The 72,089-nt window shown below is 38.8% G+C and overlaps 1 protein-coding gene across 1 annotated transcript; it reads right to left on the reverse strand.

Annotated features, from left to right (window-relative positions):
* Positions 1-3,806: 3,806 nt before the first annotated feature.
* Positions 3,807-25,928, reverse strand: LOC103697758 (calcium/calmodulin-dependent serine/threonine-protein kinase 1-like). Its single transcript, XM_008779680.6, has 11 exons — positions 24,387-25,928; positions 22,221-22,351; positions 14,243-14,284; positions 14,012-14,120; positions 13,769-13,847; positions 13,365-13,661; positions 13,172-13,284; positions 4,877-4,984; positions 4,747-4,809; positions 4,498-4,665; positions 3,807-4,289 (listed from the first exon to the last, which is right to left on the reverse strand). Exons 1-11 carry the CDS (start codon positions 24,870-24,872, stop codon positions 4,152-4,154), a joined length of 1,734 nt encoding a protein of 577 aa, XP_008777902.1. The 5' UTR covers positions 24,873-25,928; the 3' UTR covers positions 3,807-4,151.
* Between the last annotated feature and the right edge of the window lie 46,161 nt (positions 25,929-72,089).

Below are 72,089 nucleotides of genomic sequence, written 5' to 3' on the forward strand. Positions count from 1 at the left end.
ACAGTTGAAGTGCTTGACTTCAGGTGAAATTCTTTGAAGCTCAGCTGAGCTGAGAGATGAACTTTGGTTCACAACATTTAGTGATTGCCATGTTGTTGCCCACCGAAAAAGTTTTATTACAATTTCCCCCCCATAATCCACTGATATATATATATATATATCATGGTAGATGTGGTTTAGGTTGTTGGTTTATTAATAAAATATTTAATTCAAAATTTTTAGATTTTTAATTCCATATTGTATATTTATCAAAACATGAACCTAGTTAAATATAAAAACTTATCTTAGTCTTCCAAATAACTTAGTTGTCTAAATAGATAAGATTTAAGTTTCCATCTTTATCTCTCTCCTCTCTTAAAATTCTACAAAAATTTTACGGACATATCTCTAATTGTTTCTCATGCAGTGTCTTAAAAAAAAGCGTAAAGACACTTTCTCTTCTCACTAGACATTCCGAAGGAATGCTTCGTAAGCAGACTTTTCAGAAGACTTCCATGGATAAAAAGATGTATTCTCATAAAAAGATGCATCTGATCTGATGGTGATCCCAAAAGACACAATCCTTGATGGATGAATGGATTATATAAAGGGATGCATTCAACGAAAGGATACTTAAGCATCTAATCATACTCACCTTTTCACATCCATAAATAGGAAAGGGATCGTATTTCCCATTCATTAGAACATCCCCTTTCCATCTGAATAACTCCAAATTAGTGAAGAGAATTGAGAGCACTAAGTGAGTGAACTCAAGTACACTCAATAAGTGTTTGAGAAAAAAATTGTGTTTACAAATAAGGAGATTGAGAGAGAATGTTTCAATCAAATTTGCTGATTTTCAACGCATCTGGATTTGGCTAGTTCAGGTTCGACCATAATTCTCTTTTGTTAGAGTGCACTTCAAGGAGAACATGAAGCAGTTCGTTGTATCTTAGGAGTAGACCGCCATCAACTGTTTGTATCTGAACAGGGCGAATTCTACTCTAAAGAAAACGCCTTTTATAACGTGCCTCGAACCAAGTAACATTAAAACTTAATTTATTTATTTAATGTATACAGAAAGCCATTAATTAAATATTAAAAATAAAATAATAAAATAATATAAAAGAGATTTATAAGATTTTAGCGGATAGATTATTTTCTAACATAGGTATGTGAAGTGAAACCTAGTTTTAGTTTCCACTTGGGCCCTTGTTGCTGTACAGGCTATGATGGGTCCTCTGCGTCCTGTCTGGTGCACCAAAAGTTTGCAAGGGACCTGTTTCCAGAATTTAAAATAATATTCTGTGACAGGCGAGTTTGAAAAACTAGATTTTCACTTTGCTGTTGACATGAACTGATGAGAGCACAAAAGTGTGATCTAAGTACCAATTAACTTAGCCTAATGCTAGCAAAATAATGATAAATAATAGGTGTTAATATTTGCATGATTAATATTTTATCTTTAGCACTTATTATATTTTTTATCATTATTCTATATAAATTCATCTAAAAAGGACTCATCTTTCCAACTGCAGAACAGAATCCATGACTCTTCTTCTGCGCACCCAAGCAACTTCCCAAATTCCGCGATGCAACTCAAGCTTCCAGCCATCTGCAGTCAATTAACATTGTGATTCCAAATCAGCATCATCCCAAGCGCCAGCATCAGTTGCTTTTCCATCTGCACCGTCCACGTTCCAGCATATCAGAACTCCTCCCTCCCCATCTTGACCACTTCCTCATCCTTCCAGCATTTCGTGTCCAATTTGTCTCGTCCACGTCTGCCTCTTCCAAGCTTCAATCCCGCAGCCGTCCGCTCACCCTGCGCCTCACGCGCTCCAGCTCCAGCTCCCGCGATCGCGATCTGTCCCGGCTGCCCGTGAAGCGTCCCAAGCCGTCCGTGATCACCGCCCAGCCATCCGCCCACCTCCTCCGCCTGCGTCCGTCCGCCTCCCAGCAGCATCCGCGCATCGTCCTCAACCGCGATCGGCTCCCGTGCTTCCAGATCCACGTCTCAGCCATCCCAACCGTCCACGATGCTCCGGAGTTCACAATCAGCCTCCATCCAGTCATCCATGGTGATTCTCCCGCATCAAATTCCTTGCAAATCTTCCGTTTCCGCGTCTGCCTCTTCCCCGTTTCAGAGCTTCCGCAATCAACGTCCGCGAGCAATCTTTCGGAGTCCCAGCATCCCGTGAAGCAATCAACGTCCGCGAGCATCTTCTGCACCCATCTACGCGTTGTCCGCACCCGTGATCAGCCCAGCCATCCGCAAATCACCCCTCCGCGTCCTCAGCATACCACGCACGATCTTTGGCGTCTGTTAGCAGCTCCTCTCCATGCGCGATCAGGGGATCATCGCTGGTTTATGGGTTCTGGGGATCTATATGAAGAGGGTCTTCTCGGCTTGGGGGGGAGGATCGGGGGGGATTCAAAAAGAAAAGAAGAGAGAAAACAGAGAGGGGAAGAAGAAGAAGAAACAGGGCATCCCCTGTTTCTGAAAAGAAAAAAAGAAATAAAAAAAAGAGAGTGAAAAAGGGAGAGATGCTGATGTTTGTAATGGCTTGCTAATTCCTTTGGCAAAAGGTGATGGATGAACCCTTGTCATGTTGCTTTCATCAAGTACACTCTAAACTTTAATTCTAATTGTTTTATATCCATTGGTATGTTTTGGGTTCTTGCATATTTATTTATTAGATAGATCTTGCATGGTTTATATATATTGATGCATGGATTATTTCGATGCTTGATTTGTCGTAGACGTAACCGGTACGATAAATACTTGGATATTTAATTCATGTTTTCAGATTGTATACTCCATGATTAGAACTACCCTATCATATTAATCCTTAATCAAGAATTGCCGAGTTTATTTGTTGAAAGTAACATTGTCAAGGAGGATTCCGGATCCCTAGCCTTCTCTATATTCTTGAACGTTGTTTAATCACATATTATTCTCTGCTTTTAATTTCTGAAGATCAACTAAAAATTATATCTAAAAATTACGTTAATAATCCATAGATCGTTCCCTGAGGAATCGACCTCAGACTTCCGAGTTATACTACTTGTGCGATTCTCCTGCACTTGGGAGAACAGTTTTTCGAAAGCACCATGAACCTCACTCATATTCTACCTCCTTTACAAGAGCTTCTTTTCATCGGCTTGATTAATTCATTAGGAAGAACAAATTGTTCTGCTTCTAAATCTATTCGTTCTATAAAGATTGGTGCAACTCCCAGGATTTATCGCAAAACACAGGGTCGGTTAATTATATGTTACCAAATTAGCAGCTATGTGCCTGATGAAACTTTCGATATGCACATCGAGCACCACCCAAGCATTTCCCTTTTAATACTCCATGCTTATATAGTCGCTGATATGGGCAATTATTCGTTCAAACAATTCAAGCATTTTTAAGTACCTACGATCAATTAGAGTCCCACCCAACACTCATGTACTTTAATCTAAATGTTCAACAATTTCGTCAGAGAGGCCCTCTATTTAGGGACATCATCTCATTTATATCTGACAAACTCCCAGTAAGAAAACAAGTTTAGATCACAATATATTGCAATTGCGATTAACAAGAATGGTGGATAGACAGGTGCAGAATCTGAGCCAATGCTCTGCGGTATCGCACTTTTCTCAGGCACGACTAGCGCCGGTTTGATGGCTCTTATCCCACCTCCACATCCACCATCCCTGTTACACTGCAATTGCAATGTATTACAATCTAAATCGGTTTGCCAAGAGAAAGGATAAAGGGGGGCCTGTATGTTGCTTTATAGCCCTGCTGGAATAACTACAATTTCCTTCTGATCACATGTAAACAAGAGTAAAGATCTTATTGAGAGTAAAAGGGAGTATTACAGGGCAAAGAACCCGCAAACACAGGCATCAATTCCCTCTTCAACCTTCTACCCTTGCTATCCTCATCTATACATTTCTCTAAACAGCTACAGTACACTAATCATCAATATGGCAAACAAAAAAGAATTTCTAAGTAAGATAGAGCTTGAATGCGCATGTCACTGACTTGACTTTTTAGTTAGAACCACATCGATTGCCCTGATTCGGAGCATGCGTATAATGGCTTGGCTCCACTTTCCCTGCCTCGTAATTCAGAAGTTAAATGTTGCTCATAGACAATCTTGATGAGAGTCATGATGCTAGGCTTTTGGAATGGAACAAGAAGAAACCCCATGTAGAAGTTTAAGGAATCCTAAGAAACTTAGTTTTCCATCGGAATGTCTCACCCAGTCTTGCAGAACAACATGGACGGGGACTGAAGGACTAAGCCCGAGTTCCTGGTGCAACAAAAAATCATCAGGTTAACTTTCAAAAAATCAAAATGCAGCCTTGGAAGATGGTCTTATAGCATTGATGATCAATGAAAAGAGGTTATCATTGCCCCTTGAGAACTTTGATGTATTGCTAGGAGAATTTGAATATATATCATAAAATATAAAATCTGTGCACAGATAAAAATGTAAAATTCTTCCATTTGAATTGTACCGATGCAAGTTCCTCAATCATGATAGGCCTGTTCCCATCCTTTTCAAAGAGTTCATATGCACTACGGGCATGTTGCTCCCAACTATCAAGTCCTTCCATCTGATACACACTTATGGCTGCAGCAGCAAATTCCTCAAAATCTAACTTTCTGTACTGAAGAGAACTCACCTGTATTCAAAACAGAGCATATATATTTGTGTTCCAGGAAATGAATCTCAAAGTAAAGAAAAGTTTCATAATGAGGCATACCATGTTAACAAAATCAAGAACTCTTGAGTCCTTCATTGCATCAGTTGAGTTTTTCGACAATGACTGCATGCAAACGACATTAGAACTCCATGGAGGAAAGCAAAAAAATCATATGGAGGGAATAACTAACCATCTTTAAGTTTTGTAAGGATATATAGCCATTCTTGTTCGGTCCCAACAATGCAAATTGTTCTTGCAGATAAGCAAGCTGAGTTACTGTCAAAGTCTTTGCAAGGGCCTGCAATAAATATATCATCCAAGATATTAGTTGCTTTTACAAGTTTTTTCTACTTGTCCTGGCCATAATGGTAAGGTGTGAAACACAGCAGAAAAGGAAATAAATGGAAATATTAACCACCTTACTGACTTGTTATTCAATTTCAAATGGTTCATATTTCGATGGGCTTGACAAGGATCATAACCATAATCAGCAAGCCTGTTTGCTGCTAGCTTTATTATTCTTTATTAACCAATCACAAAATAGGATCCAAAATCATGATTTGCAATTCTTCTTGGAACTGAATATCAACCTACCACCATCATCTGGGTCTAGAAAGTTGATGATGTTGATGGTTTTCTGACAAACACATGCCAAAACTAAAAATTCTCTACCAACAGAAATACAAATATGCTATGGGCATTATTTTCTAAGATTTATGATAGAACTAAAATCAACAATCTTATTTTCTGGAAATGTTTTTGCAACAATTATTGAGTAGGTTACCTTCAAAACCAGTATTATCCTTTTGGGGATGTTCTATAATTCTTGTACATACATAGTATTATTTTGAGTATTAAATGCCACAAATGCCATGTCCTATTGATCTGTTGCAGCACATCTTCACACTAAAGATTCAATATAAGCCCGACTTTTTAATTCTTTAAGCAAATGACAGAAATCCATCAACATTTTGAAACATAAATTTGTTTGAAAGCTATAAAGTAACAAACCATATAAGTAATCATTCATATTATCGGAGAAGTGAAATGTCATTGTATTCAACAAAGTTCACCATACCAGTGCATACCACCCCATACTGGGTACCATACCGGTACCAAACTAAGACTCGGTATGGGGGTCGGATCGAGTTTCGGTATGCCAAACCGACCCGTACCGGGCCTACCGATACTGTACCAACATGATACGAGTACAGGGTTTGATATCAAGATTGCGAACCTATGGAAAGAATGTAAAATTATTTTCACACATTGCATCACTACTTTACTATATGTAACCTACATTTTGGTTTTGGGAAGTACTGGTACTTAAATAGGAATATGTATCTTTAATATCCAAAAGGATTTGAGGAGACAGGCTGGTCTCATGGTTAATAACCAAAATCATACAAGAAAACTAATTTTACCTTTTTTGGACTATTTGCTAGGTAGTAGAATATAATGTACAAATACATACATAAAAATTTTACAAGAACTTCTAACACTGAATGCATATAACATTAATTTGTGCTTAGATACATGTACATGAACTTATAACTGATCCACCTCGCTACTTAAAAATTACATAAATCTTAAAGAATAAAAGGGAATTCAAGTGTAATCTCTAGGTATTTCTCCCTCACCTTCATTCTCTTCTAAATTTCAATGAGTGATAGCGTTTCCTCTTCACCTGGGGCGTAATGGAATAGGGCAAGGCACAGCCAGGCATAACAGAAACTTAATCCATCTTGCTACCAGGTTTAGAATCTCAATCTGAAGCCAACCTATTCATCTATTGATTCGACTTTATCTGGAACTAATGCTTGCAGTTATTGGGGTACACACCACATGTTCCTGTTTATTAGTTAGTTCTGCCTCTTTCGATCCAAGCAGAGTTAAGACCTGATCTATACTTTTAGCTGGAACCCACATTTTAAACTGTTCTATTGTTGGTTTAATCAGATCAAACCAAAACATTTTAGGATCAGGTCCATCTTACAGGACTGATACCCAAGTAGGTCAGAGAATCAAAACTAGATGTGGTGTTTAAACCAAACCAACAAATTCAGGTTTTGGGTTGGCTTGGGTCAAAATCAGTGAAATCTAGGATGGGAACAGGGTTAGTTTAGCATCTCGTCATCCCAATTGCACCCATATCATTTGTCTTGTTCTTACTTTGCTAACAATTAAACAAGATGTAGCACCCATTGAGAATAGGACATGAAATATAGACAGATTTTACATTAAGGTTGAAGTCTCGAGGATGATATAAGAAAGTTGGTAGGAATCATAATATTGTGTATAACAGGAGTTGAAAACGAATGTAATATCAAAAAGGGATTCTTTTTCAAGACAAAAGAATATTGAAAAAGGGAAAGGAAAAATATATAATAACAAAGTTTTCTATGCATGGCAATAGGAAAAGCATGTACAAGACAACTAGCATTTGACAAATAATAACTACTTTTACTTTTTTGGTTTGGATCGAAAGTTCGCATTGGGATATTATAATGAATATAAACAAAAAAATGCTCACTCTTTGTCAAGGTTCGCCATCTTGATACTAGACCCCATACCAATACCATCCTATTACAATGTCAGTACACAATATGGTACGGCAAGATTCGGTGTACCGAATGTCGGGCAATATGGTACCATGTACCGGTTCAATACCGGTACGGTACACCTAGTACAGTACGATACCAATTGTTATGGCAAACCTTGCTCTTTGTTATATACTTTGAATTGATCATCAATCAAATTAGGTTCAAGATACCATAGCAATATTTCTTTGTTTTCCAAACAATAATATCACTCTAATACGCAATTCCTGTTTTCCTTTTTATTGAGGGCTAAGATGGAAAGAACCCAGCCAAAATCCACACGAGGGCGAAATTTGAACCAGGGTCATCGTTACCTAATCCCCAATAACTTTACCAACCGCACTAGTTGGGACTTCCACTCTAATATGTAATCCATAATAGATCAGATTTTCATTTCCACCATGATTTTTGATTATTTAAGAGTGAGCTTCCTGCCAAGCAGTATATGATAAAATCAAAGATTTAAAAACATCTCTTCATCTAATTATCCACATCAAGGGAATGGAATTACCTTGCCACGGTTGGTGAGTACAATCCAAAACAAAAAGGGATTGCAGAGCACATGCACATGATCCCCACCCCCATGTATAAATAGTGAACTTAAGTTTGCTTTCATTATGCAATTTCTTGATATGCATTAGTTTTAACATGATAATAATAGGGTAAAGGCCCTAGCAAGTAGTAGTAATATTTAATCATATGGTTTAGAGCAGAATCTTGCTACATGTTTGGCATCACAACCACAAACCAGGGGCAAAGGTAGGAGCATGAAGTTGCTTTATATGCATGCGCATAAACATGATGTTAGTAAGGCATAAGAGCTAGCAAACTGTGGCAGGAAATAAAAGGCTGGCAGAATGGATTCTTATGACTTGATAAATCTTTTTGACAGATTTGATAACAACAAATTAAAAACAAGGTCCCTAAGTGTCTTTTACATGCATGTCAAGCTCTTAAAAATTAAATCTCCAATCAGTATTCTCGGTTTCTGTTGTAAGTCAGTTTATTTGTTATTTTACCCATTTCAGCATAACCTTTAAAAATATTTCTCATCTTAAAGCCAACCTCATCTTCCAGATTAGTTAAATACATCTCTCCTATTCTTTCATTTATTCCATGTCCTGCCATTGCTCTTATATCCTAAAATAGTACTTTTATTTTCTAATCTCAAAATTATCTAAATTCAACAATTCTATCCTTCCTTCACAACTGTATTTCTCATTAATCCAGCTGATATTCCTAAGAACATAGACATCTCAATATATTTCTGTGTTTTCTCCTCATTATGTATTCGCTCCACCAAATAACCCTCCCAATCTTTAACTTTGCGCATACTACAAGGTTCTTAGTTTCTTGGTGCTTAAAAGTAGCAGCTTCCATTTAGGTAGTGCACCCACTTCCAACTCTCCTTGGAAACTCGTCCTGCACCCACTTCCTACATGTTTTCACACTAATTTTGACCTGCTTCTGCATACCCGCACCCAATATGCTTCAGTAACCATGTGTAGGTATTTTGCTGGCCTAGCACTAGCACAGTACATTCCATTCCATGCCATGCCATTCCATGTCAGTTCCTGGCATGCACTGGTATGCATGGGCATGGAGCCTAACCACGTGCCAGTACAGCGCTGGCATCATTATGCTAATCTATGCAAACTGACTTGGATAACACTTAATCCATGCAATTCACCACAAACCTATTTGCAGATCATTAAACAAACCTAAAAGGATGAAACATATTTCAATTCTCTAAGGCATCCTCTATGTTCCCTACTTGAAAGATACCCTACGCATTCAACATCAATTCTTTCAAAACTGTGGGCTTGCTGCAATAAGGAACTAGTATTGCCCTGGACCAAAGTAGCCTAAAATGTTCTTGTTTCTTCTCCCAATATGATGTGAATTTGTCAAGAAGTAAACCATCACCACTCGGTTCTCCTTTCTCACCCACACCCAATAAGAGGATTGTAGAATGAGAGAGAGAGAGAGAGAGAGAGAGAGAGAGAGAGAGAGAGAGACTTGTAACAAAACAACAGACTGTCTTCATATTATCACAATACCCTCTTTGAAAGGGTAGAAACAAAGTTTCCAAAGGGGAAAAAACTTTTATATCGATGATGATGGCTTAAACATGCAAGAATTAGTGGAAGTAACCAGCAAGTCCTTACTGGCTCGCCATGGACACGAAACAGAATTAATTTCCTTTCAACCACAGCACACAATCTTTGTCATTCCAAGATGGTAACAACTTATAATTTGTTTTGCAGTTAGACTTAGTTTAGGGCCCTATTCAACTTCAACCACCCAATCTACAGGGCAGAACAGACCTTTTAGCAGCAAGAAAAAACCTAGCCCTTTAGTAGGTGGATTAGCTTCAGCTTGCAAAATCTAAGCTCATTACCAATACAAATCTGGTCCACGCCAGATCTAGCCTGGCCTACCTACAATCTGTTTGCTTCACAAGTTCCACACTGAAGTGTTCATTAGCTGTATGCGAACCATAAAAAATGTTGATTTTCGATGCATGCAAAAAGGGAATTCCATAGGCAACTGTTAGGATGATATGAGAGTTGAATGGAATGGAATGGAAAGGTAAGTTTACGCCTGGATCTGGTTTGGACTGGCATTGATGACTTAGAGTCATAATTGTTGGTTAACATTTCCACAAAAACAAAATCCTTAAATGAAAATCCTCTCCCACAGTCAACAGGATAAAGTAAGCACTTTTCAGAATCTAGCATGTGTAGCGAGGATTTGATGGTAGAAGTTTACAATCTATCTTCTTAGATTCTCACTCTGTTAGCAACTCTTAGGTTTTCATTAGACATCTCATAAGTTATTTTTACTCCCTCAGCCATTTTTTTGACTTTCATCTGACCATCTTCATTAAAGTCCATACTGTGCGCCCCCATCTTCAGAAATTATGCTAAACTAGGCTCACTAGCAAATTCAGCGTTAATCTAGAACTTGTGTTTACCCATTAAACTGCATTTTGATTCCAACAAAAAATATTAATTGAACTCTAATTCCTGCCTTCTAAAACTACATTATTCATATGTAATTCGAAAGAGAAGCTAACATGTTTCCTTCTTATTCATACACAACCACCTAATATTCCCTTCCCTTAAATACCATGGTCTTCAGAAACTGCATCTCCAACAATTCTTATTACTTGTAAGGTCTTGTATCTCCTCCATATACTCATGACATATTCATCAATCACATCTTATATCACTTACAAGCACACAGCAAGAGTTAACATGTATAATCCGAGGAAATGGTAATCTTTAAAAAAATAAGGAAAAGGAATTCCTATGATGTACTGCTTAAAAAAATAACTTCAGTATGATCACCTAATCAGGCATCCTATTTTGTGATAGCACTATAAAAGATTAATTAGAATCTAACGCAAAAATTAAATTATATAATATGTAATTTCTTGCTAGAGTTTTGTCATCAATCATTAGTGACTGAAGATACAAAATAGATCCACTATGATGAGTAAAAGTGAGATGCCAAAGCAACGCCGACCACCTATATATGAGCTTCCTGCCACCAAGGGTTTCATTTTGGATGAGATCTCTGCTAATATTGCACCAGGTACCCCTCAATATGATACATAGAATTTCTTGGACTCTATTATCTCAGCCGATATAAACAAATAAATCTCAAGATATCTATGTGATATAAACATATCAGCCCACATTCTTCAATTAACTTTTTTACTTCCTTAATTGGATTTTCCATTAAATTTCAAAATCAATCCCTAAATATACTTGATAAGCTCAGATTTACCAATAAGCTAAGATTTCGATATCCCAATACTATATTATTGGCCGAGTTATTGAAAAATCTCGGTTTTTTTCCAAACTGTCCCGCCTTCCGTATCTGTCAAGATAACTGAGACCTCGTTTCAAATCTCCATCCTCATCACCCATCTAGATGACAGATATCTCAGGTTTTGAAGCCTTGCCTTCCATAAACATTCTCTATTCTTTCACCTTAAAATAAAATTTAGTTAATTCAATCTCCAGACAGACAATAAGATGACTTTGGGAGGGAAAATGCATAAACGTTCTGCAGAAAAAGGTACTCATACTCCTGAACCTCAGCTTGGTTTATTACCAAACTTATGTCTAAGAATCAGATAGCTTCATTCTTGAGTTACTTTCAATGCACTATACTGCTAAACTAATACGAAGGCTGAGACGTAAATAACCCTTGAAAAGAAGATGATGACGACAAAGGAATGCTTGTGACTTAGGATCTCTACGAATTTCCATTTTCATAGATCAAATTCTAGCTGCAAGTCATGTTTCATTTATGGCTTGACCATAGCATGCAGTGGCTTAATTCACAACAGTCTTCTAGATTACAAGTGACTAATTTCTTGGAGTTTAGTCTCTCCATCATAACTTTTTTAAGAGCATACTAAAAATTAATTTCTTTAGATGCTTATATACTTTATGACATGCACATATGCACATAAATACTTATCAACATAAGTACACACTTCCACAGGCTTTTGGCATGCAAGTTTTCTCTCTCTCTCTCTCTCTCTCTCTCTCTCTCTCTCTCTCTCTCCCTCCCTCTATATTCTAAGATGCAGACTTTGGATCTACATCATTGATTATTCTCTGCACATCCTAAAATTTATTTGAATTAAAATTCAGCAAGTTTGGTTGCTTCTAGGCCGTGAAAAATATCAAAATATTGTGCCACTCCATAAAAATTGTCTATTTTGGGGCATTTAATATGCAAGTAGGAAATCACCAAAACATTTCATCTTTAGCTTGCAAACATTTAAAATGTTGTAGATCATGATTAACTGGATTTTCATTATAGATTTTCCATCGTTTGTTTTACACCAGGAGGATTGAAGCCCTAATGGTGCTGAAAGGAATGTGGATTCTCTCTACCTCTGTATGTGGGTGTATGTGCAAACATTGGATCTGGCACATGAATTGCACATAGTCTATTCAATAAGAACAATCAGTTGACAACTGGCAGTGTTCCCAACAATGAAAATGCATTACAATAGTGTAGATAAATATGGTCCCTTTTAGTGCATATGCCCTTTGGTAGTCATTTCATTTGAGTGTATATGGAGGATACATTTACTAATAGAAGATTAAATTTATGATGAGATTTAGGGAATTCACAGCCCTTATGATGCTCCGACTTCAACAGAAGTCCGACTTACTCTTCACTTTCTTTCTTTAGACTTTTTCTAAAGAGTCCTGAGTACTTCTCTCACTGCTTCCTATCTCACATGTGACATCACATGAGGTACTGTTTAACATCCAGATTAGACAACAGTTAGCGAACGTCCCTGTAGTTTGTTTTATAGTGGGAGTGCCACCACTCGGCTTCCAGACCTCTCAACTGGGGAGAAAGGTATCAACCAGTGGACTGTAAGTCTCGTATATGTTTACGCAGTCATACCATAGTCTGGCACCAACCATTTAGGCTCACTGGTATGCAAATTCCTCATGGCTGAAGAACTTGATCAGGAGCTGTGCAAATTGGAGACCTCATACCAACATCTTGTCTTATAATCCTAGCAAGATAATATAACCATGAGCCTCATCTCAAAGGATAAATTCTTGGGATTCTTTTCCTGGATGAGTTTCATGATGTTTAAGAACATATAGAACATGAATGTTTAAATTGTACTGCAAAAGTTGTAGGATTTGCTTGTAGCTTATAAAAGTGTTGCAGCTAAAGGGAAAAAGAAGTCATATAGACAAGGTTATCAGATACATAAATTATCCATTTTGTTAAAAATTCAAGTTAATTCATAAAACAGGTTAAAGGATTTGATTTCACAGGAAATTAAATCTTAAAAAAAAAATATTGACTTGCATTAAAGAAGAATAACGTACCCTCAAAGATGATTTTCTTAAAGAAGAAGAACATATATAAGCTCTTACAAGCTTATAAATTATAATATCCAAAGAAATCTTAATCTCTTGAGAATCTCGGATCCAAGGATGACCTGTGTTAAAGTAATCAGGTTTCTGGTTATTGACAATTTATATAATGAATTTGATCATTCCAAGGTAAAAAGGAGCTTACTAAGAGCCTGCGAAGCAGTCATTCTCTTACGATAGTCCTTATTCAGCAACCTCTTCACGAAATCTTTAGCCTCAGCAGACAGAGAAGGCCATGGAGCTTCCTCAAAGCTTGGCTCTGCCTTCAAAACAGCACGAAATATACCTGACTCTGTCCTTGCCCAGAAAGGGCGGCTTCCACAGAGTAAAATATATGCAATGACACCAATACTCCACATGTCTGCCTCAGTTCCATAAGATCTGTGAAGAACTTCAGGAGCAACATAATACGCACTTCCTACGATATCGTTCAGCCTTTCATCTGCTCATTGCCAATGATTGAATCACATTATATTTCAAATCAAACTTGAAATAAGATAAGAATGAAAAGAAAAGAATCAGATTGCCAAGATATCTCATCAGACCAACCTGGCTTCACAAAATCTGACAAACCAAAATCTATGACCTTCAAGGTCGACTTCTCATCCTTTGAAGTAAAAAGAAAATTCTGAACCACAAAATAGGAACAAGGATTACAAAGACTTTTAAGAATGTGATTTAGAGAAAATGAAGGGGGACCAATCAGTGTAGGTGATTTGAAATTCTACATCAGAATTTCCTAAAGAACACTTTCTTTGAATCTTAATATTTTCAGTTTGATTAAGCAACTACCTCTGGCTTGAGATCTCGGTGAACAACACCTTGAAGATGACAAAATGACACAACATTCAATATCTGAACCATGACAACCTTGGCATCCTCTTCTGAATATTTCCCACCCCTACAAAATGAATAAAACAATGATTGTTCATTAGTGGCATGATTTAAGGCACCAAAAATAGGTAACATTGTTACCAGCTACATGATGATGTAAAATAAACGCAATTATGACTTTAATGATACCTCGAAAGTATCCTGTCTAACAATTCACCACCTTTGCATAACCTGAAATGAACAAAAACAATACTATAAGCTCCAATAGATCAATATGACCTGCTATTATGTAGATTTCTAGTTACATGTCTAAATAATATCTAATGAAGCCTTCCCTTTCTCAGAGCACTAAGCTAGCCTATGGAACAGTAATCTTCACCAAATTTGTCTAATCATATGCATGTGCTTATAACCAGGTAATAAACAAGAAACCTAGAGAACATTCCTGAAAGGCTATTGGCAACTTCATGTGAGAATCGGCCCAAAACGGGCCTGTCCCAGATTGAAGTAAGCAGGACCGACTGACTTCAGTGCAAATTCAGAAGAAAAAAAAGGGATCAGAACAGAGGAAAACACGTTGCTCTGCCCAAGCCCCTGCCATTGAGATAAGGCTGCAGAGCTGCGGTCGGTGAGGACTCCATGGGGCTGGTGCGAACGGCCGTCGGCTGTTGGGGCTGCTGCAACCGACGAATGGCCGGCCTTATCTCTTTGTTGAGTCGATCTTATCCCCTTCCAAAATCCTGTTCTTTAAATTCTCCATATTTCCTGCGATTGATCACCATCGAGTCTCCCACTTCCTTCTTCCTCGTCTCTGGTGGATGCCATGTAGCCACGACTGAGTGTCACCACGCAAGACCCTATCTTCCTCTCTCAAAACCTCCGCTTGCCTCTATTTCCCTGTTCTGAGATCCACCGCCACTCTTTCTATCAGAACCCGCCGCCGTCGGTCATGATTCGTCGGCCTCTGCCATTGTCTATGAACCTCCTCCCTTCACCCTTTTCCATTCTTCCTCAAGCTAAGCTTGATTCCTCCAATTTTCAGCCAAGCCTGATGCCTTGTTCTGCCTCTTTTTTCATGTTCGACCTATTCTTGCTAGCCGCTACTACTGCTGACTATCATTGACTGGCCGTTGACACCCTGCCGCCACGGCGTGGCCGCCATCAACCCTCCCCTATCTCTTCTTTTACCTCTCTTCCTCTTTCTTTCCATTTTCTTCTTCTCATTTTTTTCATTTTCTCCCCATTTTCTTCATTTATTATTTTCTATAAATTCTTTTCTTTTCGCTTCCTACTTGTTATTTTCTCTTCTCTGACTCATGGACTAGATATAGTGATTTTCAACGACGGATCAAACCCAAGACTTGTTTGAACCCAAACTGAGTCTGTCTCTCCTTTCTATCTCTACTAGTTGACTTAGACCAAACCTAGTTTCCTTTAAATAGTCTAATTTTCTCTTAATTGATAAATTACATCTAACCCGAAAGCTTTAATTTGATCTGGTGGAAATTCAGACCCGGATAGCGAGGAGGCGTGATCTAGAATGATTGCTTTGCGTTCAAGTAACCAAGAACTCCATCTCATTACATATGTTAGTGTTATGTTATAATTAATTGTTAGATCCAAATGGTGGTCGAGACCTCTAAATATTAGGCTAGATTTGGTGGTCTGAACATGGACTGAATCCTGCCATAAGACATTTCAAGTTATATGATATCTCATAGAAGTCTAATAAGACATTTAATTATTTTAGGTTTTTGGACAATTTTCCAAATTGGTGGATTTTGAGAGATTTTAGAGTGAAAATAGCAAGTTACCTCCACCCCTAGTGTTCTAGCATGCACATGATCTGATCTGCATTATTGGAAAATTAATCTATAGTTATCATGATATGTTTAAATTAAGTATCGTAGGCATGCCGTATTTAAATGATTTGTAAAATATTGGATCAAGTATGATACAATGTACTTGGGCATGATTTGTATTTTATTGCATCGATAAATGTGTTGATATCGTATATGTTATATGTTGATTTTGCCACTCTCTAGTCCGACTATGATCACACGAGCTTAGGATCTAGTCTCCTTCCGGACCTCCAATGGGGCAATCACTGGCACATGTTGGTTGACGCCATATTGTAGTCAGAAGCTAGTTTCCTTTCGAGCCTAGCCAGTCGAGGATGATCGCTGGCACATGCCGATGGAAGCATGTTTTTCCATATGATTTTAGAGCTAATTTTCTTCTGGACCTCCGGTGGTACAATCACTAGTGTATGACCAATGGATGGCATATTGTAGTCAGGATCTAATCTCTTTCAGAGCTTGTCACGGGCCGATCGTGGCCATAGTTGTGGAGACTAGGAGCGTGAGAGTGGATGATCTATCCATTGTTCATTTGAAAATTTATTTTGGCCAAATGCATTATATATCTTCAAATCTATGTTGATAGATTTGATATGTTCATTAGCATATTTTTATTTATGAAAAATCATGGAAACTGAAATTTATATTTCTCTAACAATATATTTGATCGAACTAGAGGTTTTGGTAACTTACTGAGCCTGTAAAGCTCATTCTCTCTCTCTTCCATTTCAGATGTTGAGGAATAGATGGGGCCTGGGATTGAGTAGTAAGGAGCTTAGGATTTAGAAGACATTTGATTAGTGTTTCTTTGAATAATTTGAATTCGACATATTCTTAGTGATTGTGGACTATTTCTTTTGAAAATGCATTAGATTATTTGTTCTACCTCTGCCTGAGTTTGGAATGACATGAGTTGTATGAATCATAAGGCAAGCCTTGCAGTCCTGTAGGGTTAAACCCTATGGATGTGCGAATATCTCTCCTGTGCTCAGCTCGGGCCATTGGATTGAGACGGGACAGATATAGTGGTACCAAAGCCAGGCTCAAGTCCCTATAGTTTAGGTTAGTGCGATAGGGTAGAATTTAGGTTATGATTGGATATTTTAATCACCAGTACTAAGAAAATTAATAACAATATTGGATATGATTCTTTCTCATGATATCAAAATGGCTTGAACACGATCCAGGAAGTTGTCCGACATTGCAGAGGATTCCCATATGGCAAATACGTATTGTATTCATCAAAATGATTATGCCTCTCAAACTCCTAGTGCCTCCCAAACTTGTAGTGCCTTTCGGACCGTTGGCACCTCCTGAACTACTGGCGCCTCTCAAGCTACCAGTTCCTCATGAACTACTGGAGCCTTTCGAGACCATCACCAAAGCAAGGTGCGGGCAACTAGCCCTTCTTGCCAGTAGGAGGATGTCCCTAATGCCTCAAGCAATAATCAAAAGGCTGCTAACCCTCTAGGGAATGAGGGTCAGATGGCAGACTTTGTACAAGGCCTAATCACACTCCTACAACAAGTACAACAAATAGGGCAATAGGAGAATAAAGATGGTCAATCTTCGAGGCCAGAGAGAGGAATAGTAGAATTTAAAAGATTGCCACCACCTGCTTATGAGGGCTCCACTAATCCCACCGAGTCTCTGAGTGGCCCAAGGAAATAGAGGAGACATTTGCCAATATGGAGTGCACGGATCAAGAAAAGGTCCGCATCGCTGCTTATCAGTTGCTGGGAGAAGCTTATGAATGGTGGGAAGCCGTCAACTGGTAGCGCTTATTAATTGGGATACCTTCCGTCAAAGTTCATAAACATGTATTTTTCTGAGAGTCTCGAGTACGAGGAGAGTAAATTCACCAGGTTGACTTAAAGGAACATGATGGTGGCCCAGTATGAGGCTAAGCTTACCGAGCTCTCCTATTTTGCTCCAGACTTGGTGGCTATTGATAGCATCAAAGCTAGAAGATTTGAAAAATGGTTGAAGCCCAGGATCTGCATTGGAGAGAGGCCCATATGGCTGGCCTCCTACCAGGAGGTAGTCAATATAGCCAAAATAGTGGAGCGGGAGGTTAACATGCAGCAGGAGAGGGACCGGCATTACAAAAAAGAGGCCCAGACCTAATGGGCCTCAGGGTGGCCAGTTCTCAGGCAATAAATCAAGGAGACAAGAAACTCATAAGAGGAATGAGGCCCAGCAGAAGAACGAACCTCAATGCAGTGGGTGCAGAGAACTCCACTCAGAGCAAGATTGCCACTGATTTTCCAGAGTTTGCTTTGATTGTGGTTAGCAGGGCCACAAGGTTGTGGATTGTCTATACCGCCAAAACTCCAAATATTGGCGGCCCTCCCAGAATGTGCCAAGACCACCACATGTTCAGGCTGCTCCAGATGCACCGACTTCTCATCAAGGCCAACCCTCAAGACAAGGGCAAGGTAGACGTTAAAAGCAGAAGACCCAGGCCCACGTTTATGCTATGACTCAGCAAGATGCGCAGGCATACAATGCTAAAAAGGCTACCCACTCTTTACATTGAAGTAGCATCTATATATCGAAGTAGCATCTATATATCCAATGCTCCAATGCTAATATCGAAGTAGCATCTATATATGCTTGCATTTTGTTTGATCCCAAGGCTACCCACTCTTTTGTCTCATCTAAGTTTGCTAAAAAGGCTGGCATTGTGCCTGTGCTCCTACATTATGAATTGTGTCTCTACCCTGAATGGGAGTGCCATCATGGTTGACACGGTTTGCCCATCTTGTATTGTGAGCATTGGGGATCGTGATCTTGTATTTGATCTGATGATCCTGGAGAGGACTTTGACATCATCCTAAGGATGGATTAGCTTGCTTCATACCATGCTACAGTGGACTACTTCAGGAAGAAAGTAACCTTTCAGATTCCAAGGCAGCTGCCATTCAGTTTCACTGGTAGTGGAATGAATATCAGAATAGTATCCTCTAGGCAAACTTGTTGAATGTTGAGGAAAGGCTGTACAAGGTATTTGGCCACTATCATAGACGCTCAGCAAGATGAGTCAATGCTGGAAAGTATTATGATAGTGAGGGTGTTTCCTAATGTATTTCCAGAGGATCTGCCATAACTACCTCCAAACACAAAGAGAGAGAGTTCTCTATTGATCTAGTACCTGGTGTCGGGCCTATCTCCAAAGCTTCCTATCAAATGGCTCCAGCTGAATTTAAGGAACTTAAAGAGCAACTCCAGGATTGCTAGATAAGGGTTTCATTAGGCCCAGTTTCTCTCCATGGGGTGCTCTAGTACTTTTTGTCAAGAAGAAGGATGGGAACACAGCTATGCATTGACTATAGGGAGTTGAATAAGCTGACAGTTCGGAATAAATATCCTCTATCAAAGATTGATGACCTCTTTCATCAGCTTCAAAATGCCCAAGTGTTCTCCAAAATTGATATACAGTCTAGGCACCACCAATTAAAAATTAAGGTTGATGGCATACCCAAAACAACCTTTCAGACCAAAAATGGGCAGAATGAATTTTCAGTTATGCCCTTTAATCAACAAATGCTCTAGCATCCTTTATAGACATGTTGAACAGGAAGACCACTGGCGCATAACCAATAGACGGCATGTTGTAGTCAGGATTTAGTCACTTTTTGGGCTTGCCATGGGCTTATCATGGCCAATGTCATGAAGAATAGGAGCATGCCGGTTGACAGCATGTTATAGTTGGAAACTAGTTTTCTTTCGAGCCTAGCCAATCGAGGCTGATTGTTGGCACATGCTGATGGAAGCATGTTTGTCCATGTAATTTCAGAGCTAGTTTCCTTCTAGGCCTTCAGTAGGAAGATCACTGGCGCATAACTGATAGACGACATGTTGTAATCAGGATCTAGTCACTTTTTGGGCTTGCCATGGGCTGATCATGGCCATTGTCGTGAAGAATAGGAGAGTGAGAATGGATAGTCCATCGATGGTTGGTTTAAAAATTTATTCTGGCCAAATGCATTACATATCTTCAAATCTATGTTGATAGACTTGATATGTTCATTGGCAAATTTTTATTTAAGAAAAATCATGCAAACTAAAATTTATAGTTCTCGTACAATATACTTGATCGAACTAGAGGTTTTGGTAACTAAGCCTGTAAAGCTCATTCTCAACCTTCCATTTTTTCAGAAGCCGAGGAATAGACAGGACCTGGGATCGAGCAATGAGGAGCTTAGAATTTAGAAGACATTTGATTAGTGTTTCTTCGAATAATTTGATTTCTATATGTTCTTAGTGATTGTGGACTATTTCCTTCGAATGAATGCATTAGATTATTTGTTCTACAACTGCCTGAGTTTGGAATGACATGAGTGTGTATGAATCATAAGGCATGCCTTGCATGTCCTATGGGGTTAAGCCCTATGGATGTGCGGCTGTCTATCTCGTGCTCAGCTCAGGCCATCGGGTCGAGACATGACATTTCATAGGCAGAGCCAACAATGAACACTTGGGGGAGGATGGATGCCAACAGGAAAATATTAGCAATTATGACCTTTTTTTGAAAAAAAATGAACACAATTCTCTAGGCTTTGTTTTCTTCAAGACTTCTAATTATATTATTAAATTTAGCTTATATGCATAAAAGATGTCATAGAACTTGTTATTTGTAATTGAAATACAAGCTACCCTGATCGTGCAATCATTAAAAAATAAGAGTACCTATCAGCAAATAAGCTTATTTAATTTTTAAAGGAAACAAACCAGCAATAGAAAAGACTAGACACACACACACAAAGAGAGAGAGAGATAGAGAGGGTAGGAACTATAAAGGCATAAAAGCTTAAAAAACTTTAAGGGTTCCTTCAAGGTTGATCCTTTTAACTTTCCCCACAAAAATAGGTAAATAGATGCTACCCAAACAAAAGTAACACCAATTTGCTATTGTGATTTGGGTTAGGGGTACAAGGGAGAAGGGTCACATGCATGTGATGGGGGAAGAAAGTTCCACTATTTTGTTTTCATCTAGTACCATCCAGTATACTCATCCACCATTCACTAAGATTGGTTTCACCAATCAGACACATCATTGATATATGTTTTATGACATTTAATCAACAATCATTAGATAAGTGGGATGATGGAGAGACTGCATGGACCAAATGGAATTTGGAGAGGATACACTAATCTTGAGGGAAGGGGGGCTAGAAAGGGTAGCTAATCATGAGCAACAACATTAAAAGCAAGAAAGAAAGTCAAAGAGGAGCTAAAAGAAAGCCCCAATATTGCAGAAATTTATGTGACACATTGAAAGTGAGCTTGTTTATGTTTAATTTGTTCTAAACACTAAACTTTTATACGTTTTCCATAATATCATTGCTCTTTGAGGAGCTATTAGCACTTTTTTAGCTTGCCAAATAAAAAAAATGCTTAATTAAGAAGGATACATTTCAAAACTTTTCCTGTTAAGGACAAAAACACAAGGTGGCAGGTGATTGAGAAAAGTTTCAAATAGCTGCATTATTTGGCCAAAAACTTGGTAAGAATCGAGGGATTGAAAAAGAGCCATGTCAAAATTTTAGGAGGTGGAAAGCTAGATTTTATATACCCCCTGGCTCTGCCACTGGCTTACTTCATCTGCATTAGGGGTTTAAACTATCTAAGACTTCAAACTACAAAAACTAAGACACATAAACTTGTTTCTGGTAGGACCAAAAGTGATAATTTAACTATATTAAGATATATACTTTTTTAAACCCACTTATATCCTCCACCGCATTATAATTTCTTTGACAATCTAGTATAAATTAAACACTGATAGTTATCCAACATGACAATATCTGGGATACACGACTTCGCAACTTTTGCCGTTAAACCAAGAATAATAAATAATAAATAGTTAACTAAGATAAACCACCAGTTCACAAGGTACATTGTTTGCTAGCAAACCTAAAATATTCTGTGATGAACAGATGGATCAAACTTTAAATGGACAGCGGAAAACAACATATAAAAGCACCACAAGAAATAATGAATGATAGACTATATTGACAACTGAATTCATCCATAAGAGAACTTCAGGAATTTGAGAAACTTCTAAATATGGACCAGCGAATGTTTTTCCACACCACTTAATAATGAATCAAAACACAGAAGAACAAATATGCCCATGGATTTATAAGGAAACATATGAATGCCATGTATGTATGTACCATATCTACATATGCTCTCTGCTTCCAAAACCAGATGGATAAAGTTGCAAACAAAGTTATAAGAAAAATATGATAATGCAATTAAAATTTGTTTAACCAAATTGCATTAATGCAATTAAAACTTACTCCATTACTATATACACATTGTCCTCATCCTCGTAAGCATCATAGAACTGCACCAGATTCTTGTGCCCTGTGAGAGAACTCAATATTCTCACTTCTCTTCTCACATCTTCAATAGCAATAGCTGTTGTCATCTGTCAATGCACTTCCCTGATGAGAAACATATTGAGGGATATTTCTATTTGTATGCCAATCTACATTACCATAATTCCAATTAAACAGGTAAGCAAAAGGCATCATTCATTAAAAAAATATGGATGTCTAGTAACAAAATATGATTGCTTGAAAGCAGATGGAGGGTACATGTATTTCGATGTCATTTTCTTTTCAAAGGCTTTTATTTCTATATTTGATAAACAACAGCTAGTACAGCACTTTCATGATCATTAGTAGAGGTAAGTATGCAATTCCTCGTACCAGTATCACAAAGATTGATGCCCGGGTTGGTTGGTATTAAATGCCATGTCACAATGATAGTTGGATTGTATAGAGTAACTTGTACATCGAATACCAAATCTTTCTCCATACCATTCTCAATATTTCTCCTCCTTTCTAATTTTTAAGCTTATTAGAATTCGTTCCCCACGTAGTTTCATAAAATGAACCTTTTTTACATGCCATCCAGAACCATTCAAGCAATAAAGCATCAATGCACCATAGTTGCATAAAATGGATTGTACCAGGCCATTATAAAAAATCTAGTCACAGATGAATGATCAATTTTCTGGTACAGACAAACGAATGACCATTACTGGGGAACAGTAATGTATTGTTAAAATGGTTACCAAACCATGACATTTTGGAACAGTAGATTTATATACGAGATAACCAATTCTATGATAATGGGTTTGGATTCATCTAATAATAGCAAGTTATAAACTACAAACTCAAAATACAATACCCAGAGACCAGGTATGTTCCAGACACTATTTATTATGACCCATCTTTCCTTCTACCACTCTTAACGGAAATATACAGCATGCACAAATATGATGAGTCCATTACTTCATTCATTGCATACAGGAAACTACTGAAAGAATAATATTTAGCATGATATTTTCAGCATTATACTTAAAAAGTCACTGTGAAAATTAAATTGAGCAAAATGCTCCAATCACTTATTAAGGGGGCTACCAGAGTAAGTAGTTTAAATATGCCATCCACAATACATACAATTTGAGCAGTAAATATAAATTTTTTAAAAAAAAAGTTCCCCTGGATATTTTTTTGTATTAGTTCATGCCTTTTTCCAATGAGTTATGATGCAGGAAAAAAAATGACGCATTTTAATTTTTTTTATGAAGTACCCATATATCTCATGAAATCTTCTGGAGCGCAATGGGATAGCTGACTTCCTAATAAATGATGAGGAAACAATATACAGAGTAGGTAGGTATATCTTGGGCATAATGTCATTGCTAAACAAAAACAGCATTGCTTCCAGCTTTTAATTATAACTCCTGGCTCATTATAAATTATTCCACCTATAAAAGAATTGTTAAACGAATCCTCAGAGAAACCACACATAGACATTATAGAAAGACAAAAATAAAATCCATATTGTCAAATTATATTGTTACTAAGTGCACTAATTATGTATAGCCAAACATCTCAATTGCATATAATTGTCAGTGAAACAGGTATTACTAAAAAATTACGAAAATTTCATTTAGAAGCACTAAAATCAAGCCCAGAAAACATCGTAATTCTACTTACAACAAAATATAAAGGGGAAAAAAGCAACAATAAGAAAAGAAAGAAGATAGCTTAGAAATGCATTTAAGAAGTCTACTGCAAAACATTAAAATAAATTAATCAGTTACCGATCTTACATTGAAATGAATCATAAACAAGAATGGACTATTTCTATTTGTAAACTATACAAACTGAAAACTGTCCGACAATCAATTCCTATTCAACAAACAAAAAAACAAAAAGGAAAAAGGTCAATTGGCACAGATCTACTTCTACATGATAACAGAAAACAAATCAACATTCCCAGAAGAAGTCATGCGGTCCGAAGGCATATATATTCAGCATGAAATATGAAGCTTTGCATGCAAAAATGACAAAAACGACTTCACGGATAGACACACCCAAAAGCAAAGGTTTCACCTTTACTGTTGTTATAAAAATATGATCATAGATCAAGCATCACAGAACACTGACCTTAGCTTTCGGAATAACCTTGACAGCCACCTCCTCACCCTTCAGTTCTCCCTTCTTCGCCTTGGCAGAGCAAGTATACCCAAAATGCCCGCGCCCAACCTCTTCTCCAAGCTCATACTTTGCGAAGAACTGCTTCGAGAAGCCGAAGCTCTTGTCCAGCCCCAGTTCAACCTCGCTGCCCTCCGGGATGGAGGCCTCGTTCGGCTTCACGGATCCATGCCGTCGGGCGAGCAAAGCCTTGATGTGCTTCGCCGGCGACGGAGGAGGGAACGGCCGCTTGAAGATCCGGAGAGGCGTCGAGTTGACGCTGGAATTGGCCGGGGAGCTCTTGTAAGAGCTCCGCAGAGGGCTCGGGACGTAGAAGGAGAACTTGGGCTGCTTCGGGGTCCCGGGATTCGGCGGCGGGGGCTCCTCAATTTTGGGTACTGCAGGGATTTCTTCTTGGTTGTCAGGGTTTTGGATCGGTTTTCCATGGCAGAGACCCATAGAAACCAAAACCCGGTCAGGGGACCCAAAAAAGTCCCAAACTTTGGAAAAAATGAAGAAAAAAACGCCTCAGAATTTAGAAATCCAGGAAAACAACCTCCATAATTAAGTAGACAAGATCAAGAAGCCTCAGGATTCAGCTCAAAGATGATCTTGAACAAGTCTAATCCTTCGCATTTCTAGTTGGGGAACATCCAGGAAAGGAAAAGACTCAGAGGAATAACACAAAGCAGCCTGAATCCAGAAGGAGGAATCAAAAAGAGAAAAAAAAAATCAAATTTTGAGGGAATTGGGGGTCAGGAAATGGATAAAAATTCCAACTTTAAGGGGATGAGAGGAGAAAGGAAGAAAATTTTCGAGGGAAAGGGTCGAATCTAATGGATTTGAGAAAGAGCCTAGGGATGCCTGGGATTGGCAAAGTGAACGGAGGTCTTCCCTGTCCCAAGGAGGAAAATGCCGAACAATGTGCGCAGGGAGGGGAAGGAATTTGATCGAAAGGAGAAAAAAAAAGAAAAGAGAGGAAAGAGAGAAAAGGAACCCTTTCTTTTGCTTTTCAGCTCCTCTTTGGGGGTGGCAGCTACTCCTTGTCATTAGAGACTGGAAAACCCATAACTAATGTTGGGAGTTGTGGGTCATGTCTCACTCACATCCTGAACTTGTCCTTTTAGCACACCCGCAAAATAAAAAGCATAAACTCCTGCACTTGCTTATTCCTTCCGCTGCTCATGCTTCAGCATACATGGAAGTTGACTTGCTTTTGGGAGGAGCTTTTAGTTTCAGGCCTTGCTCAAATCGGGCTTAGGCTTGCCATTTGTGCCATAGATTGAAAGGTAAATTGCCCTTCCATCCGAGCCACCTATGCCAACCGCAAGATGAATAGTGCGACCAATTGGATTACCTTCTATACAACACACCACTCAGAAAAATTTTGATGGGAGGGCACAGAGTCTGCTCCCCCACCCCTTCGTCGACTTTTGCTTTTTGATTTTTAGGGGTGCACTCATATATGTATAGTATGGTATAAGTTGCTGTTATATATATTAAAAAAAATAAATTAAATTAAAAACTGCCCTTCCAGCCAATATTTATAGGATTGAATGTTAAACTCTTGTTGCAATGTGTCTTCTTTCTCCTCACAAGATGTTTAGTCAGGGGGAATAATGTATCAATGTGCTGTACACCTTGAATCATATGGATGTGGTGTCTCCACTACTGCGGTCCTCCGACCGATGAAGTCCTTATCATGCGGTTGGGACTTGGGTGTGGGGACCTCCTAACAGCCTTTCAAAACCTTCTAGTTGGGAATCTATAAAAGAGGCCGTCATTCAACACCATATTAATGAGAGTGGTAGTCCTGGTGCCTTCCTCTTCGGTTCATTGGATTGTTAGTTAGTGCATGAAACCATGAAGCCTTTGAGCAAGATCAGTTTTTAAAGGTGTGCTCTGTCTCTTGCAGAATAGGTCACAGAACAAGAAGTTAGGCATCAAATTGATGGCCTCTGCAAAATGTTTTGAAACATTAACTCGATACTTATCACCAATATGCTATAGATCTTGTACAAAATTTGTGCTCGAGCTTTTTAAATCATGCGTATATCGCCATCTCATGAAACAAAAAATCCACATATTCTTCATTTCAGACCAGGAAGTTAAGCGATTTGGGATGGCTGAGCTACCAATGAGAAAAAAGAGCGAGGTAGCTCGGCAATATGTGTCCTAATGTGTCACATGTATTTGTTGGACCAATCAGATGCTATCACTGGAACCTCAAGAAGTAAGAGATGAGATTGGAGTTCAAACAAGCCCACCCCTCGCATGGGATGGACAATATTTTCATGGGTGGCTGAAGAAGTAAAAAGCTAAAGCTTGTTACTTGGCGGGCATTGGCATGGCCATTTTTACACAAATATGATCATTTACCCGAACATGAGAGGCTTTCCTTCAGTTCTAGGAATCTAATAAGAAATGAGAAATTATTAGTTGAATCAGGTCTATCAGCTTAGCGGTGGACTAGTCCTAACTAAAAAGCAGCAGGAAGCCAGGGAAGCATGTTTGTCTGGCTTGCTTTCTGATTGGACTAGTCCACCAGCTCAGTGATGGATCTGCCCCAGTTAAAAATTTCTCAGAAGAAACAGAATACGTAGGAGCCTTGTGCACCAAAACAAAAGCTTCAATTGGATCTCCAGAGGGGCCACTCAAAGATATAGTATCATAGAGAAAAGCAAAAACGAGAGGTCGGCGTAAGACAAGGCATTCTCCATGGAATAAAGCCAATAAAGTGAGGGGAATAGCCCAAAAGAAGCATACACTAGAAACTAAAGAAGGTGGGTTAAATATAAAAAGGCTGCCAGAACATGGAGTAACATGGAGTACAGGCACTTCCAAGCCACTGCTAGGTATTTCTTGAAATTTCTAAATGCCTCTCAGACTAAGTTCAATTAGCTTACCAATGAGAAGGGGGTCAGGAGACTCAGGGCTTTGGAGGTTGGCATTATGCTTCTTATCTCAAAATCATGTTTGCCATATGGAGACACTACATCATGCTTGAATTGAACATCATCTAACACCAATTAACTAGCATGGTCAGAACTAAATGTGGAGATATTAGAACACCTCGAAATTGTAAACCACCACATCCTGCAAGGCTAGCATGTAATTTCCAACAAACCATTTAGAATCTCTTGAGCTTTGTCCCCCTAGTGTTGGCATAAGAGTAGGACCACCTCTCATTTTCCTTGTGAAGCTTTCTTTATTGGGCTCTCCGCATTTGGATGCGTGCTTGTGTGAGGAAGGCTGCCATGTGTCAAAGATTCATTGGACGATTTTTCCTGGCTTCTCCTCCTTAGGTGGATTCATTGGGGACAATGTTTTTTGAACTTTGCTGCTTGGAATTCACTACAAGCCATGGCTAAGTTACCGCATCACTCAATATCACATTCAGATGGAGTGGTTGAATATGATGAATGTAGCCCACAAGGATTTATTAGCATGGATGGTGTGATGTTGGAGAATTCATTATCTTAATCTAAGTATCATCTAGTGATGGAAACCATAAACAAAGTTTTAAAATAAGATTCAATTAGATCATCTGACCAAGACTAGGGAGAGATTGAGATCTGATCTATGTGGCGTATTCCAAATTATATCCCAGGGCTGACATGAACCCGCACTTCTAATTAAGAAGTCAAATCTAATTCGTTCAACCAACTAATCCACCGGCCATGAACTTTTCACCTATTTTTCCTTCATTTTATCTTCTACCTTTACAACTGAAAAATTATTGCATCATTAAGTCTATCAAACCAGGCCAATTAACCATACCAAATTGTCGGCCTTATGAGTTCAGTGGGTGGTTCTGCTGTTACTATATCTCATTAAATAAATAGCATACTTCCATGCAGCCTAGCTTATTGTATTGTGACGTAACCTTATTCATCTAAAAAAAAGAATGGCCATCCAACTGGTTTAAAGAAGTCTACGAGGCATATGTAGAATTATAAATTGCAGGGGGCCTGCTTGGAGTTGGTCACTGTGGCCGAGAGTAAGCTATATATTATTGTCCTGCGGTTCCATGGAAGCTTGTTAATTTCCTGGAGAAAGAGATATGTTATTCTGTTCACTCGTTTATGGCTTCAAGAGTAGGTTACTACTTGTTTTCCTGTCAATCAATTTCTCTTAATAACTAAAGCTTACAAAGAATGGATAGAGGAAGGCTGCAGCACCTCATCAAATCAAGAGAGATGTCATAGGGCTCCTATACTTTTAACTTTTCTCCTCACTTTTGGGATTCATCCTTTAAGCTGCTCACTTTTGCTTTGCTTTTGACCCCAATCTTGTTATCTTATATAAACAACTTCAGCTATACTCATATGTTTAGGAATAACAAGATGTCAGCCACTCGCTATCCACCTTTGTATGCGCATTTGCTGATGTATAATGATGATGCTATCACTTTTATATTTAGATAATGTAATCGCATAATGTTAGGAGCAGGTTTAGGTCTGCAGCCAAGTGGAAACAAGAATATGGGATTTTCTTGTAGAAAACTTTAAAGATAGAGGTACATGATGCAAGCAAGAGTAATGCAGGCAGTGCCGGCTCGAGCCTTAGGCGACCGAGGCGGTCGCCTAAGGCCCCCGGCCCAGGGAAGGCCCCCACGGGCCACCACCCACTTATTTTTTTTTTTTTTATTCCAGCTCAGGGCTATCGCGGAGGGGACTGGCTATGCCTATGGCTATGGGCTATCAGCTATGGAGGGAGTGGCCGAGTGGCGGAGTGGGCAGCGGGTTTGGGCGGCGGCGACGCGACGTAAAACGGTGAAAGGCTGAGGCCGACTGCGGCGACTGGCGACGGGCGATGGCGTGGTCGGTGGTCGAGCGGTCGAGTCGTCGACACTCGACAAGCAACGGGCAAGTGGGCAACGGCTTTTTCCTCCCCGGCTCCCCCCTTCTCTCCGACCGTCCGACTCTCCCCTTCTCTGCCTTTTTAATGCCGGAACCTTCTCCGGTTCTCGGCACTCGGTCTCGGCACTCGGCAGGGCAGATCGGCTATTCGGCTTGCAAAACCCTCTCTAGCTCTCTGCTCTCCTCGCCGACGTCCAGTCCACTGTGCGTCCGTGCAGAGTCCCGTGACTTCCGTCCTCTCCTCGGCGTCCAGCGTCCTCGCCGACTCCGAGTCGCCGTCCTCGGCTCCTCCGACATCCGACTCCGCGGCGACCAAGGGCCGAGGCGGTGAGGCCTCAGTCCCATCCTCTTCTCGCCGACGTCGCCGACTCGCCGTCCTCGGCCTCCCGTGAGGCTGTGACCGGCGCCGGCGGTGGCCCCGTCCTCTCCTCAGACCTCAGCTCCTCCGCCACTCCGGCCGGCGGCCTCCTCGTCCTCGGGGTTCCCGGTTCCCAAATTCCAAGTCCCGACGGCCGACGGACCCGACACCCGACCTCCTCCCAGCTCCCACTCCCAGGCTCCCAGTCCCACGTTCCCACCGGGCCACCTCCCGAGATTCGGCTGTTCCCAAATCCTAAAATAAAGAGTGAAGCCACATGTTTAGCTACATATGAGATTGAAAATTTTGAATTTTTATTAGGCATGAATATTTGGTATGATATATTGTTTGCTGTTAACTCAGTTAGTAAGATTTTACAATCTGAAGACATGCATATTGATGTTGCTATAGATCAATTAAAAGATCTTCTTTCTTATTTGAAAAGTTATAGGGAAAATGGATTCATGAATGCTTTGAATTCATCTAAAGAAATTGCAAATGAAATGGAAATAGAACCTATATTTCGTGAAAAACGTGTGATCCGTAGAAAAAAATATTTTGATGAAAATAATGATGATGAGATAACAAGATCAGCTGAAGAATCTTTTAGAATTGATTACTTTTTATATATAGTAGATCAAGCTATTTTTTCAATTCAAAATAGGTTTGAACAATTTACCGTATATGAAAATATTTTTGGTTTTTTGTTTAATTTTAGAAAGTTAAAATCTTTGAATGAAGATGATTTGAAAAAGTGTTGTCTTAATCTTGAAAACTTTTTAAAGCATGGTGAATATTCTGATATTGATGGTATTGATCTGTTTTCAGAGTTAAAAATTTTAAAAGAATTTTTACAAACAGAAACTAGTACCCCTATTGATATTTTAAGTTTTATAAAAAAAATAGATTCTTTTCCAAATGCATGCATTGCATATAGGATATTATTAACAATACCTGTAACAGTTGCTTCTGCTGAAAGAAGTTTTTCAAAATTAAAGTTGATAAAATCTTATTTGCGATCAACTATGTCACAAGAAAGATTAAATGGATTAGCTATATTATCGATTGAAAATAGTATTTTAATGGATCTTGAGTATAAAAGTTTAATTAGTAATTTTGCTTCTCAAAAAGCTAGGCGAATTATTTTTAAATAAAAATTTTAAAATATTTTTATACTTATTAAAAAAATTATTATTTAAATAATAATAAAAAAGGCCCCTTCTAATGAGTTCGCCTAAGGCCCCCAAATGTATTGGGCCGCCCCTGAATGCAGGCTTAACTATAAATGATCGTCACCTTGCATGAATTTCTACATCAATGCGGACAACATCCTGCTCTCAGGAAAACTCTTTATTTCCAATATATAAGTATGGTGGACCGAAATTGCACTCCGTGACACCATATAAGCCTGAATGTAGGTTATGAAGGCCAAGGAAGTAATCTTCTTAACCGGCCCTTAACTAAATCAAATGGACTCGTGAAAACTAGTTAACGGTAGCTTATGATGACACTTGCTCAGAGTCTTGATGGATGTTGATTTATAGCTATAATGGTCATTGATCAATACAATGCATTTAAAATAATAGATTTTATTAACATTGAAAAAAATGGAACAGGAGGCAGCAAATAAGCGTGGGATTAGAACCTGATAACTGGTGTCGACATCCAATGGCTTTATCAAGTAAGCTAGTTAGTAGCCTCAAAAATCTTAGCTACATATAAACAAGATATTCTTAGATATCTCTCATATGTAGGGGTGCAAATAGATCGGATCAGACTGGATTATGAGTGACCCCGATCTAACCTGGATCTTTGTTCGGATCCTAATGTTGGAGCTAGACCTAACTAATAGAACATTGAGTTGGGTCCACGGTCAAAATTTTTGACTCAACTGGTCATTCAGGTCAGGTCTCGTTCATGTATAATTCGGTCCTAACTTGAAAAATTTGGGTCTGGATCGGGTTCAGATTGAGTCCATCAACTTTGCACCATGCATCTGGCAATGAGTTGCAAATTTTAATTCATACTTTTTATTTAATAATGAGTCCATGCATTAATAGGAAGATAGGTCAGAACCTTATCAAACATCATGTAGAATAGGTTCTGAAATGCCTTTTATTAAAATTAGTATACTTTCACATTAGGATTGTACAAAATTTATCTACACTTCCTATTCTAGCATGTTCAGCTAGAATGTTGTCTGAATTCTATAATTTGAGGAAATATTTTCTAAAAATGTTGAGGAGTCTGTGAAATGGGTTTCCAAAAACTATCTTAATACTGATTAAGTCCTCCAAACTCATAATTATATCAAAAACTACATGTATCATCTACATCTTCTATATTTCTGTAGTGAGGAGCTCGGAAAGTAAAGTAGTGGGATATCTTGAGAATCACTTAAAGATAAACCCTATACATAATCAACATGAATAAGTAAACAACATCTGTTCACATATTGTAAGGCTTAACCGAGAAACAAGTAACTAACGTACCTAAATCAACATCACTATCAGCCATGTGAACATCAACTTTACCGATAAAGCCTTTTAAATCATTATCGCATGAGTTTAACTTGAGTCTCCGGTGCCTCAATAACAATATCCATTAAATCAAATGCCTCTTCATCAAATAAAGTGGGAAGCCCAAATTGTTTTCTGTTCTCACCCTCTAAGTACCAATAGACTTCAGCGCTTAATGCTCACCCCCACCTCAGGTTGATAGGCATTCCAATTTCAGGCCGGGTCGGGTTGGGTCGGATAATAGGTCAGAAGACCCAAATTGAATTCAGATAACAATCGAATCAGGTCAAAACCCAGCAAACCTAAATCTGACCTTGAATATGGAACGGGTCTAAATTTGGAACCCAATCCAACACCATAGGTCCTTAAATTGGGTTCGGATCATATCTAAATGGGTTGGTTTGGGTTGGGTCACGGATCAACCCGACTCATTTGCATTCCTACTTATATGATATTTATGTTGAACAATATTTTCTTAATCTTTCCTCTACCATTATAAATAGATCTTTTTAACTATTATATATTAAAATTAATATCTAAAATAGTATTTTATATACTGTTTTGCGCCATTTATATCTAGAGGGCACTAAAGCATATGAGGAATTTTTTAAAAATCTAAGTTAGAATTTGTGATGCCCTTAACATCTGTTGAAATATCATATCAGTCCTTCCCTGGCACTTGCAACCTAAATGAAAGATATTACGTCAACAATGAAGGGGTACCGGACATTAGTTTCCCCAAAATTGTAAGGGCATAAATGCAAAAAGAAAGAAGCCCATCGAGCAATTAAAACGAAAATTACAGCTGCCCAGCACTTGCATAGGTTCAAGAAGCCCTTATATTTGTTGATCATGAGAAAAATTTTAAGGCTCTAGCTTTGTTACAATTGTTCCCTTTTACTTCCATCCAAAGGAATCGGCAAAGTGCTTTTACACATCTCTCTCTCTCTCTCTCTCTCTCTCTCTCGGAAAATGGTGGGTGTTGTCATTCCCCCGTGGAGGTTCTTTATTTGGATTGGTTTTGCAGCCATCACATGGCCACTCCTCTCTCCTGCTTAGCTTAATTTAGCATGATGGGTCGAATACATGCCTTTTTTTTGTTTTACTCTTGTTTCTTTTTCTTTAAAGAAGTGGATATACCCTACTTTGTATATTCATTTTTCCCTTCGTCATTCTCCTTAAATATTATAACATTATTATGGAGAGAAACAACACTTCATAACTGCATTTAGACTATTCATAGATATTTATTAATGTAACTATTTTTATAATCAAAGGATTGCACTTACTTTGATCACAAAATCCATAACTCAATCAGTTTTGTATCAACATAGCGTGTGATCAGTTTGCTTCTACTATTTTAGGCTTTTGTTTGATATATTTGTCTTCAGAAATCTATCTATATCTTAATTAGTGCTTTTTTTTTTTATGTTCATTAAATTTTATGCAATAAAATAATGTTTGCATTTCCAATTTTCTTGTTAGCATCATTCTTACATGTTTAATAAAACATAAAATCATGGTTCATATGAATATGATTAAACTATCTTTCACCAACTTTCTCTGACCCTTTCTGATAGCTAAATCAATATATGAGGTAATCTTCGTGATATCAAATTGGTTCCTCATAACTATTAGATAAACACAGATAAACTTGTTGCAACTTTAATTCTGATAAGAAAAGAAGATATCAATGGAACTTTACTTTTCCATTTTTCTAAAAACATATATCATAAATATCTCCATAAATTTACCATTCTAACAAAGAGATTTTGCCTAGTTAAGAAGATTATTTACGTGGTTATTAAATCTTAGCACGAAATTCAAGGACAGAATTTATCTAGCAAAGATAAACAGGATAGTTTAGCTAGTGTCTAACCTTATGTTAGTGTTGGACCTAAATTGGAACATGAAGGGCATCCAACATTCAAGTACTTCTCAATGTGGCTTGGAAAAGTAACCCTAAAATAATATGATAATGTTTGGAAAGCAGCAAAGCATATATTATAATGTAATAACATGATATATGGGTATATAGCATTGCATTACGATATATAATTCTTTTTCCTGATTTCTTTTATTAATTGTTTCCCCATGACCTTGTTCATAAAATGAGACAAATGGAGTAAGAAATTTTAGTATTTTGAAATGTAATTAAAGATATGGAGGGTCATATAAAACATAAGCACATATATAATATTTATTCATGTTAAATATTAATAACATATATTTGAAATGTTTAACATATTATTGTGATGAAAAACGATAATTGATAGGTTGCTTTAAAAGTTTCCTGGGCATAGCATAGGGTGGTTGCTAATACTATATTGTTTGTCATTTTTTAGTGACAATTTGCATAGTCTTCGTGCTCTTTCTATTCCGTCCAAATGTATTGTGGAGTGTACTGGTGGAGTCTCGTTCAAATGAAATAGAGAAGAGTGGTGACAAACCAAATAGCACGGGTTGGTGCGCACAAGCATAGCTCCATTTGACAAAGTTGTTGGCAGTAGAGTTTTTAGAGGTAAAGTTTTTTGGAGTAGAGCTTTTATAAAAAAGCTATTGGTTATTTAGTAACTACATTTCTAAAGTGTAGTAAAACTTTAATATGTGTTTGGTAAACAAACTGAAAAAGTATTTTTGGTATGACAGAATGACCATAAAGGATATTGTATAGTATTATACAACAGAGCATAATAAAATATAATATGTATTAATACATAAATATATGATATAGGATAATATTACTATAATGTAAGAAAGCTAGTACCAAGTTCGGAAAGAGATAGCATAATAGTATAACATAATTTGATATTATATAACATAACATATCAATGTATTATGATATAATGTAATATAATATTATATTTATAGTTTAATACATTTTTTTGATAATATAATACTATCAGACTCTTTGGGATAAAATGAAAAATGAAGCCAAAAAATTCTCCCCTCAAACAAAAATCAAAACGATGGATAAATAAATGGAGGAAAGAAATAATACTTTTGTCACATGGTAAGGAAGAAAGTCAAGGTCGATTAGGATTTCTTATTTGTTGGGGCTCCTGCAAATTTCTTTTTTCATGCATTATGATATAAAGGGACACTTTCTATAATTATATGATTTTGTCAGGGGCATTTTAGTCTATTTTTTTTAATGAATCTAGAACAACATTTCCATGCGCACTAAAAGTACTTTTCCGAAGAAGCTTCTTCCAAGTTGATGTTTTCAGCTTTTTGGCAAAAGCTAAAATAGTTTTTCGATTTTTTTACCAAACACTCCTATTCTATCTAAAAGTACTTTTGAAGAGTCAGAAAGTACTTTCTGGCACACCAAAAGCTCTAACAAATAGGGCCTAAGTCATCAGGGATCTCAACGCATTGGTCTAAAGATTGATAGGACGATTCATCTTTCTCAATTTCTTGATAGACCAAGTCAACCACAGTTTGCATTACAACATGTTGTGGATAGGGACTCTGATTCTCTATAGGTAGCTTTAATATGGCAGCTACTTGACATGAAAATATCTCTAACAGGTTATGCCTACTTACCTTCAGATAGATTTGATGTTGCATGGCCACTTTTTGGAGAAGATCTGCTAGTAGATAGATTGTCATCATCCAGCAAGCATCCATCATCCCCTTAGCGATATTGCTACAGCTATGTAGTTGTTTCATCGAACCAGTGTGATGATGACTATGCAAGGTTTCATTGGACATGCCAAAAGTTTGTTGGTGCTCTTTTTATCTTGTTCGGACATGTTGCAGGCCTACCAGCAAAGTTCCATCTAGGTGCAATAAGGTAGTGGTGATAAGCTAAATGGTGTGGATTCAGATGCCTTAACTATCAAGAAATTTCACCATCGTCATACCATCATTTGAAGGAGAAGGGATGTAGCATTAGGCTAGGGTAGAGGGATGTAGCATTGGGTTGTATTAGGGGTGTAGCACTAAGCTTTAAAGAAATCTAAGTTACATCTACTCGTAGGATAAAAAGGAGAGTAAAACTAAGATAAGATACAGATGCATTGGATTGAGTGTCAAAAGTTCTTTATGAATTATAGTTTCTACTTATTTATACTAATAGATAATAACTACCTCTGACTGTTGCTCCTCCATCTAGCCTCCAATCCTGGCAGTTCTAATAATTGAAGCTAGTTATCCTCTACTATATACATTCATCAATATGGTTTCTCTGTAACTACTAGGCCGACACCTATATCCTTTCGGCCTAAGATATAGTTTTATATTTGAGACTATCTATGGGACCTCTTTAGTCACCTCAGTCCATTTCTATATATTGCAGTAGTTGATTAAGGCCAAGTTCTAGACTTTTGGCCTACTTTTGACCAAACTCTTCTTCTTCGATTTATACATCCACACTTGGTAAACTTTAGCATGGCCGGCCTCTCCTTGCCCAGCAAAGGTCATGTGAGTCTCACATGCTCCAGTTTCATTACACCTAATCTACGTAGTATTTACTCTTGGTCACCAACTAAATTGTTGAGATAAGGTGTAAATAGATAAACAACCTTAAAAAATTCTTTTTTTCTTATTTATTCCCAAAATGTCAAAAGTGCATCCAAAGGTCTCATATATACACACACACAAAACCACCTTTTAGATGTAAAATTACATGCATGTCCCTATGTTGGGATGATATTTTTCAAATAAAAAATATTTTTACCATCTACCATACCATTTTATCATATCAAAAATCTTAAGATCTTTACATATATACTCTCTATAAATTACATATAATTATTGGCATAAGATTTTAGCCAATCACCTTAAATTTTCAATATGTATATGGGTAAAGATAAAATAATCAGTAAATAAGCTAACTTTAAATCTAGCTAAACGGAGTAAAGAATTAAGTAGATGAAAGAAAAATGAATCGAAGGGTAAATATGAAATGTTTTAAGTTGCATATGAGGAACATCTACTTTTTGAAGGACATTCGTTCATGCATTTATAGACCTACATATATACATATATGCACATTATTCACTAAGTCCCAATGGGTGTGCCAAAGAAACTTGTTGGTGCTAGCTCTTGCTATGATCATCTAAAGAGGAAAGATGGATATTTCAGGAAGCTCGCTGGTTGACGAAGAGGGGTGACAAGTCTGATGGATAGGCTCTGGTGGATGTGCAGCATACCACTAACGTTAGATTACCCCGAAAATAATATAATCAAAGGATGATGATGTAGAGGTGGCAATCGGGTCGGGTCGGATCATAAACGAGTCGGGTCACATGCAGGCCGGATCAAAAAATCATAAACCTGAACCCGACCTGTTTATTAAATAGGTCAGAAATTACAACCTGAACCTGTCATGTTTAATAAACAGGTAACCTGACCTGTTTAACCTGTTTCATAAACAGGTAACCTGTTTGCCCAACCCGATCCGACCTGTTTAACCTGTTTGCCCAACCCAATCCATTTAACCTGTTTAGACCTGTTTAACCTGCCCAACCCAACCTGTTTAACTGCCCAACCCGATCTGTTTAAACCTGTTTACACCCGTTTAACCTATTTAGACCTGTTTAACCTGTTTAACCTGCCCAACAGTTAAACGGGTTAAACGGTTTATACGGGTCAGACATCTAAAATCGGTATCCGACCCAATTAAAAAATAGGTTAAATGGGTCGACTTGTTTACGATCCGAACCTGTTTAGGCCAAACACAAACCTGTTTATGGCGGGTCGAACACGGATCGAGTTGGCGGGTTGGGTCATATTTTGCCACCCCTATGATGATGAAAGTTATATAGGTCCAAATGCTATGATCTTCAAGAACTTCTACTACCATCATATCACTTATTCAGAACAAAAAAAGATAGGTAGGATATGGTGTAGCCAAGAAAACTATTCTATTACTACTCCTTCGGATAAATTAGAGCCCTACTAATAAACTAAGAGCAAAAAATTTAAAAATAAACTAAAGATAATCAAAAGATAAAGGTCAACTGATTTCATTGATGTGCCAAAAGTCCTTTCTTCAGATTACAATCTATTAGTTATACTAGAAGATAAAAGGTATGGTAACTACCTACTTCGATAATCTACTAACTAGTGCCAACTATTCTCCACTATCTACATTGTCATAATGGCCAGTTTCTATACCATCTATCAGATTGATAATCATGCTAGATTAGCCTCGACTCGTTACTAATCTTTTCAGGCTATCCCATATATTAGCCACTTCTGTTTATTCAACCTATAGCATGATAGCTTTTAGTCGACTCGATTAGCTTCTTTATGGTGTCTAGTACTTTCGACCTTAGCTTTCATTAATTTGACATCATATTATACTTGTCATGTTCTAATCCCTCCAAATGGCTAAATAAGCATGTCTCCCTAATACCATCTTGAGTAAAAATGTGGTGTAAACACTACTTAACCTTGACATTTGTCTTTGCTAATTTGCACCACGTAGGCTATTATTATTGTGCATGGTAGTTGTCTTCTCTCCACTATTCTTATATTATGAGTAGTTGTACCACTCCTATATTCTGGATAGTAGTATAGGTTGTAGTAAGATAAACTTTACCACCCCACTCCTCTCATGTTCCAGGTAGTGGCAAATTTGATGTGATTACTTGTTGGTTTGTGCTGTATGGCCCGTTATGCATGACATTCACCTCCCTTCTCACCCTAGACCAATAGCTCTTTCTCCCCTCGGTGTGGAGTGATTGATTAAAACCCTATTTGATTTTGATGAGCTCAAACAATTGAGTATATCTTTTGTTTACTAATGAATTCAATTGAGTGTTTCAGTAAAAATCTTGTCTAAGTGTTTCTAGACTTGGTTCAAGATATTTTGGATAAGTTAAGAAGTCAGTTTGAACCAAAGTCTGAGACTCGAGTCGACTCCGGGATATTACGAGTCGACTCCAAGCGTATCAGAATCACTGGCACGGGCTCGAGTCGACTCCGGATCATTACGAGTCGACTCCGACTGAGAACTGACAGACGAACAGAAAGACTCAACTCAAAACCTGTCAGCAAGTCGACTCCTGAAGTGCGCGAGTCGACTCCGATGATTACCGAGTCGACTCCGGAGTAGTATGAGTCGACTCCAAGGAGTTACAGACAGAAAAGTCAGAGAGCGATTTTCGACCCTGAGATTCGAGTCGACTCCTGTGGAATGCGAGTCGACTCCGATGGTTGGCAGGTCGACTCCAAAGAAAGCGAGAGTCGACTCTCAGTGGAACACAAGGCAAAAGTCAGAGAGCAGTTTTCGGACTCTGAGATCCGAGTCGACTCCCGCAATGCGCGAGTCGACTCCGAGACAGCGCGACCCCAAAAAGACAGAAGACCGAATTATTGTCTCTGAGAGCCGAGTCGACTCCCGGACAGCTCGAGTCGACTCCAAGGCAGCGCTACATCAAAAAGGCAGAAGGCTGTGTTTCGGAAACTGAGAGCCGAGTCGACTCCGGAACAGTTCGAGTCGACTCCAAGACTGGACGAGCCAAAAGACAGAAGATCGGGAATTCGGGCTCTGAGCGCCGAGTCGACTCCCAGGATTGTCGAGTCGACTCGAGTGGGCCAAGTTGAAAAATTAGCTCCATGGACTTCATGGGATGAGCCGACTCCGAAAATGGCAAGTCAGCTCCAGAAGTTGGCGAGTCGACTCCGGGTTAAGTCGAGTCGACTCCCAGTCACGGAGGTCACTTTAATTCAAATCCGGAACAGTTGCCGAGCCGACTCCAGAAAAGCATGAGTCGACTCCCGCTACAGCCGAGTCGACTCCAGATCGCGCGAGTCGACTCCGACCCCAACGGACATATTGTCAGGATGTGCAGAGTGTGCAAAACGGGCAGAAAAAGGTGTCTAACGGCTAGTTTCCGTGGGGGATGGCTTAAATAGCCACAGAGGACTGTAGCAAGGCAGAGAAGCACTATTCCACTCAAAGAAATCAAGCATCCTATCTCTGCCAACTGGTTTTCAACAGAAAAGAAGGAAGAGCGCCATTAACTCCATCTAGCTACCTCTTCCCAGCATTTAAAGAAGTCTCCTCCTGCCTTCAAGTCGACCAGACATTCAAGAGGAGACTCACAGTTCAAGAAGCCCTACTCTACTCCAACTCAAACGTGTTTGAGGGCTCTTAACTTCTCTCTAGTTTATATTGCTGTATATCTGTTTTTTAGAAACTCTGTTTTTCTGTTTGTCCTTGTTCTTTCCATCTTGTCTTTGCTTGATTCAATCAGGGGATTGAATCAAGAGTGTAGAGGTTGGTTGGTGAGCCGAGGGTAAAACCAACGTGTAAGGGTTCGATTGTGATCCCAGGAAAACAATCGGGGTGGTTCTAGTCGGTGAGCCTGGAAAAACCGACGGAGTTCGTTGTGAGCTCGTAAAACAACAAGTTGGGTTGTGAGCTTGTAAAACAACCGGCTGTAATCCAAGGGGTTATAGTGAATTCCCAAGTGAGACTTGGGGAGTGGACGTAGGAGCAAGGGTTAGCTCCGAACCACTATAAACATTGTGTTTGTGATTGCTTGTGTCTCTCTCTCTCACTCTCATTTCACTCACAGCACATAGCAACTAATTAATCATCTTGCAAAAGTATTAATTAGTCATCCTCAAATATTTTAATTGTAAAATTATTTTAAAATCCAATTCATCCCCCCTCTTGGGTTGTCTATCTGGGCAACAAGTGGTATCAGAGCCTAAACTCTTCTACCCTAAGAGTAAAAGATCAAAATGACAACCCCATTTGGATCTTCCCACATTGAGGGTCAGTCCACCCAAAGACCCCCATTCTTTAATGGATCCGACTACTCATATTGGAAGGCTAGGATGAGAATATTTATCCAAGCCCAAGACTATGAGATGTGGACCATTGTAGTAAATGGACCATACATCCCATCCATCTATGTAGAGGGTGTCACTGTACCCAAACTCGAAAAGGATTGGGATGACCATGACATGAGAAAGGCACAACTCAATTCCAAAGCAATGAATGTGCTTTACTGTGCATTAGATAGGAATGAATTCAATAAAATCTCTACTTGCAATTCTGCAAAAGAGATTTGGGATAGACTTGAAGTGACCCATGAGGGCACGAATCAAGTCAAAGAATCCAAAATAAACATATTGGTTCATAAGTATGAACTATTTAAGATGGATTCTAATGAAACAATCACTTGCATGTTCACTAGATTTACTGACATTGTCAATGGCCTAAAAAGCCTTGGCAAAAACTATACTAACAGTGATCTTGTCAGGAAGATTCTTCGCTGTCTACCAAGGTCATGGGAAGCTAAGGTGACGGCAATCCAAGAAGCCAAGGACTTGAACAAGCTACCACTTGAGGAGCTTCTTGGATCCCTAATGACACACGAGCTAACAATGAAGCAACACAGCGAAGAAGAGTCCTCCCATAAGAAAAAGGTAATAGCTCTCAAATCTACATCATCTAACAAAGAATTGTCTTGCAGTAGCAGCAGTGAAGAAGAAGATCACGAGGGAGAGGATGATGAGGCTCTTCTCGTATGTAAGTTCAGAAGATTCATCAACCAAAAGAAGTCCTTTCATCAAAGGAGAGGCCCCTCAAATTTCTATCGAAAGGATAAAGGTAAGGAAAGGAAAAATGAGGAGATTGGATGTTATGAGTGCAAGAAGCCGGGACACATCAGAGCTGAGTGTCCTTTACTGAAGAAGGGGAGCAAGTACAAGAAGAAGAAAGCCCTTGTCACCACCCTATTGGACTCCGACACATCATCATCATCATCGGATGAGGAACAAGGAGAAAAGGCCAATTTCTGCTTCATGGCCAATGAAAATGAGGTAACATCCGCACCACATTTAGATTTTACTTTCGATGAATTATATGATGCTTTCAATGAATTAATGGATGAATACAAAACAATAAACGTTAAAAACAAAGAACTAAAAGTAACTAACCAAACTTATCTCCGTAAGTATGATTCATTAGTTAAGGATAAAGATGTTCTTATCAAAGAAAATGCAGAACTTAAAACAAGCAACCAAATCTTGATACAAAAGAATACTACCTTAACTAAAGAAAATGAAAGGCTGAACAAAGAAACATTAGAACCCAAAAACAATAAACATATAAATGAGAGTCTCACAAAAGAACTAAATGATCTAAAAGCAGAAAAACAAACACTAACTAAAGAACTTGAAAAATACAAACCCTTGGTTGAAAAATTTACATATAGTTCTGAAAAATTGAATATGATACTTAATAGTCAACGAGCGGTATTCAATAGAGCGGGTTTAGGGTATAAACCTAAACATAAGCAAAAACTTCTTAGTAACTTCTTTGTTAAAGCAGGGAAAAGTAAAACTAAGAAAATAACCTGCTTTTGTTGTGGAACTTTAGGACATAAAGCAAATGTGTGTAATTATAGGAAAGGGAAAACTAAAAGAAAAATTAAGAGGGTTTGGGTTCCAAAAGGAACCAACATTACTAACCATGAAGGACCCAAGAAAACTTGGGTACCTAAGATTATATGATTTGCTTGTGTAGGAGTGTCTTGCAGCCAAGGTCGACAAAAATTGTTGGTACTTGGATAGTGGCTGCTCAAGACACATGACGGGTGACAAGGATCAATTCTTCACCTTTGAAGCTAAGAAGGGAGGTGTTGTGACTTTTGGAGACAATAACCAAGGTCACATCATTGGTATAGGTAAAGTACAAATTACCCCTTCAACTTTTATTGATAATGTTCGATATGTTGATGGTCTTAAGCATAATTTATTAAGCATTAGTCAATTATGTGATAGAGGTTATAATGTTATGTTTAAACCATCACTATGCATCATAACAAACCCAAATGACAATAGTTTAGTTTTTAAAGGAATAAGACGTGGAAATGTGTATGTTGTAGACCTTGAGGATCTTGCCAAACACAACCCATGTTTAGTTGTTAATGAAACTAAGGATAATGATGCTAGTTGGTTATGGCACCGTAAGTTAGGTCATGCAAGCATGGACACCATATCTAAACTAGTTAAAAGAGATTCTGTGATAGGTTTGCCAAAATTAAAGTTTGAAAAGAATAAAATATGTGAAGCATGTCAATTTGGCAAACAATCAAGGAACTCCTTTAAATCTATAAATTGTGTCTCTACCTCTAGACCTCTAGAACTACTACACATGGACCTATTCGGACCAACTAGAACCACAAGTCTAGGTGGAAATAAATATGGTCTACGTAGATGATTATTCTAGATATACTTGGGTCATGTTCTTAGGCCATAAGGATCAAGCATTTTCAATTTTCAAGAAATTTCATAAAGAAGTAACAAATGCTAGAGATACTTCAGTAATAGCTATTAGAAGTGACCATGGTACCAAATTTAAAAATCATTTATTTGATGAGTTTTGTAGTAAAAAGGGGATAACACACAATTTTTCTGCACCTAGGACACCACAACAAAATGGAGTTGTGGAGAGGAAAAATAGAACTCTAGAGGAAATGGCTAGAACTATGTTGTGTGAAAGTAACCTCCCTAAGTACTTTTGGGGAGAAGCCGTCAATACTTCTTGTCATATATTAAATAGAGTTTTATTAAGACCCATCATAAAGAAAACACCTTATGAACTTTGGAAAAACAGAAAACCAAAAGTGAACTATTTTCATATTTTTGGATGTAGGTGTTTTGTTCATAATAACGGAAAAGATAATCTAGGAAAATTTGACTCTAAATCTGATGAGGGTATATTCTTGGGGTACTCCACAACTAGTAAAGCCTATAGAATCTTTAATAAAAGAACCCTAGTTATAGAAGAATCCATACATGTTGTTTTTGATGATTTTAGTGATATCTCTTCTGGCAAGAGAGTTAATTTTGATGATGATGGTGAAATTCTTGAAGAGAAGATAGATGAGATGACATTACAAGATGATAATCAAAAATTAATTGGAAATGCATCATCAAGCCAAGAGGCTATTATGGATCATGGGCTGACTAAGGCTTGGAGGTTTGCTCACGGGCATCCTAAGAAATTAATTCTAGATGATCCATCTCAACCTGTTAGGACTAGAGCATCTCTTAGGAACTTAAACAATCATCTAGCTTTCGTTTCACATTTTGAGCCCAAACACATAGAAGAAGCTGAAAAAGATGTAAATTGGATAAATGCAATGCAAGAAGAATTAAACCAATTTACTAGAAACAAAGTATGGAATCTAGTTGAAAGACCTACTGAATATTCAATTATAGGTACCAAATGGATTTATAAAAATAAACTTGATGAAAATGGAATTGTAATAAGGAATAAGGCTAGACTAGTAGCAAAGGGTTATAATCAAGAAGAAGGTATAGATTTTGATGAAACCTTTGCTCCTGTAGCTAGACTTGAGGCAATTAGACTTTTACTAGCATTTGCATGCTCTAAGGACTTCAAATTATTTCAAATGGATGTAAAAAGTGCATTCTTAAATGGGTATATTAATGAGGAGGTATATGTAGAATAACCTCCTGGTTTTGAAAATCATCAATACCCTAATCATGTATATAAATTGAACAAGGCACTTTATGGTTTGAAACAAGCACCTAGAGCATGGTATGAGAGGCTTAGCAAATTCCTATTAGAACATGAGTTTTCTAGGGGTAATGTAGATACAACATTGTTTCTAAAGAAGAAAAACAAAGATATGTTGTTAGTGCAGATTTATGTTGATGATATTATTTTCGGTGCTACTAACAATCGCCTCTGCGAAGAATTTGCTGACTTGATGCAGAGTGAATTTGAAATGAGCATGATGGGAGAGCTGAATTATTTCCTCGGGCTTCAAATCAAACAATCTGAAGAAGGCATCTTCATCAATCAAGCTAAATACATCAAGGAGATGCTTAAGAAGTTTGATATGGAGGGGAACAAGTCAATCAGCACCCTCATGAGCTCATCGTGCAAATTAGACCAAGATGAATCAGGTAAATCTGTAGATCAGAAACTATATAGAGGTATGATAGGATCTTTATTGTATCTTACTGCAAGTAGACCTGATATCATGTTTAGTGTTTGCATGTGTGCTAGATATCAGTCTAATCCTAAGGAATCTCATCTAATTGCAGTCAAGAGAATCTTTAAATACCTGATAGGAACAAAGAATATAGGGTTATGGTATTCTAAAGAATCTAGCCTAAACTTAATAGGATACACAGATTCAGACTTTGCTGGATGTAAACTTGATAGAAAAAGCACCAGCGGGTCATGTCAATTCCTAGGAGAAAACTTAATCTCATGGTTTAGCAAGAAACAAAACTCGGTTGCATTATCTACTGCTGAAGCTGAATATGTTGCAGCCGGGAGTTGTTGTGCTCAAATCTTGTGGATCAAACAACAATTGGAAGATTATGGCATTAAACAAGATAAAATTCTCATTAATTGTGATAATACAAGTGCCATTAATCTAACTAAAAATCCAATTCAGCATTCAAGAACTAAACATATTGAGATAAGACATCACTTCATAAGAGATCATGTACTGAATGGTGATGTGACACTTCAATTTGTTTGTACTGATGATCAATTAGCTGACATTTTTACAAAATCCTTAAGTGAAGAGAGATTTAGTGTGCTTAGGAGGGGATTGAGAGTGATTGATCCATCCTAGTGGTATTTTCCACTAGTTCATTGATTTTGATAATTAGATTGTGGCTAATTTAGAGTTTCTTTACAATGATCATCAAATCAGATCATAACTTAGTGATTTTCCCTCATTCGGCACGAACATAGCATGATTTTTAGGTGCGTGCCAGAGTTCGAGACGACTCGAGCAAGTTTCAGAGTCGGCTTGTAACGGAGAGTCGACTCGCATACAGTCGGGAGTCGACTCGAGGTCAATAGGCGCATAAGGAGAGTCGACTCGCGCATACTTTGGAGTCGACTCGAGGTCGAGTCGACTCGCGACTCAGAGGAGTCGACTCGCAGTCGGGATCCGATTTTTTAACCCTAACTTCATCGTTTACTCAACACTTCTATTCATCGCCGCCACTGTTCACAAGCCCTAGAGCCGACTCCTAGAGCGTCTCCGGCCGACCTTAAGGTTTTTCCCGTCCATCTTCCTCGCTTCTTTAGGTTCCTTCCTCTTCCCTAGGTCAAAATGCCTCGTAAAGCCGTTGTCCGGAAGAGACCCCAACCCGCGACCGGTGCCGAGCGGCGTTCCAAGGCTCGGAACGATCCCGCGAGGCCACAACCTCCGGCTCGTTCCCCGCCGAGGGAGGTTCCCTCGAGGCCGTGCGCCGGGAAGGCGGTCTCCACCGGGAGATACGTCGATTTCGACTATCTCTCCCGGAAGGGCTTTACTATAGGAGAGAGACTGCGGGCCCAGGGATTAGAGTATTTTTGTTCCCTAGATCTCCCCACATACCCTGGCCTAGTTAGGGAGTTCTACGGTACTGTACAAAGGGGCGATGGGGGTATCGAGGGCATGGTAGCCGGTGTCCCATTGTTCATTTCGGAGGATATCATTGCTCAGGTCCTCCATCTTCCACAAGTAGGGGTGGCTCCCACACACCCCGAGGATAGGACTGAGGCCCTTACGGCCATTCTAGGACATCCACCTCAGTCCCCCTTAGATGAGGTGTCCGCTAGCTTACTTTCAGTTGAGATGCGGCTCCTCTTGAGTATCATCTCTAGGTCCCTCTTCCCGAAGACTGGCCGCTTCGATTTTGTATCTGAGAGAGACCTAGCTCTTATGTTCTACATCCTCCAGGACACCCCAATCAACTTTCCCAAGATGTTGTATAGATATCTATGTGAGCCACTAGATAGACCTAGGCTCACCCTCCCCTATGGCATGATGTTCACTCTTCTATTTAGGGAGGCCGAGATTCCCATTCCTGAGGGGGAACCCTCTCGCGCATTGCGATGGACAGATCGCATGCGTCCGGGAACCCTACACAGGATGGGGTTTCGGAAGGTCGAGGGAACCTGGGTTAGGAAATCATCCACCTCCACACATACCACCAGACATTCCCCCAGTCCTGACCCAGACTCAGACTATCCTACCTTTCCCTCCACCTCTGCTCCCACCACCTCTGCCGGACCCTCCTCCTCAGCTCCACCTACTCAGCCCATGGAGGTCCGGATCTCTCCTGAGCAGCTCCGGGAGTTGCGGCAGGAGATAGTTAGAGATCTCTGGGATGACCTGCTTAGGGAGCTCCGAGGTTCAGTGCCTGCTCCCTCTCCTGCACCTTCTTCAGCGTTGGTCCCTTCCCTGTCAGCCGTGACTGAGATGACGGCCCATGTGCGGGAAGAGATCTACAATGTAAGGAGCCTGATCCAAGCCCAGTTCCACAGCATGAGCGAAGTCACGAGCACCACTCGGAAGATGCGCGATGACATGCGACACGACATGGGCACCACTACCCAGGGGGCCGAGCGCTTGGCGAATGTGCTCATCGCCAAGCTTGACACACTTCAGCAGTCGGTGACCGAGCTCGATACGACACATAGTAGGGCCACCTCGGCCATTATCCGACAGCTCGAGCACGTCACCAATGCAGTCACACTACTTGCAGAGCGCATGCCCCGGGGAGCCGCATCCTCCTCGAGGAAGCCTTAGATATCTTTTTGTATTTTGACATGTATTCTTTTTGCTTTACTTATTGTATTCACAAATGTATTTACATACACATCAATACAATGAGTAGACATATTCTCTTCAATTTTGTGCAATTTGCTCTCTAATTGATTGCGTGTTATACTCACTTCCTTTTTGATACGATGACAAAAAGGGGGAGAAATATTTAATAGATATGTATGTTGCCCAAGGTGACAAGCCAAGAGGGGGGGGGGGGGGGTGAATTGGTTTCTTCTAAATTTTTGGTGTTTAAAAAGGACTTTCTTAATTAAGTGCGGTGGATGCTTCCTTAAACTATTTGAATGATTTAAACTAGTGCAAAGATAGAAGATGATGCAAGAATAAACGTAAGCACAAGCACAACACAAACACAACAATATATAGTGGTTCGGTGCTCTCCTTAGCACCTACGTCCACTCCCCAAGCGTCCCCTTGGGAATTCACTATAATCCCGCGGATTACAGTTGGATTGTTTTCCGGGCTCACAATCCAAAAACCTTTGTTGGTTTTACGGGCTCACCAACGAACCTATACACTTTGGTTTTCCGGGTTCACCAAAAACCTTTGTTGGTTTTGCGGGCTCACCAACGAACCTTTACACTTTGGTTTTCCGGGTTCACCAAAAACCTTTGTTGGTTTTGCGGGCTAACCAACGAACCTTTACAAAGTGTTTGACAAACAAAAAGAAAAGATTCAAACTCCTAAATGAGCATATGAAACAATATAAACTACAAAGAAGAGTTAGAAAGTATTTATCGCTTTGAAGTGGCTTTGCTCTTCTTTGTCAAGGATGCTTCACTCTTCAAGGGAGGATGGAGCTCTTGATATCTCTTTGAAACTGCTCAATCTCTTTCTTTGATTGTTGAATGAAGCTCTTGATGAAGGAGATTAGGGCACTTTTGTTTTCTTGTGTATTCCTTGATATTTCTCTCCAAAAGATATTTTCTCTGATGAATAGTGCCCCTTTAAATAGTTTCCAACCTTCTTTGGACAAGCCCCAATGGTCAGATTTGAAAAACTAGCCGTTACTCACCTTGGGAAGAGCAAAAAGTACATCTGCAGAACTAGCCGTTACTGTTCAGCCCGTGTTTGGGTCGGCTCAACCTGTCCTTGGGTCGACCCAACTTTTACTTGGGTCGACTCAAACATTCCTTGGGTCGACCCTCTCAGAAACCACAGAAACCTGAATTTCAGCCTTCCTTCTCATGGGTCGACCCAACCAATTTTTGGGTCGACTCAAAGTTCACTTGGGTTGACTCAACTTCTTCTTGGGTCGACCCTCTCAGTAATTCCAGAGAACCATTTTCTGTCTGTCTTTCTGTCTTGCCTTTGGGTCGACCCTCTCAGGATTTGGGTCGACTCAAGCTTGGGTCGACTCAACCACTGTTTGGGTCGACCCTCTCAGTAAATCCAGAGAGCTTATTTCCTCCTGTTTTGAGGTTCTTCAAGGTTGGGTCGACTCATGCTTACCTTGGGTCGACCCAACTCACTGTTCATCTGTGCCATTTTTGCAGGAGTGTGCCAAATGATTTCTTGATGTGCCGGGGTCGACCCAATCAACCTTTGGGTCGACTCAATCCATACTTTGCTGCATTCTCAAGGTTAGATTCATTCAAATGAACAAGAACATGTCTGTATATCAATTCATACAAATATACTGAGAGTAATGAACTTATAAATGAAGTATCGATTTAACTTATAACATACTCTTGTTAAATGCTTGTTAATCATCAAAATAACACTATCATTCTCAATCTCCCCCTTTTTGATTATTACAAAATAAAGAGTATGAGCCTATTGATACTTATCTTAAAATCAGTTTTTGAAAAGAGCTTAACTTGCTGAATTTCAGCTTTTCATATATAAGAGTGAAGTCTCCCCCTATATCATTTAAATGTTGCCAATTTGACTTTTTGAGTTACTCCCCCTTTCATTTATAATTCATTAAAGATGAAACTCCAAAAATTTGAGATAAAACATGAGTTTCAGATTATGTATCGAGGTGTGAAAGGTGCGTGCCAAATTCTGAAATTATGTGTGCCAAATTCTGAAATTTGATATAAATTTTTGAGTTGATCATTTTCATTGTTGCAAATTGCTCCCCCTTGGATATATATGCTTTCCTATATGATTTTCTATTTATTTTACAAATTATTTCTCTTTCTTTCTTTACTTCTCCTCTTATTACTCTTTCTTTACTTCTTCCCCTTTTTGTTACTCTATTTACTCTAAAGATATCTTTACTTCTCCCCTATTACTCTTTCTTTACTTCTCCCCCTTTTTGTTATCATCAAATAGGTACATGGGAAAAGATGCAATAAATACCAAACTTCAAACTTCATTGATCAAAATAGGAACATTTTAGTATATCAAAAGCAAAAGCAAATACAATATTCCTCAATCAAAGTTTAAAGATGCATGATAACCACCAAATACATATGAGAACTAGATACATATCCTAGTCTCTAAACAAGATCGTGAGACTCTCCCGGATCGCTTGGCTACGGTTCTCTCGGGTCCCATTTCTCTAAGATCTTGAAGTAATCTACTGTTTGGAGATGATTGGAGAAGATTTGAGAGTGGAAAATAAGGTTTTCGGAAGAGGACAAAGGGTAAACAGTGCCCTAGATAGCTCACGGGTCCCCCTTTTAACAGTGGGATCCCGACGTTGGGTCGACTCAAGAAACTTCTTGGGTCGACTCAACGTTGGGTCGACCCTATTCTGGGTTGGGTTGACCCAAGTGCAGAATTTTTCTTTTCTCTTCCTTTTTGCTTCTAAAAATTTTCCTTGCTTTCAATCCTTATAAATTCTTTCTGGGACAATGATACATGAGTAAGGAATCTATAGATAATAAGTTTGACTCATGTTTTATGGATTTTTAGAAATTGGAGGAATGTATCATGAGACTACTTGCTCCCTTTTATATTTCTTCAATAAAAAGGATCACATATACCTAATTCTCTCCTTAGCGTGCAGAATCTATCTTCACTCAAGGGTTTTGTGAATATGTCGGCTAATTGTTTTTCAGTGCATATATGCTCAATACATATGTTTCCATTTTGCACATGATCCCTAATAAAATCATATCTTATTTCTATGTGTTTGGCTTTAGGAATGAGATATTTAGGATATAAGCCAGAAGTGATCTCTAAATGTAGATTCCAAAGATAGTTTTGAAATCAAGTGTAGATGGAATCTTTTTCAAGTTATTTCAAGGAGTATCAAGAATAATATTCAAAGAAAGCACGAATGAAACTTCAATACCCTTTTTTTTTTAATATATTAAGTATATAGCAACATGAGAGCAATCTAATTAATTTTTAGAGTATAGTTTAAGAGCAGATAAAGATCAAAACTTATATACTCGAAAAACATAAGATTATATTGAATCCTTAATTCTTAATGACTTCGGAGTTCTTTCATGATATAAAAGTATTGGAGCATAGATACCAAAATATGAATTTATGCAATGTAGGATACATAAAATTCAGGGCTTTGAAAGTTCTTTGAAAGCTCTCTTAAAGACTTTCTTTTACTCCTTTAAAGATCATATCATCAAAATCAATTAAAATGAATTGGCTCATGATTGAAACACTAAAGTGCAAGCCAATAAGAGCTCATTAGTAGATTCCAAAGTAAATTTCCAATACTAAGACAAATGGAATCCTTTTCACTTAGTTTTCAAAACAAGTGATTTACCAATTAAGTACAGATGAAAATCCAACTTTCAAAAGATATTCAATGAGGCACAAAGTTTAATACCACTTTACATTTAGTATTCTTTCTCTCATCTTTAGTTGTGAATTTACATGATTAAGTTCTATATGATCTCTCCCTCTGAAATTTTCTTTCTCCCCCTTAATTAATCATTCCATTTGAGAGTTTTAGAATTTGTTCAATAAAATTGTCAATCTCGAAAATATATTTTATTTTCATAAGACTCAAGGTTTGAGATAAGACAACCTTTATAGAACTCATCTCAAGGTATAAACTTATTATATAATTAAAGCAAGTCTTGCAATATAAGGAGGTTCATCAAAATCAATCCATAAAATTCAAGGTATGCATCAAATTAAAGTAACTTTAGGATAAGATACTGAATATCTAAAGCTCCCCCTTAAAAGATGCATTCTTCTTTAATTATTCTTATCTTTTGTTGAATTTCAGATTTTAATGATAAACGTGAATAAAACTGAAACTTTATGATATCAAGAATGTAGAGTGATCTAGAATTATTCAAAATTTATAGCAATCACTCTTTTTAATCTTTTAAGAACAAGTTATGCTTCCTCTTAATCTTTGAGAAAATGTACTGAAATATTAATCAGAAAATAATTCATTTGAAGCTCAAATTCTTTCAAAAGCATTTACATTTTCTTTCTTTTAAGAATCATTTGAGTGAGCTGAAATATTTCTAAACTTAAGATCATTCACTCTTTTAATAATATATATATACATATATATTTTGATAGAAGTCTTTAATAATGTAGGAGAGGAAAAAAAACATATAGATGATCATTGAAGTATATATATTTATAGAACTCAATTTCTTAATCAAAGTTTTTCAGCAATGTATATATGAAGCACAATAAATCTTTTCAATATCAAAATAAAATCACATATTTAAAAATATTTGTTTGCAATCAAGATCATCGAAAGACACATCATTCAGACCAATATTAGTACACTTTGAAGATAAGAAATGATATGTTTCAGATGCGTATCGGGGCAAGCAATCAAGGCATCAGAATTATTCTATTTTTTTTAAGCTGTAGTTTTATCTAGAAATTCATATTGAGTTTAAGCTTTTATACAAAATCAGATTCTAAATTTCATAAAGATTCTCAAGGAGGCTTTCAAAGTTGTAATTTGAGATATGTATCTTCACATTGTAGCTCATCTTAAATCATTACGATTGAAAACACATATTTCAAACATATAAGAGCATATTCAGAATATTTGTATTTATGTTGAGTTTTGGTATGAATTTGAACATTATATACCAAAGTTAAGCAAGTTGAAGGATAAAACAAAATCAATTCATTTTGCCTAAATAGAGATATCCTTCTCTTCTCCTTTTTACAAATTTATTCAACTTTCAGATTTTAAAGATGATTGTGAACGACAATTCTGAAATTTCTTTTCAATAATACCAAATAAAAATTTTATGTAGTATTTCAAACATTCAATCAAATTGTCCAAGCATGGAGCATTACAAAATATTGAGAACCCATAATTCAAGACATCATGCCATATGCAAAATATATTATGTGTTAAGTCATGCATTAAAATATTAAGAGCAAGCATGTCAATGATCAAAATCAATTCTTTTCAAATAAACTCCTCCTATTTAAATATAATCTTGTACTGATTTCATCCTTAAAGTGTGTTTTCAAGTGATTAAAAATTTGACTTGATTCTTCTTATATACTTTCATTTTTACCTTCTTATGCTCTATACTCTATTTGCTCCCTATCCGGTGGAGTTGGAAGGGGCACGAGGTACTACCACTAGCCTCCCTCTTGTGCCGTCCCTAATATACCCTACACCGAATAGTTGGGTCAAATAGTGCCGGGTACTACCACTAGCCTCCCCATTGGCACCATCCCTATAATGAGCAATGTAGAAATGTTAAACTGTTCTCTTTAGCAACAAGATATTCACTCCAAACTCTCCCTATTTAAATATAATTAATTACGGATTTTATCCCTTCCAAAAGAATGTTCACACAAGTCTCACAAATATGCTGAATATATTATGCTTGCGCTGCTTTTACTTAAGATTGGAGTATTTACTTAGCTTTTACTTCTTCTGAGCAATGTTCATTTTCTTTTTCTTTATCTCTCTCTCTTTTTGTCATTTTCAAGTAGTTACATGAAAGAGCAGAATAAAGAATTAATCTAATATGCTGCATATAAATATATATCATGCAAACAGCATTTTCATTATGCCCAATGATTCATAGCTTATCACAAGTTATTTTGAATTAGAAACTTGAGGCATAAACTTGTGTATTTCATGGTTATGCATTATACAGGCAAAAGTGAACTTCAATTTAATCATACCATGAAACAATTATCATTAGCATGAGAATGAAGCATGATATCAAGAAGATTAGCAATTTAAAGGTTTAATCATGCTACCATATAATTTCAGACTATTGATTTTGCTCAACTAACTCACAAGAGAAGAGTTTAGATTACCAGTGCATTTAGCATTCTTCAAGCCAAATACCTTTTAGATTCTTTACACCCTTGGCTGAAGAAAATCTTCCTCTTTTTTTGTTTCCAAGGGAATGTTTATTGTATCTTTCATCGAGGTGTCCTTCAAGTTGAAATTTCTTGCTCACAAATCCTGTATCATTAGCAAAATCTTTTTCTTTTCTTGAAGGCAATTCATTATGTTCTCTAGGATACAAAAACATTCATACAACATATCTCTTAACTAGATGACTCAACATGAGACATGACAATAATTGAATTTGAGTCACTTTACTCAAGAGATTGCCTAAATATAAGCAAGCACAAGTCACTTGAACTGAAGAGATAACTTTATTAAATAATATGGTTCAAGGACACCCATGTGAGGCAATAAGAAGATTTATCAAAGTCAAACCAATTTCTTATTTTCAAAAGCAATTTAGCTTAGATTCTATTTGCTTAAGATAATTATCAATAAGATATACCAGTTAAGTTTTAATCAAATTATCTTAAATAGTTGTTTCTATCAAAATTCAGATTGTTACATAGAATCAAAGTGATAAACTATATTCTCAATAAAAGATCTAGTTTTAATAAGAATAATATAAATTGATCTTTCTACAACTAGTATCTTTTCATTGAATATTCTATATGCATTGCTTAAAGAGTAATATCCAAAGAAATACTTGTTTTATCAGATTTGGCATATATTTCATTCTTGAGAACATAATATGTATAACTGAAAAACATGAAGGTATGCAACATTTGATTTTCTATTTTTTTTATGAGTTCACATGGGGTTTTCTTTAAAAATAGATTTAATAGAAATCTTATAATATGACAAGCTGTGATGATAGTTGCTATCACAAAGCATTGTCCTTACACAACAAAGGTTCTATATTTTTTTTTATATTTTTATAACCCCTATATGCAATAGTGTTCTTGGTGCAAGCACAATTGTATTCAATACCATTTTATCAACAAATTGGTTTTCAAAGCTGTGCCATGAATTTTCACAGTCTGCAAATCTTTTTCATTTGAAACCTTTTGTAAGTTTGTGCCAAAACAGAAAATATTTCAATTTAAGTGCCAAGAATAAAACCAACATTAGCTTTGAGAAATCATCCATAATTACAAAATTAGAGAGCTTATCTCCTAGGTTCACAATCCTAGAGATCCAAATAAGTTCTTATGGAGAATTTCCAACGGCTAAAAGGTGGAAACAATGTTTTCAAATTTAGAAATGATTCTAGTTTATTTTTCTAGATGACATACATAGCAAACTTTGACCTTGCGAAAATTAATCTAAGTGAACCAATGACAAGGTCTTTTGAGATTAAGTCCATACTAGTATGAGTTGATTTTATATGCCAAAAGTGGTTTTTTTAATCTTGGTATTCATAGTGCATATATTTAAAGGCATACCAAGTATACATTCTCATGTCTATGATCAATAAGATAATACCATTGATAAAAACTCTCAATCAAGCATATAGAGAATTCATAGAGTTATTCTTAATAAATTGATTAATCATTTAGCAACTTATCCAGCAGTAAGTAAGGCATACTATAAAATGAAGTGATTTGATTATATTTTTTAAAAATATTACCTATATCACAAAATTGATTAATACCTCCAATTTATGTTTTAATTAGATACTAAGGCAAAGAGAATGATGAGATGCAAGGATTACTAATTTCATTATTCTTTTCATTTCAATTATTTTTCTAAAGTATATTTTAAGTTTCATTCTTTAATATATGTCTAGAGCACCCAATTTCTAAATTAGCATCTTTTGTTGGAGCCTTGAGTGCTAGACACACCTACAGAAAATATTCAGATTTTCAACTTAGGAACCCAAGCTCTTTTGGGTCCTTGTAGGTTAGCTATTATTGTTCCTTTTGGAACCCATATTTTCTTAATGGCTATTTTGTCCATAGGCTTGCAGATTTTAGGATTATAAGGAATGTATTTCTGCATACTCTTATTAAATTTAACAAACATCGATTTAATATAAGTAGATGATGGATTTTTAATTTTCTGTTTTTGTTCATTAGGTTCATCAGATAAATTAGAATCCGTTTTAGGATAGATAGTGGAGGATTTAACACATATATCATTAAGGGATTTTTGTGTGTACCAAGATTGATATCCTAATCCAGCCTTTTCAAATTCAGCTCTTTGATTATTTATCATTAAGTTCAGTTTTTCAGAGCTGATAGTAAATTTTTCAACTATAGGCTTAAATTTGTTAACTTCTTTAGTTAGCCTTTCATTGTCTTCTGAAAGTAATTTATTATTTTTCTGAGTTATATCATAGCTTTCAGCAAGAGATAGATTTTTCCGATTTAGCTTTTTATTTTTTAAACTAAGCTTCTTATATTCTAAGTATAAATCAGAAAAAGCATCATGAAGTTCATCAAATGTAAAATCAGATTGAGCTTCAGTATGTACTTGATTTTTGAATGAGAAATCACTTTGTGTTCGAGTACATACCTCATCTTCATATGCTACAAAGCATAGATTTTCAGTTTCAGTTTGATGCTCTTCTTCTTCGAAACTAGTTTCAAATTCACTAGAAACGTTAGTGCATTCATATTTAACTTCAAGCATATTCCATATTTCCTTAGCAGTTATGCAAAAAGATATGCTATTAAGTTCACTATCATCTAATGCACAATATAGAATATTCATGGCTTTTGCATTTTGCTGAGCCATTTTCTTATCATGATTAGCATTTGTATGTAGCCCATTGACTATGATACTCCATAAATCGTAGTCATGTGCTTGAACGAAAATGCGCATGCGTGCTTTCCAATATGTGTAGTTTATACCATCAAATAGTGGAGGTCTATTAATTAATTGTCCCTCACTCATAGAACATCCCACTTGGGTTGTCATGATCTTTAACTCTTGATTGTGAGATCAATGAGTACTATTAGAGCACCTTGCTCTGATACCACTTGTTGCCCAAGGTGACAAGCCAAGAGGGGGGGTGAATTGGTTTCTTCTAAATTTTTGGTGTTTAAAAAGGACTTTCTTAGTTAAGTGCGGTGGATGCTTCCTTAAACTATTTGAATGATTTAAACTAGTGCAAAGATAGAAGATGATGCAAGAATAAACGTAAGCACAAGCACAACACAAACACAACAATATATAGTGGTTCGGTGCTCTCCTTAGCACCTACGTCCACTCCCCAAGCGTCCCCTTGGGAATTCACTATAATCCCGTGGATTACAGTTGGATTGTTTTCCGGGCTCACAATCCAAAAACCTTTGTTGGTTTTACGGGCTCACCAACGAACCTATACACTTTGGTTTTCCGGGTTCACCAAAAACCTTTGTTGGTTTTGCGGGCTCACCAACGAACCTTTACACTTTGGTTTTCCGGGTTCACCAAAAACCTTTGTTGGTTTTGCGGGCTAACCAACGAACCTTTACAAAGTGTTTGACAAACAAAAAGAAAAGATTCAAACTCCTAAATGAGCATATGAAACAATATAAACTACAAAGAAGAGTTAGAAAGTATTTATCGCTTTGAAGTGGCTTTGCTCTTCTTTGTCAAGGATGCTTCACTCTTCAAGGGAGGATGGAGCTCTTGATGCCTCTTTGAAACTGCTCAATCCCTTTCTTTGATTGTTGAATGAAGCTCTTGATGAAGGAGATTAGGGCACTTTTGTTTTCTTGTGTATTCCTTGATATTTCTCTTCAAAAGATATTTTCTCTGATGAATAGTGCCCCTTTAAATAGTTTCCAACCTTCTTTGGACAAGCCCCAATGGTCAGATTTGAAAAACTAGCCGTTACTCACCTTGGGAAGAGCAAAAAGTACATCTGCAGAACTAGCCGTTACTGTTCAGCCCGTGTTTGGGTCGGCTCAACCTGTCCTTGGGTCGACCCAACTTTTACTTGGGTCGACTCAAACATTCCTTGGGTCGACCCTCTCAGAAACCACAGAAACCTGAATTTCAGCCTTCCTTCTCATGGGTCGACCCAACCAATTTTTGGGTCGACTCAAAGTTCACTTGGGTCGACTCAACTTCTTCTTGGGTCGACCCTCTCAGTAATTCCAGAGAACCATTTTCTGTCTGTCTTTCTGTCTTGTCTTTGGGTCGACCCTCTCAGGGTTTGGGTCGACTCAAGCTTGGGTCGACTCAACCACTATTTGGGTCGACCCTCTCAGTAAATCCAGAGAGCTTATTTCCTTCCTGTTTTGAGGTTCTTCAAGGTTGGGTCGACTCATGCTTACCTTGGGTCGATCCAACTCACTGTTCATCTGTGCCATTTTTGCAGGAGTGTGCCAAATGATTTCTTGATGTGCCGGGGTCGACCCAATCAACCTTTGGGTCGACTCAATCCACACTTTGCTGCATTCTCAAGGTTAGATTCATTCAAATGAACAAGAACATGTCTCTATATCAATTCATACAAATATACTGAGAGTAATGAACTTATAAATGAAGTATCGATTTAACTTATAACATACTCTTGTTAAATGCTTGTTAATCATCAAAATAACACTATCATTCTTAATGTAAATGGAATCAACATAAAAAAAATCAAAAATTAAAACATAATTTGTTCTTAGTGGATTTGGTACCTCGAGGCTCATTATCTCTCTGTTGGGGCTCCTAATGGAGTAATCTCCAGAATCTATTCAAGGGATATTCGGAGATTAGTTGAATCCTACTCAAGAACAAATTGATAGATTTTTCCTCTAAAAACCAAAAATTTCAGTTCAAAAACTTCAATGCATTAAAAGGAAATTCAGAGAATCAAAACAAAGTAGAATGCATATGTTGAGGGGGAGAATCTGAATTTTTAAGAAAGTCAAATCATTAAATATATATAAGCCAAACAATTGAGTGCATGACATGAAGGCTTATATAATTCCAAATGAAAGGGGGAGCTTTAACTCCAAAATTTATTGTTTCACACCTTTCAAGTTTGGATAAATTAAAAAACCAGACACTTGAATTCATTTATAGATTTCATTTCCTTGTTTATTGAGCAATTCACTTTACATATACTCAATGTTTTGTCATCATCAAAAAGGGGGAGATTGTGGAGTGATTGATTAAAACCCTATTTGATTTTGATGAGCTCAAACAATTGAGTATATCTTTTGTTTACTAATGAATTCAATTGAGTGTTTCAGTGAAAATCTTGTCTAAGTGTTTCTAGACTTGGTTCAAGATATTTTGGATAAGTTAAGAAGTCAGTTTGAACCAAAGTCTGAGACTCGAGTCGACTCCGGGATATTACGAGTCGACTCCAAGTGTATCAGAATCACTGGCACGGGCTCGAGTCGACTCCGGATCATTACGAGTCGACTCCGACTGAGAACTGACAGACGAACAGAAAGACTCAACTCAAAACCTGTCAGCAAGTCGACTCCTGAAGTGCGCGAGTCGACTCCGATGATTACCGAGTCGACTCCGGAGTAGTATGAGTCGACTCCAAGGAGTTACAGACAGAAAAGTCAGAGAGCGATTTTCGACCCTGAGATTCGAGTCGACTCCTGTGGAACGCGAGTCGACTCCGATGGTTGGCAGGTCGACTCCAAAGAAAGCGAGAGTCGACTCTCAGTGGAACACAAGGCAAAAGTCAGAGAGCAGTTTTCGGACTCTGAGATCCGAGTCGACTCCCGCAATGCGCGAGTCGACTCCGAGACAGCGCGACCCCAAAAAGACAGAAGACCGAATTATTGTCTCTGAGAGCCGAGTCGACTCCCAGACAGCTTGAGTCGACTCCAAGGCAGCGCTACATCAAAAAGGCAGAAGGCTGTGTTTCGGAAACTGAGAGCCGAGTCGACTCCGGAACAGTTCGAGTCGACTCCAAGACTGGACGAGCCAAAAGACAGAAGATCGGGAGTTCGGACTCTGAGCGCTGAGTCGACTCCCAGGATTGTCGAGTCGACTCGAGTGGGCCAAGTTGAAAAATTAGCTCCATGGACTTCATGGGATGAGCCGACTCCGAAAATGGCAAGTCAGCTCCAGAAGTTGGCGAGTCGACTCCGGGTTAAGTCGAGTCGACTCCCAGTCGCGGAGGTCACTTTAATTCAAATCCGAAACAGTTGCCGAGCCGACTCCAGAAAAGCATGAGTCGACTCCCGCTACAGCCGAGTCGACTCCAGATCGCGCGAGTCGACTCCGACCCCAACGGACATATTGTCAGGATGTGCAGAGTGTGCAGAACGGGCAGAAAAAGGTGTCTAACGGCTAGTTTCCGTGGGGGATGGCTTAAATAGCCACAGAGGACTGTAGCAAGGCAGAGAAGCACTATTCCACTCAAAGAAATCAAGCATCCTATCTCTGCCAACTGGTTTTGAACAGAAAAGAAGGAAGAGCGCCATTAACTCCATCCAGCTACCTCTTCCCAGCATTTAAAGAAGTCTCCTCCTGCCTTCAAGTCGACCAGACATTCAAGAGGAGACTCACAGTTCAAGAAGCCCTACTCTACTCCAACTCAAACGTGTTTGAGGGCTCTTAACTTCTCTCTAGTTTATATTGCTGTATATCTGTTTTTTAGAAACTCTGTTTTTCTGTTTGTCCTTGTTCTTTCCATCTTGTCTTTGCTTGATTCAATCAGGGGATTGAATCAAGAGTGTAGAGGTTGGTTGGTGAGCTGAGGGTAAAACCAACGTGTAAGGGTTCGATTGTGATCCCGGGAAAACAATCGGGGTGGTTCTAGTCGGTGAGCCTGGAAAAACCGACCGAATTCGTTGTGAGCTCGTAAAACAACAAGTTGGGTTGTGAGCTTGTAAAACAACCGGCTGTAATCCAAGGGGTTATAGTGAATTCCCAAGTGAGACTTAGGGAGTGGACGTAGGAGCAAGGGTTAGCTCCGAACCACTATAAACATTGTGTTTGTGATTGCTTGTGTCTCTCTCTCTCACTCTCATTTCACTCACAGCACATAGCAACTAATTAATCATCTTGCAAAAGTATTAATTAGTCATCCTCAAACGTTTTAATTGCAAAATTATTTTAAAACCCAATTCACCCCCCCTCTTGGGTTGTCTATCTGGGCAACACTCGGTCTACACCACATTCACTCATCTTGTACCTTTGGTATTTCGGCCTACTTCTCCCTCGATGTGTTGACCTTTAGATCATAGTCGGTCAGGATGTGATTAAAATAATGCCCCCACATCCTATCATTTGATAGTCAGGAGGATGATGGGATGTACCTGACACCACATCTATTAGTCTAATTGGACTTTGATATCATTCAACTTAGCTAATTTGAAGACCATGAAGGATCTGGTAGAGGTGAATTTAAATTTGAGTAGCAAGAGGAAACTATGGAGGATTTGACAGAGGTAAAACCCATTGCTATGTTTGCCCCTTGGTATATGGACTTAGGATGTGTACCAGTTAGAGAAAGTACATGATTACTGGACTTAGAAAGTATATGTACCTGACACCACATCCATTGAGAGTGGCTCTTGCTTCAACCCTCTAGAGGGAAAAGATGAGGATGCCAGAAATACTGGTTCATTGGTGGAGAGTGGTGATAAGTCTCATAGCTAGGCTATGCTAGATGTACGAGCATGCCATAGGTATTGGATTAGATGACAATAAGATGATCGAAGAATAATGATGAAAGTAGCATGGGTCCAAAAGCCTTCAAGAACTTTCGTCGTTATCATCACGCTGCTCGTTTAAAAGAAGGATAGGTTGTACCCGAGCTGCAATCAAAGTATTCTACTACTGTTCCTACAGATAAATTACAATTGAAATGGTAAACTAAGAGTAACAAATTTAAAGATAAAGTAAAGATAACTTAAAGATAAACTGATTTCATTGATGGGCTAAAGGCCCTTTCTTTAGATCATAATCTATTATTTATACTTGAAGACAAATGGAATGGTAACTTCCCACTTCAATGATGGTAGCTTATGTCTGGCCTCTACTTTCATTGATAGTTCTGATAACTAGCACCAATTGTACTCCAATACCCATGTTGTCATAATGGCCAGATTTTGTACTGTTTATCAAATCGATAACCTTGCTTGATCGACCTTGACTCGTCACTAGTCTTCATTCAGTTTGTCCCATATATTGGGTGTTTCTATTTATTTGGCCTATAGCATGGTACTTTCCAGTCGACTAGGTTAGTTTCTCTATGATATCTATTATCTTTCGCCTTAGCTCCTATTCATTTGATACCGTTCTAATCCCACTACATAGCTGAACAAGCATGTATCTCCTAGGTGCCACTTTGAGTAAAAATGTGGCATAAACACCACTTAACCTTGACACTTGTCCTTGTTGGTTTGTGCTGGTGGACCATTATTGGCATGCATCATAGTTGTCTTCCCTACTCTACTCTTTTATTATGTGTAGTTATACCACTCCTTCCATGTTCTAGGTAGTAGTATGACTAGTGGTAAGATAGGTGTAACTATCCACTCCTTGCTTTCTCTGAATGGTAAGATAGGTGTAACTATCCACTCCTTGCTTTCTCTGGGTGGTAGCCAGATAAGTATGACTACTTGTTGGTTTGTGCCACATGGCCCACTATACATGACAATTATATCCCTTCTCGTCTTAGACCGATAGTTTTCGCCTCCCTCGATCTACACCATATTTACTCGGCTTGTACTCTTGGTGTTTTGGCCTACCTCTCCATTAGTGTGTCGACTTTTTTATCATAGTTGATCTAGATGTGGTGTAAACACACACACACACATATATAGATACACACACAAATATATATACACGCTTGTATGTCTATACATTTTTCTTTATTAATTAGAATGTCAAAAATATAATAGTTTGTATTTTGTTCTCACAACTGTTCATAAAAGTGGTAATAAATCAAAATCTAACTATACTCAATATTAATAATTCTCTAATTAGGTAGCCAAGACACCAATCCTTTGAAACGTTTGATGCTAATGCCTCTCACTCGTGGTCAAGTAAAGTCAGGCAAAAACACCCAAATAAATATTAAAGAAAAATAATTGGTTAAAAGATGAGAAAAATTGATTAACTAGACCATCAAAACATTTTTGATATCATCACTCTTTGATCTTATTGTAAAAATTAGAATGGATTAGAAAAGCTTTCCAAAAATATCCTCTCTCTCTCTCTCTTCATAGGGAAAAGGAGGTTGACCTCCTATTATATCGATGCATAAAGATACAAGCAAAAGTAGTGAGTTGGATTAGATGTACAAATGTTTTTGCAATGGTCTACTCCCAAGATAATTTGAATTGCTTCATGATTGGTTTAAAGTACATTCAGATAAGATAATTCAAGGGTGAATTTGACAGGTTAATCCCAAATGCTAATAGACAACACAAAGTAAAACTTTGAAGCAAAGAAAATGAACATGATGGGCATTCTCATGTTTGAACCCGAATGTTGATGGATAACAGAATGACAAACTTTGAAAATAGAGAATGAATATATTGGGAATTTGCATGATTTTATCACTAGCATGTCACTTTGTGATTACCCTATGAGTGTAATCTAGGAGAAGTGATATTTAAAAGCTATCCTTCATACAACTCTTTTATAAAGGGACACACTCTTTTATAAAAAGAAACCACAAGAAGATTGGATGCGTCTCTTAGTAGAATAACCAACATATTTCTCTAAGAAATATGTCTATGTTCTAGAATAAGATAATAAAATATAAAATAATCTGAGATTTTAAATCACCATAAAACTAAAATAATCAAAAATTATAATTGTACAAATATAGTAATTCTCTACATGATTTAAAATTTAAAAAAATCATATAAAATACTTAAAATATTTATTTGGAGTTGCAATAGTATGTAGTATGTATTGTATGGTAGCTTATACATTTGAACCAAGTATATCATGCTTTATTTATAGAGTCCATAATTAACATGATTTTGTACTAGGCCTTATAATATAGATTTTAGATGATAAGTACATAATATATATGTGAGGATTTATGTAGGCACATCTTTAGTCCTACATTGATTGTATACTATGAAGATCTTGCATACTTATATAAGGCCATATTAAGAATCCAAAATATAACTTCTTACTTGCTTTTTGAGTAAAGTCCTAAGTTGTTATATGTGGTATCTAAATAGATTTGGCTTATAGCCTATGTGGACAATGAGACACTATAGAATATGTCCTTTTGGGGCCGATCATGAGCCTGATTGTAGTATTTGTGATTGGATTTGAATTTTTAAATAAGAGTTTGTGGAAATCCATGTAGGGGTGTTTTTTTCCGCCCTTTTAGTACACAGTAGGAACCATAGACCAGACAAAATGGAAAAGGATTCGTCGAGTCAGCAGTCTGTACAACAGGAAACAGAACCTCTCAGCAGTAGAATAATAATAGCATATAGCCAACACCACGAAGGTAGCAAGATTCGAACCAATGAAGGGGGAATGTGATCACCTCAGCGAAGAAGAAAATCCCTTTAAAGCGCCCGTGCTGCTAGCCAATCAGTAGCCTGATTACATGCACGAAAGGTATGGGTGCCACACATGCATTTGCAGCAGGCTTCTCCATGCCAGGGTGTCTTTTAGCAAAAGGATGGAGCTTAGAGGTATCTACTGGAGACCTGTTTAGCCTTTGAATAATAGTTGCAGAGTCGCCTTCAATCCACAGTTCCCGTGGCTCAAAATAAAAGGAGGATACCCTTCTTACCAAATCTTCTGGTGTTGAAGGAGTCAATTGAAACAATCGCATGCTCCTTGTTGTCCCTATCTCCCATGCCATATATGCAACAATAGATTGAACCTCTTTCTCTACCTTAGCACCGAGAAGAAAATTTTGCAGAGCCGGCAAAGATTGAGGTACAAATCGAATGTCACATTCAAAAGGTTACTTTTGTGATCTCTGTCCTTCTTCAGTTGAAGACTGTCAGCATGTAGTGAGAATGCCCCTATGGTGTAACACACTTTTGAATGGTAACCTTAACCACAAAAGCTTCCATCAGAAGTATGTTGACCTCCTAATGGATTTTGATGAATACAAAACACTAGAGTATAATTCCATTTATCTTAACAATTTATTTGAGAATTTTAGGTGATTAATTAATAATATTGTTAAGAAATGTCTAGGCAAGTTTCCATAATTTTTAAGGATTTATTGAAGAATTTTTTAGTTGAAGAAAATAGATCAGGGACAGCCGAGACGTCTCCGGGTTGTCTCAGAGACGTCTCTGGCACAAACAGGAAGAACTGGCACGTCTGGAGACGTCCCCGGCACCTGGCGAGGCGTCTCGCAGGGTCGGAGTCGACTCTCTCAGAGGCGGAGTCGACTCTCTCAGAGGCGGCAGAAAGGCCGATTTCAAGGGATGCGCGCGAGTCGTCTCCACAGGACGCGGAGTCGTCCCCGCGAGTAAAAAGCAAACTTCTGGAGTCGTCCCCGAGGTAGCGGAGTCGACTCTCTCAGAGAATTCCAGAGGACTTGTTTTTCGAAGATAAAACAGCAGAGTCGTCCCCGAGGCAGCGGAGTCGTCCCCATGCAAAAAGTGCAAACATCCCGAGACGTCCCCGTAAAGTGCCGAGGCGACCCTCTCAGAAAAACAGAAAAACAAGCATTCAAACGGTTCATCATCAGAGTCGTCCCCGTAAAGCGCCGAGTCGACCCCAAACAACGTCAAAAGAAAAATCTTACAGCCGAGACGTCTCGCGTTGAAGCGGAGACGTCTCCGGAGCGCCTGGGACGCGACTGACACCTTTTTGCAGGTTTGTTTGAATTTCAAACGTTTCTTTCTTTATGTCTAACGGCTATATTTGCTTTTTGGGCTATAAAAGGGAGCTCTTAAGTGCCTTCCAACAACTTCTCACCAACCTAACATAAGATCATTCAAGAGAGAAGAAAGAAAAAGAGGTTCAAGGGAGTTAGTGCATTCAAGTGAAGAAATCAAGTGCCTTCAAGCTTCCCAACTGATTTCGTGCTCAACTACTCTCTCCCGCTCGGCATTCAAAGCTCACATTCAAGCCAACGCAATCCACATCGGAAGAACCACCACTTCCCACGCTTCCAACGGCTAAAAGGGTTCTTCCGGATTTTATTATTTCTCACTGTTTTATTTGCTTCTTAAGAGCTTTTGAATCCTTGTAAAACGTTTCATTATTGTGCTTGTTCCAGTCAAGGGACTTGGAACAAGGGAAAGGCGTCCCAAGCCTAGGTGAAATTGGGGGTTGTAGGGTTCGTTGTTAGCCCGGTGTAAAACAACGAGTTGGGTAGTGCACTCGCAAAACTACCGGACTGTAATCTTGGATTATAGTGGAAATTCCCAAAAGTGCTTTGGGGAGTGGATGTAGGAGCAGTGGAAGCTCCGAACCACTATAAAACCTTGTATTTGCGATTGTCTGTTTTCATACCTCTATTTTTACTTTAGCTCATACATTTGTGTGTTTTATTTTTAACTGGACAAAAAGTTTTAAAACACCCAATTCACCCCCCTCTTTGGTGACCATCTCTGGGCAACAAGTGGTATCAGAGCAGGTGCTCTGTGTATTTCTTGAAGACCTAACCGTCTTGGCCAAAGATCTAGATGGCAACACCCTTCAACAATGTTCCTGCTGAGGGGCAGGCAACCAATAGACCTCCACTCTTCAATGGGACAAATTATACCTATTGGAAGACTAGAATGAGGATCTTTATTCAAGCACAAGATTATGCCTTGTGGAGGGTCATAATCAAGGGACCACACGAACCATCTCACATGGTTAATGGCATTCAAATTCCCAAACCTGAGGAGGATTGGGATGAGAATGATAACAGGATGGTTCAACTCAATGCTAGAGCCATGAACTCATTATTTTGTGCTCTAGATGTGAATGAATTTAATAGAGTCTCCACATGTAGTTCCGCTAAGGAAATATGGGATAGGCTTGAAGTTACCCACTGATGCCGCACAAATGCAGAAAAAGAGGAGAAGAAGGAAGAACAAGAGAGGAAGAAGGAAGAAGAGGTTCTAGAGACACAGGAAGAAGAGAAGGGGAGGAGGAGGAGGAAGAATAAGATCTGGGGGGAAAAGAAATTCTTAATCATTCATTAAACCCTAATCATGAAAATAGTTCCCTATGTATAGGGCACAAATACACAACTTGCATAAACCCCCCTTACACAGAAATAAATCCTAATGAACCCACAAATAACACAAATAAGCCCTAAAATGCAAATAAGCCCAGAAATAAAATAAACCACAAATAAACCCTAGAATGCAAATAAGCCCAAAAATAAAATAATAAAATAAATATGCAAATAAATGGGTCTGGCTCAATCTGGGGGCTCAGGATCATCTGGATGAAGGGCTCTGATGTCCCCATCAACTCCTCCCGGGTGAGAAAAACTCGACCCCGTCGAGTATAGGTCTGGTCGGCTGTCGTACTGCTCCAGAAGATCGGGGTCAATGCGCTGCAACTGTGCTTTGGAAATCCACGTCACATCAGACTTTGGTCGACCTTTCCACCGAACAAGGTAACGTTGGTAACCACCGTTCCTGCTTGAAATAACCTGCTCATCCAATATATGTTCTATTTGTTCTCTGCGTGCATGAAATTTGGGAGGTGGTGGCTCAACAGCAGGTAATAGGGCAGGGTGTCCAACATGGGCAGGTATATCAATAAAGGGGTCAGAAGGCAGGAATATTATCTTTTTGTATGGGACTAAATCTTCAATATTAAATGTCGCACTAATCCCATAGTCATCAGGAAGATCCACAACATATGCATTCGAACTGGTTTTCTTTAAGATTTTGAACTGTTCTGCACTACAAATTTGCAATTTCTTAAACGTTTCCGAAGAAAGTCGTTCAAACCTAATTCTTATCATGACGTAATCTCTTTCACTTAACTCATTATAACGTCTAGTTAAATCAGCAAGGGATTTATATTTTAAGTTATTAAAGTGACTACAGTTGCTGATTTCTTGATGCAATGAATGTGGATGTGATGCGATTGATTGTGTAGACTCAAAGACTCTATACTGATGAGACATGAAAAATAGGTCTATGGGTTGCCTAGGTTTGTGATCATGCACCAATTCGAATGGATTATTACATGCAAACTCAACTGTTGGTAACATTAAATTCCAGGTCCTAGCATATGCATTCGGTCTGAGCCTATGATGTGGAAGGTTGGACAGGGATGCTCCAGGAACTAGATCGATTGCGCGTTGGATATCACGCATTGGAGAAAGTGCATCCGGAAGATCATCAGGGAGTGCATCATGAAACTCCTCTAGAAGAGAAATTACTACTGGGGAATGTTCAAGGTTGGACTCTGCATGGGTATCTTTAGCTACAAGTGCCAATTCAGGTGACTTGCTCTCAATATCTGTCACTACCTCTTCCACAGTAGTGATGTGAAGTGGCTTGGTTGTACTTAGATCAATAGTCTCCCTTTGGGAATCATTTTGGACAAAGTCTAATTCTGTAGGTTCGTCTTCAAAGTCTTCTTCATAGTCTTCTATATTTGGTTCATAGACTTCTTCGACATATTCGGCCTCTTGGTTCCTAACTTCTGGTTCAGTAATCGGGTAGGTCTTAGTGCAACATTGGGGCGCTATATAGCCGAATTGTTGACACCTAGAGTATTGGGTTTGGTGCCTAGGAGAGTGGGCAAGGACTACAGGTGGTGCGACCAAACCGATTTTAGGTTGGGCTGTAACAGGGGTTGGCGATTTAGGGGTCCTAGAATGTTGCACGAGCTCACGGATCTCTTGTTGGAATTCTTTGTATCCAGCCCGTATGGCAACTATCTGTTCTAGGACAGATCTCAAAATGTCGGAATTCATGGTAGCTACAGGGGTTTTAGGTTTATTGAGATAGTGCTCCATATCACTACAGGTTGGCTTGCACTGATGACACTGGGTGATGTGAAATGTAGTGTCACTAATGAAACCCTTATAAGTATGATGCAGGACCAGATTTGATGCAGGACAACCTACTAATGCAATCTATTATGATTTCAGAAATCAGCAAGTTTTCACAAAATAACTTAAAATTTAAATGTTGCTGATTTTTACTTCGGTTATTCAGAATTAAGGATTAAGATTATTCAATTTAAGAAATTAGATTGCAATCAAGTAGTACAGTTGTTCTGATCCTAAAGTAATCTGATCGAAGAATGCCGAGAAATGTCCAGATGCTAGGGTGTGCTAATTTAATATCTAGATTTTCAAAGGCGAATAGGATGGGTTTGAAAGTAGGGCTTCTATGTTCTGAATTTGGACAGCAAAAGTAATTTTTTTTTTAAAAAAAATGTAGCTATCATGCAAGAGAACTAGAACATAATTAAATGAACAAGCCCAAGAAAAGTGGAAACCTTATTACCTGTCGTGAAGTAGGCGACCAGAATGTGTGCTCGTGGGCTGGGGCGACGATCGTTGCTTGGTTGCAGCTGATGGACCTTTTCAATTGGCTTAAATTGGCTTCTATTTGGATCTGATCACAGCACCTTGGCTAGTCTGCTGGGCTTGTAAAATGGAGGAGAGTGGACCTGCTGAGTTCGTGAGATGGGATCAGGCCTCAGTAGTGAGGGCCTGCTGGCTTGGGCCTGTGAGGAGGCAGTGGGTGGCCCGGCCCAAAAGGGGCCTGTCTGGGGTCGATGGAGAGGTGCTCGGGTGAGTTGCAATGGGCGAAGAAGAAAGGGATGAGGGCCAGGGGAAAGGGAGGGCGGCGAGCTGTGGGTGAGGAAGCGGTGGTGAGTGGTGGAGGGGTGCGGCAGTGGTGCAAAAGATGGGGAGAGGAACACGGCGGGGCAGTCGGACCGTGAGGAGGAGAGGACGGCGGAAGGAGGGCGGCGGGCGGCCTGTGGAGTCGGCCGGTGGTGAGGAAAATGGGAGGGGATGTACGATGAGGCCGTCGGTGTCAGCTCGGGCCCCGGCGGGATGGTGGCGTCGGCTCGGGCCCCGGCGGGATGGTGGCGTCGGCTCGGGCACCGGCGGCTCGGGCGGTGGACGATGGAGGAGAAGGAGGGGCTCGGAGGCGACGGCGCTCGGCGACGGGGAAGCACCGTGAGGGAGCGGCGGCACCTCGGCAGTTCGGCGAAGACGGCGGCGGAGGAGCCACGACGACGGCAGCGGCGGCGGGGCGACGACAACAGCGGAGGGCAGACGATCGGGGAAGATGAACAGGTACCCTTTCTTTTTTTTTTCTTTTTTTTTTTTTTTTTGGTTAACTCTTTCGGGTTCGGATTATCGGATTCGGGTTTTTTTAGAACGCAACCCGCTCCGATACCCGTTAACGACCGCACGTGCAATTCACGTGCACGTTTTTTTTTTTTTTCCTTCGGAACGGATCCGGGCTAGTGGGGCGGGCTAACGGGTCTGAGACTTACCCGTGGCCCCAACCTTCTTCAACCTCCCGACGGATTCGGGAGGGCGTCCCGTACTTCGCGGTGGCGGCGGCGGGGCGGGCTCCGATGGCCGTGGCGGAGAGCGGTGATCTCGGCTGCAGCTCCGTGGTCCGCGGCGACGGGCAGCGGCCGGTGGCGCGAGGGTCTTCTCCGGCCGACTGTGGACCGCGTGGTTGGAACCCTTGGCGGCGTTCCTCTCCCGTATCCGGCCACAGACGGTGGCGGCAGGTCGCGGCCGAAAGGGCTTTCCGTCGGACCAGGGGCGGCGGGTTTCCGTGGGGATATGGATCCTTCAACGGCGGGCTCGGGCCTTCACTGGGCAGCGGCGGCGGCGAGGACGTCCGACGGTGGCTCGGCGCTGCTGGCGGCGACTGGTGGCGGTGGTGGGCGCAGGTGTGATGGCGGGTGGGGTGGACCTGGCGAAGGGATTTAGGGCCTGTTCCTTGTGTGAGAACCGAGAGAGAGGGAAGAAAGGATTTTCTTTTTTTTTTTTTTTAATCTGTTGAAAACCGAGTGACAGAGAAGGAAAGAGCTGGATCGTGGCCTTGGCAGCAGGGGCAAAGCCAGCCTTGCTCTGATACCAAGTTGATGCCGCACAAATGCGGAAAAAGAGGAGAAGAAGGAAGAACAAGAGAGGAAGAAGGAAGAAGAGGTTCTAGAGACACAGGAAGAAGAGAAGGGGAGGAGGAGGAGGAAGAATAAGATCTGGGGGGAAAAGAAATTCTTAATCATTCATTAAACCCTAATCATGAAAATAGTTCCCTATGTATAGGGCACAAATACACAACTTGCATAAACCCCCCTTACACAGAAATAAATCCTAATGAACCCACAAATAACACAAATAAGCCCTAAAATGCAAATAAGCCCAGAAATAAAATAAACCACAAATAAACCCTAGAATGCAAATAAGCCCAAAAATAAAATAATAAAATAAATATGCAAATAAATGGGTCTGGCTCAATCCGGGGGCTCAGGATCATCTGGATGAAGGGCTCTGATGTCCCCATCACCCACGAGGGTACAAATCAAGTCAAAGAATCTAAAGTGAACATTCTAGTTCACAAGTATGAGTTATTTAAGATGGAACCCAACGAAACCATCTCATGCATGTTCACACGCTTCACCGATATAATAAATGGTCTAAAGAATTTGGGCAAATCCTACACTAACCCAGAACTTGTGAGTAAAATTCTCAGGTCCTTGCCAAAAGCATGGGAAGCGAAGGTCACGGCGATCGTGGAAGCTAAATACCTCAACACATTGGGACTTGAACAACTATTGGGCTCATTGATGACGCATGAGCTCAGAATGAAGCAACATGAAGAAGAGTTGCCAAAAAAGAAGACAATCGCACTCAAGGCTACTTCGAGTGTGTGTGAAGAAGAAAGTAGTGAGAGTGAAGAAGAAAGCGAAGATGAGGACTTGGGTTTAATAGTAAGGAAATTTAAGAAATTCATGAGAAGAAAGAAACCCTTCCCAAGAAAGAAGTTTGGAGGGAGAAATGATTGGAAAAAGGAAAAAGAAAAGGAAAGAGACCCAATCATTTGTTATGATTGCAAGAGACCGGGACACATCCGTTCCGAATGCCCTCAACAGAAGAAGCATTTTGGAAAGAAGAAGAAGAAGGCATTGAAAGCAACATGGGATGATAGTGACACATCATCTTCCGAGGAAGAGAAGGAAGAGACCGCCAATTTGTGCTTCATGGCATTCGAAGACGATGAGGTAAGTCGTAGCTCAACTACAAATTTTACTTTAGAAGAATTATATGAAGCTTTTCAAGAACTCATGAGTGATTGTAGTATGTTAGGAGCAAAGAATAAAGAATTAAAAGCATCCAATCAAAAAC

The sequence above is a fragment of the Phoenix dactylifera genome, chromosome 17 (assembly GCF_051530095.1).
Source record: "Phoenix dactylifera cultivar Ajwa chromosome 17, Ajwa_hap1_PhDact_Kaust_v1.1, whole genome shotgun sequence".
NCBI lineage: Eukaryota > Viridiplantae > Streptophyta > Magnoliopsida > Arecales > Arecaceae > Phoenix > Phoenix dactylifera.

Coding starts and splice junctions, on each gene's coding strand:
- LOC103697758 (XM_008779680.6), bottom strand. CDS start 24,872: ATGGGTCTCTGCCATGGAAAACCGATCCAAAACCCTGACAACCAAGAA. Junction 14,285..22,220: donor AATGTGTATATAGTAATGGA/GTAAGTTTTAAT, acceptor TGTTCATTTCAG/GTTATGCAAAGGTGGTGAAT. Junction 4,810..4,876: donor CCTTACAAAACTTAAAGATG/GTTAGTTATTCC, acceptor GTTTGCATGCAG/TCATTGTCGAAAAACTCAAC.